The following is a 72,089-nucleotide window of genomic DNA, read 5'->3' on the forward strand; positions in this document are numbered from 1 at the left end:
TCCGCTATTGATCCTTCTGGATTGGATCGATTCCGAACGAACCCCTTGTACTTACACATGTTTCTCTCATTAGGATACATCCAACGCAAATGAACCGTACCCCCAAGCTTAATTTCATCTACTAAATGGATAGGCAAATGTGTCATTATATCAAAAAAGGTTGGAGGAAAAATCTTTTCAAGGTCACATACAATATCTATGATTTCAGCCTTCATTATATCAAGATCTATTCTTCTTATAACCTTACTACATATGGTTCTAAAATAATTCCCCAACCTAATCAAGGCCAAAGACACATTCTTGGGTAACACTTTTCTAACCGCAGCCTGAAGCAAGTACTGCATTATGAAATGAGCATCATGGCTCTTATATCCTGATACTTTCATCTCCTCAATTTGCACACAACGTGATATATTAGAGGCACACCCTTTTGGTAATTTGACATTTTTTAAAACAGTGCAAAACAACCTTTTCTCCTCTGGTTTCATAGAGAAACAAGCTTTAGCCAGATGAATTTTACCATTCTTATCATCTTTAAATGGTTGAAGCTCCTTGCGTATCCCCATCTCGTGCAAGTCATAGTGAGAATTTACATGATCTTTGGACTTTCCAGGTACATCTAACAAAGTCCCACGCAAACTATAACATATATTCTTCTCTATGTGCATCACGTCAAGATTGTGCCTCAATTTGTTATGTGCCCAATATGGCAATCTAAAAACTATGGATCTTTTCTTCCATGGACCATCACTCTTCCGAGCCCTTTTCTTTCGGCCATTCCCAAAGACATTATTGAATTCACGTATCTCTTCAAGCACTTCTATGCCTGATAAGGGAGTAGGTGCAGCTTTATGCTCCTCTTTACCATCAAATGATTTCTTATCTCTTCGGAATGGATGATCAGGAGGTAAAAATGCTCGATGACCCAAGTAACACATCTTACGACTATGTTTGAGATATTGAGAGCAAGTATCATAATTACAGGTGGGGCATGCCCATTTCCCCTTGGTGCTCCATCCGGAAAGCATTGCTAGTGCTGGAAAATCACTAACTGTCCACAATAAAGCTGCACGCATTAGAAATGTTTGGTTAGTTTCAGCATCATATGTTTCCACTCCCATTTCCCATAGTTCCTTCAACTCTGGAATTAGCGGTTGTAGGAACACATCTATATCGTTTCCAGGAGATGATGGACCTGGAATGATCATTTACAACATTATATACTCCGGCTTCATGCAAATCCATGGTGGCAAATTATAGTTCATTAACATAACTAGCCATGTACTATGGGAAATGCTCATGGTTCGGAATGGATGGAAACCATCACTTGAAAGACCCAATCGAACATTACGAGGATCTTTAGAGAAATCCGGGTGCAATGAATCAAAATCCTTCCAAGCTTCCCCATCAGCAGGATGTCTTAAATTCCCATCTTTGGGTCGTTCAGTAGCATGCCATCTCATGGCTACAGATGTTTCAGAACACATAAATATCCTCTGAAGCCTAGGCTTTAAAGGGAAGTACCTTAAAACCTTTGCTGGGATTTTAGTGTTCTTATTAGTCAAATCATCACGAACATTCTTCCATCTAGAAGAACCACACACAGAGCAATTATCTATCTTCGCATTGTCATTCCAAAATAGCATACAGTCGTTAGGGCATGCATGAATTTTCTCATAACCAAGACCCAAATCTTTTATCACCTTTTTTTGCCTTGTTCAAAAGACTCAGGTAGCTGAGCAAATGGAAATGCCTCTTTTACCAAGTATAATAAGTATGAAAAGGTTACATTACTCAACCCGTGAATGCATTTAAACAAGTACAACCGAATGGTGAAACTCAACTTAGAAAAATTCTTACACCCTGGGTACAACTCTTGTTTCCCTTCGTCAACTAATTTGAAAGATCTCTTTGCATCTTTAGATGGTCCCTCTCTCACTCCTTCATGCAGCAGATCACCTTCTACATTCCTAAAAGTATCATAAAATAGTCCATCGATATCGTCATGCATGTCGGAAGTTTCATCATCATTGGTTGGATGCGGCATATTTGTTGAAGAAAATCCTTCTCCATGGAAAACCCATTTGGTGTATCCATTAACAAATCCATAACCAAACAAGTGATTCTCCATCACCGTTCGAGTATGCCAATACCGATTAAAACAACTTTTACAAGGGCATAGTATTTCATTTCCTTGAGAAGCTATTTCAAATGCCTAATCAAGAAAATACTTCACTCCACGATCATACTCATTGGTGGATCTTCGGAGATCCATCCAACTTTTATCTATAGTATCCATTGAATATCCTACGTGACACGAGCATAACATCAAAATCAAAATTCAAATAGCAAATTTCAGCAGAAATGCATACAAAAAGAGAAAAGTATCACTTTCCCCCATCAACCCAATGTTTTGCTTTGAAGAATGATCCAAGAAAAAGAATAATTCCATGGTTAGACTACATAGAGATCACATTTTTATGAAATCCACAAACAAATGAAAATGATTTTTTTTCCCACAAAGATTTAGTTCTCTGGTTTGAAGAATGATCCAAGAAAACCGAAAAAAAAAAAAACAATTCCATAGCTAGACTACATAAAGATCACTTATTTATCATATCTAGAAACTAAAATCCCCAAACAAATGCTGAAGATATTTTCTTTCTACAAAAACCTAGACTTTCAAGAATGATTCAACAAAATGGAAGAAAAACAACAATTCCATGGCTAGACAACATAAAGTTCCCATTTTTATCAAATCCACAAACTAAAATACACAAACAAAAACATGCAAATGCAGCAGAACCTTTCTTTCCTTAAAAATCCAGTTCTCAACTTTGAAGGATGATCCCAAGAAAATGGAAGTAAAAACAACTCCACAACTAGACTACATAAAGATCACATTTTATCACACCCATAAACTAAAATCCACAAACAAATGCAGAAGATTTTTTGTTTCCACAAAAATCCAGTTCACAAATTTCAACAATGATCCAAGAAAATGAAAGAAAAAGGTAAATTCTACAGCTACACTACTTAGATATCCCATTACTTTTCACACCCAGAAATTAATTCCCAACCAAATGCAGTAGATATTTTGTTTCCACAAAAAAAAAAAAAAAAAACGCAGTTCATACAGATTCAAGATGCTGTATGAAAATCAACAATTCCATAGCTAGACTACATAAAGTTAACATTCTTATCACACCAAGAAACTAAAAATCCATAAACAAACTCATAGAATTTCTAATTTTTAAAAATACTACAACAATAATACATGTTAAGAGAGACAACGATGATGCAAACCTGTTGATGCAAAAACCTAGAACACTAATTAGCTGAAGACAACGATGAATTTTGCTTGACAAACTTCAAATCAGAATAAATTAGTCACATTGCTGAAGAAAACCCATTGTTAAAAGCTTCAACTGAGAAGAAATATTTGATGAAATGTTTCCACTGATATGTTTATTCACATACGGTCTATTTTTTTGTCATTATTTTTTATTAAAAAATGGGGGTTTTGGCGGGTCCAATAGAATAAGTGGAGGGAAAAATATTGGGGGGAAATATAGGGGGAAAGTAAACTGTCCCAATAGCTAAATTTTCTTATATGACTGTTGCAATAGAATCATCTATTGCAACGGTTCCAATACCCGTTACTAAATATACGTCTATAGCATCAGTTATCTGACTAACGCGACGGTTTAATTTTATAAATGTGTTGTTAGGTCAAAGTGTCTTTGCAACGCTTAAAACCGATACAACATATACTCTATTTCGACGGTTGAGTAACTGTTGCTAAAAAACCGTTGCTATAGGCCTATTTTCTAGTAGTGATCGTTTTATTACATCTAATCTTAGAGGATCACTCATCGTATATGGAGTTTAGTAGAATCATAACATAACGAGAATCACGAGCTTTAGTAGCTTTAAAGATAGAATCATTTGGAGGACATCATAGGCTCGTGAAAGAATAGATGTATAGCCAAAGAACCATGCCTTATTGAAAGAAGGGTTAACCTTACATACCTTTTTGTTCGACTATTCTAACGCTTGAACGTTCTCCTTCAATGCTCACGTTTCTACCTTCATTAGAGTTATACTAACATTATAAAATCGATAGCTTAGCATACTTGACTAAAGCTAGGAAAAATTAGGCAGCTGTCACACCCCAATTCCGATAGGGCATGATGGGCACCCAACCCTTACTTAGAGCTGAGCGAACCCTCTGGTATTAACACAATGAAACTGGACATATAAATTTTTTTGGAAATAAATAAAGTACTTTTAGTCAAACCATAGAAATTTGCGAACGATACTCCATTAATCAAAAATCGAATAAGTCAAACGGACATATCGGCCTACATGGTCACTTTACTCAACACATGACATCTCAACATACTAACCACAGGACACTATCTGCAATGTCTCTAAGAGTAAACACCTGAACCATATGAGTCCGGACAGGGCCCCGACATGCCCATACACACATATGATAACCATAATGACTCGGCACTGCTCGAGGAAGAAAATGGACTTTGCCAATCCCAGTTGTTATCCAATCATCCTAGCTGAATACTTTCACCTGCAAAACAATCTAGGACTGTGTGGCATAAACACAGCGCCCCCAGGCAAAGGGACGTCAATACGAACAATGTACCGAGTATGTAAGGCAACAGTAATCATAAAGAATGAGATATAAGCCATAATGAAACTATGAGAAACCACCTGTAATATGACTAGCCCCGAAGGCATAGAATAACAATGTAAATAGCCCCGAAGGCAATGACTAGAAATGCAAATATATACCGTACCCGACCCTTTAGTAAGGGACTCGGTGAAATGTAAATATATACCGTACCCGGACCTTTAATAAGGGACTCGGTGGAATAATCATATATATACCATACCCGGCCCTTTAATAAGGGACGGTGAAATAATCATATATATACCGTACCCGGCCCTTTAATAAGGGACTCGGTGAAATAATCATATATATACTGTACCCGGCCCTCTAGTGAGGGACTCGGTGAACAATGCAATGAAACTGTGCACGAATACATACCCGACCCGGGACTCGGTGAATGATATATTAACAGCATGCACGAGTATAATTTCATCAGCAACTATATGCAAACTATATCATCATCTGAGACTTAATAGAATGATTAGAATGAACCGACAATTGAGAATCAAAGACAACTGTCAGTTCAAGTACCACTGAGGACTAGAATTCATTGGAATTATGTACGTTCATCGTCCGCTTATTATATATAACTCATGCCCCAAAAACGAGAAGGAAGTGATAGCTTTACATATATATAGAAGCAAATGAATGCAAGTGAGACTCATAAGATTATTCCTGAAACTCTTTGAATAACCTGGAAGCATAATACCCTCGAATGTCACTATGGATTATAATATCAAAATAGGACTTCAAGAATCAGAGACATGTATCAGAACATAATGAAATAGCTTCTGGAAATCAAGAACATTAGCCATTCTTGTATTTAAGAATAGAAGCTTCTTTGGAGTTTATACGTTTGTCGTCCGTTTGTTCCATATAGACCATGCCAAAAGAAGAAAAGGGAATAGACTTAACATACCTCAATATCCTCAATATGCAATACTTCCCAACATAGCACATAGTGGAGTTTAATCTCGAATGCTCATACGAGCCCATAGAAAATTGTAGACGATGGTCGTACTTGATATATTTTTTTTTAAAGTCATAGTCGATGTTGATGATCCTAAGATATTTGTAATAACTTTTTATTTCATCCATGAATAACTATCTCCTCCATATGTACTGTACACGATCAATTAATGAAGGCAATCCCCTCCCCCCCCCCCCCCCCCCCTCGCTGCCCCAACTTTCTAGTCTACAAAGAATTGTACAATTTTTCTCTTCATGAAGGTATGGTCGTAGGTGGCTTACAAGAGGCTGTGAAAAACTATCTAAGCATGGACTTATATTAATTCCATAGAAAAGCAACAATAACTGATGGAGGAGGAGACAAAAATTTATTTTGAAGTAACCTTATCCAAGAAGTCTTGTCTATAAGACAATTTAATGATAAAAAAAAATAGTTGTTCTTGCACCATAATTTAACATCTGTTTCATGGTCACGATGGAGACATGACTAGGACAAAAATCACCTCTCACGTGGAGATATAATATATTAGATGCCACATGCAAGATTTTAACAATTTCTTAATAATCCCTTTGTAAAATTTCTATTACAAATAAATTAGAAGTATATCATAAAAATTATCATATACACTAACATTTAAGAAAAATTGAGATACGAAGAAAATGAATTTCGTCAAAGTATAATTGACTAATTAATTTTATTAGTCTCCCGCTAAAATCCAACATTTAACCAATTACATACATAATTAATTTCTTGGTCTCAATTCACATAAACATGGACCACTTTTAACGCACTTCATATACTCCTTATCATAATCATGTGACGTAACACTAATCCATGTCCTCTTTATACATACACCAAATATTATTCCAATCACCGTCATCCCACTTCCAAGTCTTAAATAATTTTGGGACTTGTCCTTTTATATACCAAGCTCTTGATTTGCATGCTTGAATATGACCAACTCCTCTGTGCTCGGATAAATTTTCTCATGCTAGATGGTTCAATTTCCTCATCCATCTAGGACCGTGTTCCGTTCAAATAAATGTCGAACTTCGACGAAACTTACTTTCTCCGATTCGTTTAAGCCCTAACCCTTACGACACATCTATATCATCAATCTAACCACCTATAATCTTGGGGGATAACTTCATTTTCCATTACTAATGTCACTTAAATCGTACGCTTTCCAACGCATGAAAACACAGGATGTAACATCCTTCCCCCCTTTTGAACATTCGTCCTCGAATGTTAAACTAGTCCTATATAAGTATACTAGTTATGGTGATCTTATAATGAATCAATTTTAACTAGCACTCATCTATCATGCTGTGCCTTCCTTTGCTTGGCTTAATACCATTCTCTACTTGACATCAGTCAATATTGAATTTTCAAAGAAAGTGATCATAATTTAGCTACTTCCGTAATTGACTGCAACTTACTATATCCTTGTATACTTGAATCTTAGGTCGAGTTTTTCTTGTTTAGGAGTCATCTTTTCAGTAACACTGTAGAATAGGAGTTGTCTTTCCCTTGGGTTGGTTTACCATCGCATATTGGTTCCTCTTGTTTTCTCTTCTAATTTTTATAGGTCTACTTCCACTCTTTATATAGGTCGCATAGTCTGCAGGGTACCTCCTTCTTGGAGTCATCATTTTAATCCTCTGACATGTACTATCTATAATATTCCCTTTGAATATTTGAAAACGAGTTTCCTTCTTAGTAATGACTCTCGGTTGCAATACTCCCTTGATTCCTCAGGAATATCCTTTCAAGAGATATAAGTGAGTCACTTTACTGATATGACCCTTCTTGGTACTCGGACTCGTCGATCCTTTTTCTTGCTCAATAATAGTATTAAGTCTCGCATAGTTTGCAAATCTCTCCCACTTCGTTTCTCCCATATGACCGTAATTATGGTATTGATTCACATCTATAGAGTCTAGGTAAATTCAACCAGAGATACCATATCGTAGGTGTTCCTCGTCGACTCATTAGACTTTACAATCCTTGGAGTATTTCATGCCTCTCGGTAACCTGTAGACCCTTTATAGACTCTACGAATAAAACGAAATTTTCCCAAGGTGTAACATTGTTTTACTTCAATAACCTTACATTGCTCTGCTGTTCCAGTCCATATTCTGGAATCTTCAGCCTCATGTATCACTTTTTGACATTTTGTTTTAGAAACTTTAACTGTCACTTTACTTTTTAGCTCTTAATCTCGATCGTTAGAGTTGGCTATCAAGTAGCACTGGATTTCCCTCATATTATAACTTTACATAGTTGCTCTGTAATCTGTCTATCATTAACTGGTATAATTCTGAAAGAATTTTTTATTTGACATATAAATTCACTGTCTTCTAGTAACCAGCTCGTTCTGATCTTCTCGCTTAAACTATTTCACAATTTCCCATAACCCAGCTTGTAACACTTTAGGCATATTATCTCGTGTCGTTTCTTTATCTTTAATTCAAACTCTTCTATTGCCTCTTTACTCGGATTTTGCTCTTAGTTTTCCTGTCACACATTATGTTGCAATCTTTACAAGAATATGCGTAGGTGCTCAAATTAGTCCAAGAAATACCTTAGCGTCGTGTCACTAGTTTTCATGCTTTACCTTGCCCTCTCCTCTCGTATCTTACAATCGGTATCAGGATAAATCTTCGACTCAACCATGGCCATGTCCTATTTTCCCTTAGTACTAATTCTATCTTGGTAATTTGGCTTAAACCATCTTTACATCTTTCCTTAATGTACCCAAAATATCATAATCGCATTGTTATTATTGAATCCTTATTCTTCTTATCACGTACTCACTTGGTCTCATTCTTAACATACAAATATTTGTAGGTTGCATAGCCTTTCTTGTACAACTTGTATAAAGTATATCTAATCTTAGTCAGTCTTTCCTTCTCCTGGTTCATTCTTCTTTACCTATCTCATTTGTACTAAAACTTACTCGTTTCCTATCTTGTCATACTCTTTTCCCTTCCTTTATTCACCCTTTGATTTTCTCATATCCTACCTACTATAGGATATTTTCTATCCCTTCTCCTTTGCTACTTGTAAGTCACAATATCATTAGCAAACAACTCTGTTGCCAACATCTTAGCCTCTAATCCAGTATAGCATTGCTATCCTTTATAATATCTCTTAAGTTACTCGTTTTCATTCTCTTGTCGTATTCTTTCTTTTTATAAGCACCCACTTTCTAATGTCATATCATTCAAGTTCTTTACAAATGATTCTCAGCACTGTCAAATACCATCCTGACTTCTATCCATTTATTGCTGGCTTTTAGATCTTACAAACTTGTTTCAGCGAGGGATCTCACTTGAAGTTTAAGCATCTATATCAAATATATTTCAGTGTCAATTGTTTCCATCTTACACCTACATTTCTCTCACCCGCTTCCCTCCTTAAGGGTGTACTTATCCCATTATCTGTTTCCATTTCCAATCTCAAATTCATCTGATCCTTTTTCCAATTCACATGGTATACTGTACCATATCCATGTCTTTTTTTTTAATTTATAACTTTGATAATCCACGTACGAAACCTTAACAAAATCACGAAGCGACGAGAACCTTTCTATATATACTACAAAATCTCATCAGATAATCTGTACTCGAGTAATGCAACCAATGCAGCATCTCATCCAAGGCCACATTCCACTTACCCCAATCAATAATTAATTAGTACTTGTAGTCATTCCAAATTCTCAATTAGGTAGCACTCATGTTCTGATGATAAGTGTACAAATTTCTCCTGTAACATTATCTTTATCCTAACTTGTATCATCCGTTTGCTCTAATAAATTCACAATACATCATTTGTTCCTCAGCCTACAGTCCCTGTCCTTTAAGGATTTCACTGTTTTCGAGGTGAAGTCATAGACACGCAATACTCCTTTATGCCTTATGCTCTCTTACCCTTGTTGTGCACCCAGTACCGACTTCTAACTTACTCAAAATCATATCGGGTTCATCTTAATGACAGTCTTATCTTATCACCTTGTCATCGTACTACACCTTTAAGTTCATAACTATATATTTCCCTTTCGTTCTATAATCGTACTCAATTAATTACGTCTATCTTGGGTGCTTCCTTTAGAATTCCCTGACCATTTCTCCAGTCTATGTCCATCTTTATTCTGTGCACGAGGAATCTTATGCTACCTCTATATCCTTCGGAAAACATTACTTCTGCATAACCCCTTTCTCATTTTCGAAACGTATTCTGTTAATTCCTGTTTGTTCTTATCATACCAGTCATTTTCTGGCACTCATTCTACCTCGTTACTCATCTTTCTATAGTTTGTTCTTTCATAATTCCGTCACTTATATTACTCGTGTTCTCGGCTATACATGTCATAACCTGTTACTACACTGTTATCTCGCTTTCTTCTTATTTCCTTCCTTCAATTAACTCCTTCTTTTCTTGTGCTCGCTATCATTTTTGTTATCACATAATCTTCATTCTGAACTCATCTTTCTTGTTAATTCTATAGCTCGCCTTTCCGTCTCACACTTTCCTTTATACTTTAGTCACATAAATCACGTCATATCTTTTAGTCACTTCCTCACTAGACTTTACTCATTTTCATAACAATCCTTTTTATATTCACATAATATCCTTTTCGTAATCAATCCTATAGTGTAACACTTCTTAACCTTATTCACGATTCTTACTATGGTTTAATTACACTCTGCGGGGTCGGTATACTTAACCTTTTACCCTTTCTGATCAATCTTATCTTTAATACCTCACAAGCTGTCTTATCAATACATTCATATTCGTCACAATTCTTCCTCCTATGTATTCTTGTCTCGATCATACTATTACTTCTTTTAACTATAAACTCGTCGTAATTTATCCCTACTTAACAATTCAGTCGATACCTCAATATAACACTCTATTAAGATTTGCCAGCCTTTTCTAACTCATCTCTTAGTATCACAAGCCCTTCCAAATTATCCTAGCATTTCTTTTTACCATATCGATATCGACCTCATAATTACTATTACCATCAATTAAACAGTTAACTTATTTCTCGAAGTCAGCCGTACTCGCAACTTAGTCAAATCCTATCATTACTGTTGACACGACCTTTCAAGACATATTACGAACTTATAACTCATTCTCTTTTTATTTCTAGGAAAATTTTGGCAGAGTTTCCTCTGTATTTCTTACTATCCCAAAACCTGCACGCAGGAAATACCAACAATGCCTCACAGGGCCAACATATATACATATATATCATATCCTATCATAGCCACACAGGGCTCCCAATATTAACAACAGTATGAAAATGATGAACTTACCTCGTATGTCCAACTCAAACTGTACCTGTTATACTTTCCCTTTCAATCTTTAATTGCAGGTTTCAATCATACCTGCAACATTCACACTATATCTGACATATACTCTGCTTACCGTTGCTTATCTTTTTATTGATTCCTTCAGCTTCTTCTATGCACACCTTATAACTGAACTTATCATCAATATATATACATTCAATCCATTTTCTTTCTATACTTACAATAACTTATCTTGATGATGATCGGTTCGCCATTCTGTATATAAAATTTTTGATAACGTAACCTCAATGAAATATCTTGCCTCTGTAACTCCCAGTATCATCATTTACCTCCTCTTGTCGACACCATTCTCCTGTTGAAATCAAGGGTCAGTATAAGAAATCTCATTTCCTATAGCTTGGCTCTATCGCATGATCTTAGATATGGAAGAAGAGTAACCATCATAAATGCCCTGTAGCCTCCTGTTTATAAATGTGGCGCGCAACACACCATAAACAAAACTCTACTAGACATGACTTTGCAGACAACCCCTAGGACGAACTGCTCTAATATCACTTTATCACACCCCAATTCCGATAGGGCATGATGGGCACCCAACCCTTACTTAGAGCTGAGCGAACCCTCTGGTATTAACACAATGAAACTGGACATATAATTTTTTTTGGAAATATAATAAAGTACTTTTAGTCAAACCATAGAAATTTGGTAACGATACTCCATTAATCAAAAAATAGAATAAGTCAAACGGACATATCGGCCTACATGGTCACTTTACTTAACACATGACATCTCAACATACTAACCATAGGACACTGTCTGCAAAGTCTCTAAGAGTAAACACCTGAACCATATGAGTCCGGACAGGGCCCCGACATGCCCATACATACATATGATAACCATAATCACTCGGCACTGCTCGAGGAAGAAAATGGAGTTTGCCAATCCCAGCTATCATCCTAGCTGAATACTTTTACCTGCAAAACAATCTGGGACTGTGTGGCATGAACACAGCGCCCCCAGGCAAAGGGACGTCAATACGAACAATGTACCGAGTATGTAAGGCAGCAGTAATCATAAAGAATGAGATATAAGCCATAATGAAACTATGAGAAACCACCTGTAATATGAATAGCCCCGAAGGCAGAGAATAACAATGTAAATAGCCCCGAAGGCAATGACTAGAAATGCAAATATATACCGTACCCGACCCTTTAGTAAGGGACTCGGTGAAATGTAAATATATACCGTACCCGGCCCTTTAATAAGGGACTCGGTGAAATAATCATATATATACCGTACCCGGCCCTTTAATAAGGAAATCGGTGAAATAATCATATATATACCGTACCCGGACCTTTAATAAGGGACTCGGTGAAATAATCATATATATACTGTACCCGGCCCTCTAGTGAGGGACTCGGTGAACAATGCAATGAAACTGTGCACGAATACATACCCGGCCCGAGACTCGGTGAATGATATATTAACAGCATGCACGAGTAGAATATCATCAGCAACCATATGCAAACTATATCATCATCTGAGACTTAATAGAATGATTAGAATGAACCGACACTTGAGAATCAAAGACAACTGTCAGGTCAAGTACCACTGAGGACTAGAATTCATTAGAATTATGTACGTTCATCGTCCGCTTATTTTATGTAACTCATGCCAAAAAAAAAAAGAAGGAAGTGATAGTTTTACATATATATAGATGCAAATGAATGCAAGTGAGACTCATAAGATTATTCCTGAAACTCTTTGAATAACCTGGAAGCATAATACCCTTGAATGTCACTACGGATTATAATATCAAAATAGGACTTCAGGAATCATAGACATGTATCAGAACATAATGAAATAGCTTCTGGAAATCAAGAACATTAGCCATTCTAGTATTTAAGAATAGAAGTTTCTTTGGAGTTTATACGTTCGTCGTCCGTTTGTTCGATATAGACCATGCCAAAAGAAGAAAAGGGTATAGCTTGAACATACCTCAATATCCTCAATATACAATACTTCCAACCATAGCATACAGTGGAGTTTAATCTCAAATGCTCATACAAGCCCATAGAAAATTGTAAACGATGGTCGTACTTGATATATTTTTTTTTTAAAGTCGTAGTCGATATGCATGTAGAATACTTAATAGATGTTGATGATCCTAAGATATTTTTAATAACTTTTTCTTTCATCCATGAAGAACTATCTCCTCCATATGTACTGTACACGATCAATTAATGAAGGCAATCCCCCCTCGCTTCCCCAACTTCCTAGTCTACAAAGAATTGTACAATTCTTCTCTTCATGAAGGTACGGTCGTAGGTGGCTTACAAGAGGCTGTGAGAAAATATCTAAGCATGGACTTATATTAATTGCACAGAAAAGAAACTATAACTGATGGAGGAGGAGACAAAAATTTATTTTGAAGTAACCTTATCCAAGAAGTCTTGTCTATAAGACAATTTAATGATAAAAAAAATAGTTGATCTTGCACCATAATTTAACATCTGTTTCATGGTCACGATGGAGACATGACTAGGACAAAAATCACCTCATACGTGGAGATATAATATATTAGATACCACATGCAAGATTTTAACAATTTCTTAATAATCCCTTTGTAAAATTTCTATTACAAATAAATTAGAAGTATATCATAAAAATTAGCATATACACTAACATTTAAGAAATATTGAGATACGAAGAAAATAAATTTCGTCAAAGTATAATTGAATAATTAATTTTATTAGTCTCCCGCTAAAATCCAACATTTAACCAATTACATACATAATTAATTTCCTGGTCTCAATTCACTTAAACATGGACCACTTTTAACGCACTTCATATACTCCTTATCATAATCATGTGACGTAACACTAATCCATGTCCTCTTTATACATACACCAAATATTATTCCAATCACCGTCATCCAACTTCCAAGTCTTAAATAATTTCGGCACTTGTCCTTTTATATACTAAGCTCTTGATTTGCATGCTTGAATATGACCAACTCCTCTGTGCTCGGATAAATTTTCTCATGCTAGATGGTTCAATTTCCTCGTCCATCTTGGACTGTGTTCCGTTCAAATAAATGTCGAACCTCGACGAAACTTACTTTCTCCGATTCGTTTAAACTTTAACCGTTGCGACACATATATATCATCAATCTAACCACCTATAAGCTTGGGGTATAACTTCGTTTTCCATTACTAATGTCACTTAAATCATACGCTTTCCAACGCATGAAAACACAAGATGTAACAGCAGCATCTCCTTTATTTATACGACTTCCTCCATATCATATATCAACTCCCAAGCATCAATAATAACATTCACAACATCATAACAATAGTCTTTATTCACCTACATTATCCATATTTCCCAATTTACTTCAAATCATCCATATCCATGGTCATAGCACACTATTACGTTCACTCATATACAATGTCTATCCCATGTTCCAAATGTCATTTATAACATAACCATAATCACAACATATCAAGATTCATGATTCAATCCAAGCTACTACTCAAAAATATCACTATTCTCACATTCATGACTTATTTCCTATCTCCTTTTACAATCCAAGTCTTTCAATCCCTCAATACCTTATACAACATGGAAAGACCATAAAAATTACCTTAGAAGGTGTAGGAATGAACCTTGAGTGGCAACACTTCACTTGAGCAAAACCCTAGTTCCACTCCCACTTGGATTTCTTGTCTTAGATGAACTTTAATGAGTTTCTTACACTTGATTCTCTTGGTTTGATGAGTTGATCATCAATATCTCTTGAATTCTTGTAGGAGAGGTGTGGAGAAATATTCTAGAGAGTTCTAGAGAGAAGGGGAGTGAAGAGGAAATGAAATGAAATGAACTTGATCCCCTATTAATAATACTCTATCTGTCCCGACCAATTTTTATGGACCAACATACGGTCCGTATAAATTTCACAGACCGTATGTCTGGCCGTAGATTTGGTCCAGTGAGGCTGGCCATCTGGGCTGAATATACCACTTAACATACAGCCAGTATATTTTATACGGCCAGTATGTTGGGCCGTATAATGCCAAGTTCTTCTGAACTCGTTCTCATCGACTTGTTTGATCTCCAATCCTTATGGAACCTTCTTGACACTTGTTTAGTACCTCATTAACAATCTAAGGGATGCTATAACTCTTATCCGAAACATCATTAAGTCATTATTAACTTGTTACTCGCAAATCTCCCCCGATGCATAACGTATACCTTGCCTTCCTTGGCAAATTTTCTTCTCTTACCTCAAATGTTTTTGAAAGCTCAATTAGGGTCATCAAATGCTATTTCTTACTTATTGAATTATCGTATACTTCGTGTCCCCCGCTAGTCTATTCACTGTTCATCAACGGGGAATTTTCCGAGGTGTAACATTCTTCCCCCCTTAAGAACATTCGTCCTCGAATGTTAAGTTCTCGGGGATTCTATAAATATTTCGTCGAGTTTCCCCTGTAATATGTCACTACCATCCTGTCATAACAGCCTATAATAAAAATGCATCACGGGGCCACAACATAATAGCAATAGAGTTTGGCCACACACGACCCAAATGCATAAAAAGGAAAACATACATACCTCATGATCTTGATGTCTCATCTTGGATCTCTTCCAGGGGTTGGAATAAGTGCGGGTACTTGGATTTCATATTTTCTTCAACTTCCCAAGTCATTTCTTCTCGGTTATTGTTTCTCCACAAAACCTTAACTGAGGCAACTTCTTTGTTTCTAAGCCTCCGTACTTGCCTATCTAATATGGCAATGGGTACCTCTTCATAAGTCAACTTTTCTGTCACTTGAACATCATTTACTGACACGATCCTAGTAGGATCTCCACCAGATTTACGAAGCATTGAAACATGGAAAACTGGGCGAACTGACTCCAAATCAGGAGGTAGATCTAATTCGTAAGCCACTATGCCTACCTTGCGCACAATCTCATAAGGCCCAATGTACCGGGGACTAAGCTTCCTCTTTTTACCAAATCTCATTACACCCTTCATTGGTGACACTTTTAAGAATATCCAATCTTTCACTTGGAACTCTAAGTCCCTTCGACGATTATCCGCATAGGACTTTTGACGACTTTGGGCTGCTAATAACTGATCTTGTATGAGCTTAACTTTCTCTATGGCTTGCTGGACCAAGTCTGGCCCTATCAATTTAGTCTCTCCTACTTCGAACCACCCAATTGGGGATTTACACTTTCGCCCATATAAAGCCTTATACGGTGCCATTTGGATGCTAGAATGATAACTATTATTATAAGCAAATTCAATAAGTGATAAGTGATCATCCCAATTACCTCCAAAATCCATCATACATGCCCGTAGCATATCCTCGAGAGTCTGAATGGTATGTTCATCTTGTCGGCCAGTTTGCGGATGACATGTCGTGCTAAGGCTCACATGAGACCCCAAACCCTCTTGGAAGGACTTCTAAAAATTAGCTATAAATTGAATTCCTCTATCAGAGATAATAGATACTGGAACATCGTGAAGTCGCACTATCTCCTTAACATAAAGCTTTGCATAATCTTCTGCCACATATGTAGTTCTGAATGGTAAGAAATGAGCTGACTTCGTGAGTCTGTCCACAATCACCCATATAGAGTCATACTTACGTCGAGAACGGGGTAAGCCTGTAATGAAGTCCATGTTAATAACTTCCCACTTCCAAGTTGGAATTTCTATAGCTTGCAACAATCCACCCGACTTTTGGTGCTCGATTTTCACTTGTTGACAATTGGGACATTGAGCTACAAATTCTGCTATATCTTTCTTCATCCCATTCCACTAATATACAGATTTAAGATCATGATACATTTTCGTTGCTCCTGTGTGGAAAGAATAACGGGAGCAATGGGATTCTCTCAATATTTGGTGGCGTAATCCTGCCACATCAGGAACACATAATCTGCCTCGGCATCGGAGAACTCCATCTCCTGAGACCTCAAACGATGACCTCTCTTTCTGAGAGAGTGTATCTCTGTAATGCATTAGCAAGGGATCTTCATATTGTCGCTCTTTCACTTCCACTACTAGTGACGAGACTGCTGAATTCTGAATGGTAGCTCCCATGCTACCTGAGTCCACTACTCGAACTCTTAGGCTAGCTAACTGCTGGAGCTCACGAGCCATTTCTCTCTTTTCTGGCCGAACATCGCACAAACTTCCCATAGATCTACGGTTAAGAGCATCAGCCACAAACATTCGCCTTTCCGGGGTGATATAGGATATCAACATCATAATCTTTTAGCAATTCCAACCATCGTCGTTGCCGCAAATTCAATTCTTTCTACTTGAAGATATACTGAAGGCTCTTATGATCTGTATAAATATCCACATGGATACCATACATATAATGTCTCCACATCGTTAATGCATGAATCACTGCAACCAATTCAAGGTCATGGGTTGGATAATTTCTCTCATGTTTTCATAATTTCCTTGAACCATACGCAATCACCTTACCATGTTGCATCAATACATAGCCTAGCCCAACGCCTGAAGCATCGCAATAAACAACATAACCTTCCAATCCCTCTGGAAGTGTCAGGACTTGGGCAGAAGTTAATCTATCCTTTAGCTCTTGGAAACTACGTTGACTAGCATCCGTCTATTGAAACTTTGCTGAATTCTGGGTTAGCTTTGTGAGTGGCACAGAAAGAGAAGAAAAACCTTTTACAAATATCCTGTAATAACCTGCTAAGCCCAGAAAGCTACGAACCTCCATAGGACTCGTGGGCCTTGGCCAAGTCTTCACAGCCTTAATATTTTGGTTGTCTACCCGAATACCATCGGCTGAAACAATATGCCCCAAAAATGTCACTGAGTTCAACGAAAACTCACACTTAGAAAATTTTACAAACAACTCTCGAGTTTGAAGAACTCTAAAGACAGTACGCAAATGGTTCGCGTGCTCTGCCTCGGATCTAGAATACTCCAAGATATCATCGATGAATACAATCACAAATAAATATAGGAAGGGCCTGAACACACCGTTCATCAAATCTATAAATACTGTCGGTGCATTAGTTAGTCCAAATGACATTACCCGGAACTCAAAATGGCCATATCTTGTTCTGAAGGCTGTCTTAGGGATATCTTTCTCCCTAACTCTCACTTGAAGATACCTGGATCTCAAATCTATCTTTGAAAACCATTTGATGCCTTGTAATTAGTCAAATAAGTCATCAATCCTCGGAAGAGGATATCTATTCTTAATCGTCACCATAATCGCAATGAGCCATCTGTCTTTCGGACAAACAACACGGGTGCTCCCCACGGGGATGAACTAGGCCTAATAAAGCCTTTCTCAAGCAAGTCTTTCAATTGCTCCTTCAACTCTTTCAACTCTGCGGGAGCCATTCTATAAGGTGGAATAGATATCGGCTTGGTGTCCGGCAACACATCAATAGCAAAATCAATCTCTCTTTCCGGATGAAGGCCTGGAAGATCTTCCGGGAATACATCCGGAAACTCATTCACTACGGGAACTGACTGAAGAGTTGGCGGTTCAGCTTCTACATCTTGAACCCGAACTAGATGATAAATGCAACCTTTTGTGATCATCGTCCTTGCCTTTAGATAGGTAATAAACCTACCTTTTGGTGACACAGTATTCCCTTTCCATTCTAAAAATGGTTCTCCCGGAAATTGGAAACGAATCATTTTCATTCTACAATCAACATTGGCATAGCAAGAAGCCAACCAATCCATACCCATGATAACATTAAAATCTACCATTTTTAACTCACGCAAGTCAACCATAGTACGATGGTCACAAATAACAACTATGCAATTTTTATATACTCGGCTAGCTATGACCGATTCACCAACGGGTGTAGACACCTCAAAAGGTTTGATCGACCCCTGTTTGACTCTAAATCGACCCGCGATATATGGAGTAACATTTGACAATGTGGAGCCCGGATCTATCAAAGCATATACATTATGAGTAAATACCGATAATATACTGTGACAACATTAGGAGAAGACTTAAGATCTTGGCGTCCATCCAAAGCATAAATACGGTGCTGAGGACCGCTAGAACTGGGGACTCTCCCTCTATATGTACCATGGCCAACTGGCGCATGTGAACATGGCCCCATAGGGCGTACAGATGATGATGATCCGACCGCCTACCCTAAAGGCTGGGTCCTACCTCTACCACCAACTGAGGGGCAATCACGCATAATATGGCCTGACCGACCACATGAATAACAAACCTCTAACCCCAATCGGCACTGGCCCCAATGTAACTTCCCACACTGGGAACATCGTGGCATGGGTGGCCTCGCCTGACCCGAATCACTCCTGAACTGAGATCCTGAAAAGCTCTGACTCGGCCCGGAATGGGTAGATCTATCAAATCTCTGACCTGTAAACTGTAGCGGCGCACTAGTCATAGAATGGCCTGAATGCCTAGAAAATTGTTGTATGTGCCCGCGTCTAAACTCACTCATAATACCCGAAGATCTAGCCCTCTTGTTATACCCTCTATCATGCTCACGCTCACTTCTTTGTTGTTGTTGACTTTCTTCTAAATTCTGGGCATGGGCTTGAATGCGTGAAATATCCATATTGTCCTGAAGGGACGCAGGCAAGCACCTATCCATCAAATGTGTCCCTAGGACTTTCACAAATCGGTGCACTCGGTCACCCATATCCGCTACTATGGTCGAAGCATACCTAGCCAAAGAATTGAAGCAGAGACTATACTCTAAAGTATTCATATTCCATTTCCTTAAATTCAAGAACTTATCAGCCCTAGCTCGCCGAACCTCTGGAGGCAGGTAATATTGGAGGAAGGCATCTTCAAACTCTTGCCATACCGAGGGAGGCGCATTGACTCCCCGTGAAGCCATCCATACCATGTACCAATGAACCACAACATCCCTTAATCTATAGGACGCTAACTCTACCAATTCGGTGTTCGAAGCATGTATCAATCGAAGTGTCCTCAACATTCCATCAATAAAATTCTGAGGTTCCTCATCCGGCTTTGATCCAAAGAATTTCGAAGGATCTAATCTAATAAAATCTTGGGCCCTTGCACTAACAGTCCTATCACCTTGCCCTGTACCTTGCCGCTGGGTCTCGGCGGCAACTAATTGACTAAGCAAATGAATGGCCTCTTTACATCTTGTCCTGAAGCATCCGGTGGAGGAGCTGGAGGTGCTGGAGCTGGGGTTGAGGCTCTCTCATTCTCCTCAAAAATAGGCACTGAATGAGAGGATCGAGATTGAGCCGCATTATGGGACTCACTTTCCTCTACAATCGTTGGCGGTGCTCTTTCAGCCCGCTTTTCTGCCACTGTCTTGCCCTTTTGGGCCGCTGTAGACTTTCCCTTGACAGGCATCTCTGAAATACATAACACACAGTTAAGGAAAAGGGAAGTTCTTATATCATAGCTCTATAAGTGTGGCGCGCGACACACCCATAACCAAGACTCTATTGGACACGGCTCGTAGACACACCCTAGGATAGAACTGCTCTGATACCACTTTTGTCACGACCCAACTGGAGGGCCATGATGGGTACCCGGTGCTAACCCACCCAGGCACCTCTTATCAAACATTCACATTACATCTAGGTCAACCACATAGCTAAATCATACTTTCTATCCATCATTTATACTATTTCCATTGGGCAATGATACATTTATATTACTATTAACAACTATGCCCACAACAATGTACATAAGCCGACGAGGCTACCAAAATGATATTCGAAATATAAGCCGACAAGGCCAAATACATCTAACCATATACACATTTCTACGAGCCTCTAAGGAGAGTATGTCATATCACATAGGCGGGACAGGACCCCGCTATGCCCATAAGTATGTACACAAAAGAATAGATACCAAAAGTTGTAGCTCCGAATGAAATAGAGCTCTGTTACGTAGTCCCTGAGTAATAAAGCTATGGATCAATCCTGTCTCCCTAGCCACCTGCGGGCATGACGCAACGTCCACAAACGAAAGAACGTCAATAAAAAGAATGTACTGAGTATGTAAAGCATAATCAACATCATTATAGAAGCATAGTAAAACAACATAAGAGATAGCATAAGATGGGAGGTAGTAGAACCATCATCATAAACACTTACTTGCTTTTCATTGGGACCTTCCATTTCTAATGCGTGATTGTGTACATACATCCATATCCGTATTTGTATTCGTATCCGTACTCATTTACATTTCATACCCATATGCATATTCATAATCATATTCTTATTCATTTACATATTCATATTCATAGCATACCCGGCCATGCAAGATCGGTGTTTCACATACCTGGCTATGACAAGGCTCGGTGATTATACATACCTGGCCCTACCAAGGCTCAGGGTCATCCGTACCCAACTGCAGTGGTGTGCACGCAATAATTATCATACCTGGCTATATAAGCTCGGTGGTACATAATAGTCACACATAACATATACATATATACATAAGAGCTCATAAGCATCTTCGACATCATTTCTATCATCGTTTTATTACATCTATTCTTAGAGGATCACTCATCGTATATGGAGTTTAGTAGAATCATAACATAACGAGAATCACGAGCTTTAGTAGCTTTAAAGATAGAATCATTTGGAGGACATCATAGGCTCGTGAAAGAATAGATGTATAGCTAAAGAACCATGCCTTATTGAAAGAAGGGTTAGCCTTATATACCTTTTTGTTCGACTATTCTAACGCTTGAATGTTCTCCTTCAATGCTCACGTTTCTACCTTAATTAGAGTTATACTAACATTAGAAAATCGATAGCTTAGCATACTTGACTAAAGCTAGGTAAAATTGAGCAGCATCTCCTTTATTTATACGACTTCCTCCATATCATATATCAACTCCCAAGCATCAATAATAACATTCACAACATCATAACAATAGTCTTTATTCACCTACATTATTCATATTTCCCAATTTACTTCAAATCATCCATATCCATGGTCATAGCACACTATTACGTTCAATCATATACAATGTCTATCCCATGTTCCAAATGTCATTTATAACATAATCATAATCACAACATATCAAGATTCATGACTCAATCCAAGCTATTACTCAAAAATATCACTATTCTCACATTCATGACCCATTTCCTATCTCTTTTTACAATCCAAGTCTTTCAACCCCTCAATACCTTAAACAACATTGAAAGACCATAAAACTTGCCTAAGAAGGTGTAGGAATGAACCTTGAGTGGAAACACTTCACTTGAGCAAAACCCTAGTTCCACTCCCACTTGGATTTCTTGTCTTGGATGAACTTTAATGAGTTTCTTACACTTGATTCTCTTGATTTGATGAAGTTGATCATCAATATCTCTTGAATTCTTGTAGGATAGGTGTGGAGAAATATTCTAGAGAGTTCTAGAGAGAAGGGGAGTGAAGAGGAAATGAAATGAAATGAACTTGATCCCCTATTAATAATACTCCATCTGTCCCGACCAATTTCCACGGACCAACATACGGTCCGTATAAATTTCACTGACCGTATGTCTGGCCGTAGATTTGGTCCAGTGAGGCTGGCCATCTGGGCTGAATATATGACCTAACATACAACCAGTATATTTTATACGGCCAGTATGTTGGGCCGTATAATGCCCAGTTCTTCCGAACTCGTTCTTGTCGACTCGTTTGATCTCCAATCCTTATGGAACCTTCATGACACTTGTTTAGCACCTCATTAACAATCTAAGGGACGCTATAACTCTTATATGAAACATCATTAAGTCATCATTAACTTGTTACTCGAAAATCTCCCCCGATACATAACGTATACCTTGCCTTCCTTGGCAAACTTTCTTCTCTTACCTCAAATGTTTTTGAAATATCAGTTAGGATCATCAAATGCTATTTCTTACTTATTGAAATATCGTATACTTCGTGTCTCTCGCTAGTCTATTCACTGTGCATCAATGGGGAATCTTCCGAGGTGTTACATATATCGTATGATTCGTGGGCTCAAAACCAACTAAACATGTCATGGTCACCAACAGTCAGGCAGAGGTAGGAAACCATGCATATAGGCTATAAAAGATCACAAGTTAGCTATAGAGGCAGGTACAGGTGAGCAAGTGCTATATCTATTCTTGTACATGTAGTTTTGATTTCACTTTTAGCATGGCATTGAGTGTCAAAGTTCATAATCAAAACATGGCCTAAATCAAAGAGGGCATGGCACACTCTTTAGATGATAAAACAAGTGGTATTGGTAGTTAAGAGACAAAAATGTGAAGCAATACAAGATTGAGGTAAAAAGAGACAGAAGTCAGGCCAGGGGCCATACTCATAATCCTGGTTCTTAATCTCTTTAAGGGGTGAAACAACAATCAAGAAGAACAAAGTGATGAATTAACCAGCCATGAGTTCATTTTTTAATTAGCAGGAAACTGAATCAGTGCTAAGAACCCTTCCTAAACCAGCCGGCACTCATCCAAAGGCCATAATGGCGAGTAGAAGGTCCAAGTCCTTTCAGGCTAGTCTTAACTTAAACAGGTCAAGGTGTCTAACAATGCAAACCACAAATTATCAACTAATCATAAAAATCAACTCAACACATAATAGGTCTTAGGAGGTACAAATAAAGTCTCAAAAGTGGTCTGACCTCATTCCCATGATTACACAAGTAAGCAAGAAATATGTAACAATCCAAACCAGATTCAACAAGCTATAGCAAGGACAAAAAAGGAACATGACACTGTCCTAGGTTCAAGTGCAGATCAACCATGGTCCTAACAGATCACATATGATAGGAAGTTTCAAGTAGGAGAAATGATAGGCTCCAAGCGATCAAAATTGGAACAAAAGGATTCATGGCACTGAGGTAGGTCATATTTCAGTTTGGATTTTCAGATTAAAAAAAAAAAAAAAAAAGGGCAAACTGCATGTTACCGTAGCATATAATCACAGTTTGAAGCTTTAAAATCAAGATAAGTCTACTTTCTACAGCTTTTGATCTTTAAAAACCGTACTTAAAAGTGTAGAAAAGTGTCAAACTACTAGCTAGGGTAGACAACAATATCGAAAAAAACAAAGGCTATCCAAATGGATCACAGTGATCCCACATAGCATTTCAATGAACACAGTATGTTTTAAAAGCAGGTTTCAAAGCAAGTTTCCCATCTTTTATTCACATAGCCAACCAATTTCCATAAAACTATATCAATTTAAAGAAAATTCAGAGAAAAGAACTCAGAGGTGCATAGTCTTTATTGTAAGGTCAAAAGATGTACTAAAAATGAGCACACGACAATTTGCACAAAGCCAGGATACAAAAATTTGCCTTTTTAGATTTTTTATAAGTAAAGATAGACAAAGCTGCAATCCAGCAGAATTTTACTTTATTTAAAAGTCATGTTCCTACTCAGTGAGGTCTAGTTATGCGAATTCCAGAAGAGAAACAAGTTGCTTTTGAAGCCAATGGCCAACTAAGTCATCTAGAGGGAAACTAAGTTATAAGGAGAAACAACTTCACAAAAAAAAAAAAAAAAACAATTATCTAACCATCTTGAGGTTACATAACCATCATAAACACTAACTTACACCGTTTATGCTCTCTTTTTGAAAACCATATTCACTTTTCAAGCCTACATGGCTTAAATAATTTTAAACAGAGTGAATATCAAAATGAAAAGGGATTTCCAAACCTGCTCTATTACTTAACTTTCAAGATTTCAAATAAGCACAAATATAGGTCCATGTAGACTGATAGGATTCCATTTAGCAGGGCAGATCCTAATTTCTCAACTAACTCACTTATACAATTTCATGATTTCCATGTTTCTTACAAGATTCATAATAAATCCAATTTTTTCTTGTTCTTATTATGCTACTTAGACAAGAAGAAAATCAACAAAGCCATCCAGTTTACACTACTAAAAATAGCATGAACATATAGACAGTTTTCAAAGTCCTAAGTTTACAGACTAGGCTCTAAATATGTTTTTGAAATCTTTTGAAATCTCCTTCCTTTATAGAAAACTGAGAATGCATAATCCACAGATCAAGTCATTAAACACTTGGCATAGTTTTGGTATCATGTTTTAGCAGTTTAAATAGCAACAAAATGTTAAGCTTTAAGTCTTAAACTCCAAACATTCAAGGTATTAGACAGTGTTCACAAGAATCATACTTAATCCTAACAAATGATTCCAACATTAATTTTGAAGGCAGAATCTCATCAAGCTGAGACAGTTTTCACACATAGAACAAATATATCACTAAAATGAATCAAGACGGCCAATAAAGATCACATTTGGCTAAGTGAAGGCCAAGTGAAGTCCAATATCACAAAATCCATTTTAGGGTATTAAAAAAAATTACTTCAATAAAACTAAAATAATTACTCTTTGGTACTGTTTCATTGAAAAGGTCTTAAACATCAAAATTTCAAAAAAAAAAAAACACAACATAGAACTGAGACTAATACCCCCTTTTTAAACCTATTTCTTCTCATTTTTAAACCTAACAGGTTATAACAATTATTTAGTTATAATAAGCCCACCTTTAATTCATTCCTTATATCTTAAATAATCAAAACATGGACAGGATCATCATTGTAAGTAAGAAATTATCAGCTTATAACACTTTACATAATATATAAGCTAGAGCAGTAAATATTCAAAACTGAAAATACAGCCTTTGGTTTTTTATTTTTGTTAGTATATGAATAGTATAATATAGTATATTGGTATATTGTAGTATTTCTTTGTATAATGATAGTATATTGATAGTATTTTCAGTAATAAAAGGTTTAAATTCTCGGAGAACCTTTTCTAATTCTCCAAAAAAATTTTGAAAAAAAGTCCCTTTGAATGGCAATCAAGCCTTCTATTTACAGCACTAAAATAGGGTTTAGGGGTAGAAATGGAAAGAATTTCAGACCAATAACTGAGTTTTCCCCCAATTCTTAAACCCTAATTCAAACAATTTCAAAATTCAGTAAAAGACAAAGAAATTTTCTAGCAAATTATACTAATTCGTGCCGTATTCAACAAAACTTCATATAAATCACATAAGACAACTAGAATCTTACTAATTGTACCAAAAAAATTCAAATAAAAATCAGAAAAAAATAGGATAGTATGCCTCGTCATTAATAAAACAAAAATGCTACATTCTAATGCTATAATAGCAATTCTACAAAACAAGATAAATCCCCAAAGCATGGTACTCAACTTGAACGGACTCATGGGAAATTATCCCTGGGTCCTTCATTTGTTGCGTGTAGTGCACAAGATGGCTAAGAGCTTCGAGGCTCCGCCCATGGCGATCACATACATGAAGAAACCGAGCAACATACCAATTCAAGTCGATTTCAAGATAAAAACAAATGAGTTATACGAAAATAAATCTGGTAACCATAAGAAAACATGGTAGAGGATAGCAACCCTAAAAAAGGGGGCATACAACAGCCATGAAACACCGCCAATTAGATTGATAACCAAACCTTAAAGGCGTCGCCATTTCGCCCGAAAGAGGAAAAGAGGAGTCGGGCCAAAAGAAAAATAAGAGTGGGGGTGGAATTTTTATTTTAATAAACTTCCACCCCCTTTTTTTTTATAAGTTCCCCCCTTTGTTTTTTAAAAGGTTTAATTCAATCCCCCCTCCATTTTAAATCAAAATAAAACTAAGTATTAAATTACGCATATAACATAAGTAAAAATAGTTATTTAGGCTGATTAAAATTTAAAACTCGTAGATTTAAAATTTTAGCTTTGAAACAAGCCTAATATTGATATAGTTCCGGAGAATATTTAAGAATGTGAAAAATGCGGTCAAAAAATAAGTCGTAATTCATACGTCGTCTTAATTAATAATTTCCCTGAGCTAGACGAAGCGGGATACATATTTTTTTTTTTTGAGTTATATTTATGAAAGTAAATAACTCATTATTTCTTGTAATTGTTAATTTTTAGGAAAATAATAATTAAACGTCAATCTTAGCAATTTTCTCGGGATTTTTAAATTTTTAATACTTTTTAAGGGCATCCTTACCCCGTCTTGGACTCGAGAAATTTGAAAATTAAAATATGCGTTTTATGCTAAGCAGGTCTTCATTTTCTTCCTCATCTCCATCTTCTAACCTTGTCTTCCTGCGACAATCCAAACGTGGCCTTCATTCACGAGGCGTTCCAATTGGAGCTTGAAATCCACACATTCCTTAATATCGTGGCCAGGGCAACCATGATGAAATACGCAAACCCTTTCTCTTAGAGGTCCTAGGCGACCCTAATAGGTTTGCGGCACTGCTCTTATCCTCCTCACACTACACAGTAGGGAGTGAATCTTGGCATATGACTCCTCGAATTTGGAGAAGTCGTTTCTCCAGAACCTAACCCTTGATATCTTTTCTGGATGATTTTTCCCTTGGTCATGGGTCAGGAAAGAGTGGGGCCCCCATAGTTGGCTAATTCTCCCTTGCTCAATCCATTTGATCAACTTCCTTTCCAGTGCTCCACACGTGGTAGAGGCATTTTTTGTAGATCGTGGAAGGAGCACACGGCGGTAACAGATTTGGGCTTTGCGCATACACTCCAAAACTCCCTAAAGTCTCTAAGAGTTCTTGTTTGGACATTTCTACTAGTGTACCCCATTTATGTGATCTTGTGCCCTTAAGAATAATTGTGCATGAAATTGGAGGTTCCTCGAGCTAATATTCGTGCAGGTCTCCATAGACTTTCAAATTGGGGATAAGTTGTTCGTCATCTCCGTAAGGTATGGGGTCAAGCCCTTCTTGTTGACTGAGTGGGACATAACTCCCAAGTGGCGCTTCAGGCGCCTTTCCTCGTTTTACCTGATTGGCAAGGTGTTTTTTAGTCAGCTCCTCAACATAAGCTAGGAGAGTTTCAGCTTCTTTCTTCTTCTCATTGGCCGCCTTAGTGGTTTGGACAGCTTCTTTCATTCTAGCAGTAGCCAGGGCCATAATATCATCCTACTGTCAGTTTTTCTTACTTGTTTCTTCCATGTTCTCATCATTACTGACTAGGTTGACGTAAGGAGAAGTCGCACTCATGTTGTCTGGAGTCTCCATTTCCTATTAGCAAATCAACCTTTTAAAAGTGGAGCTAAATTTAGTTTTAGGGGTTATTTTCTTAGTTTTTCTTTTAGGTAGTGTCCGAAATGTGGACAAATCAAGAGTTTTAATAATATTATGATTTTCACACAACAATTATATCAAATAAGCATTTAGACCTATATGATTCGTTTTCCTATACCCCATTGCTAGGCTACTAGCGTATGAAGTAAAATTGTGCCATATGTAAAACAACTTTATTTGTTCCCAAAAATAAAAATCCCAATGCTTTTCATTAATAATATCTTCCCAAGTGGGATTACAAGGCTTGAAAGTAAATAAACGCAAAACATCAAAAGAAGTCCACTCCTCGAATCGAAATTTGCGCTCTCTTAGTCCGTGTCTTATTGGCCCTTCGAAGGGCGGTCTGAATGGCTACATGGGCTGGCATTAATGCGGTCCCGATCTACTGACCCCCCTAAATGTCAGTCAATGATGTCCCAGTATCTATGGCTCCCCTAACAAAAGTATCAAGCCATTTTAGGCTCTTCAATGAGGCATCCACCTCGTCTGTTAAACTCTTAACTATCTCTTGGTCATATTCTGTTTTTGGTTGATGATCCGCTTCTCTCCCTTCCACCAGTCGTTTCATTCTTCTAACCTTAATTGCATTTGTGGCTTCTCTATCTATGGGAAACTTTCACAGATATGGTCCTGGAGTAGGAGTACCAGCTAGCTCAGCCCTCAGCCACTCGTAGTAGTCTTCGTCATGACTTGGATTGTTTGGATCCTCATCCAGCTTATCTTCCCTTATCACATTCCTCCAATCTTTTCTAGCATCCTGAATTCCCTCGACATGCTCTTCTTCGTAATCTCTCACAAACTCTTCCATATCTCCCACATTTGGGATAACCTATCTCATACCAAATTGTCTAAGTACTCTCAATGGTGCGTAGGGTCTGGTTCCCCTAATGCCCATAAGCGGTAAAAACTGCTTTTGTTTTATATTTCCGCAAATGGAGGTTGGTCATTTATGCAAAAAATACTCATTTTTCAAGAAATAAAAATGGTAGATTTTTGCCTAAAATTGGGCGTTTTGGGTTTCGGACTAGAACACCTAGGTTAAAACCCGAAGGCATTAACTAAGTAGAAAACCACATAATCCCACCCAAGTTTTAGAAAAAGGTTTAGTTTATGTTTTTAAAGAGTTTTTATTTAAGTGTAGAAAATAGTCTAAGGCATACTATTATTGTCCATTTGTCGACTATATTTACATTTTATTTTCAATTTTAATCCAATTTTAGTCTTTTTTTAGATAGTCCAAGTTTTTGAAAGTCCAAATCAGTCCACAAGTCTTAAATCAATCCATAAGTCCACAAAACAGTCCACAAGTTTCTCAAATAATCATTTCAGTCCTCATGTTTTAAAAATCGATCAGTTTTCGTCCAAATTGCAAAATAGTATTAATTTTAGGAGAGTTGTATGAGTCATATCTCTTTATACGAATCAATTTGTAATATTTTGAAAAGTCAAGTTTTGGCAACTCTTAAACTATAGGATAATTTTTAAAGTTTCCAATAAATGAAGTAAATTCTCAAATTTGAAATATAAAATTCGTAAGTAAAGAGATAAGGAATTGGGCCGACCAAGCCCAATAAGAATGTGTCATGCATTTGGGGTAACCTCGGGTCCAAAACGTATGCTCCATTTTTTGCTCTAAGTTGGTACACTCGATCTCGCTAGTGGGCCCCATTGGGACCCACCAACGGGTTTGGATGGACAAGGATACAAATGGGTATGCACAATATTAGAATACATTCACAAATAAACTAAGTACATTGAATTTAAACTAATTAAATTATTACAAAGCCCAAAAATGAATTACATTTTATTTGGGCCAAGCCCAGGTATAATAACGACTAACAGAAGCAGAAAAGGATAATCAAGGAGGTCCAGATATGCAAATAAGGATATACAGGCCTATCGTAGGTCAACCCAATAGAGAAAATGCCCAGAATTGTTCCAGAGAATGTGAAAGTGTTTGATTCTGCACTTTCAATGTCCCTATGAAGAGGCCCACTTGCCCACACCTCTTCCCCCCAGCTAAGCGCGAACGCTGGGAGCCTCGCCTTCTTACCCTCTTACCTGTGAGTTGGCAAAAGAATATTGTATGTTAATAAAACACCTGAGTTGGCGAAATAAAAAAAATAAGCTAACGCTTACTAAGTGTTTAGTTACCATGCCCAAAAGTCAAGTGTTAAACCACAATATATATGATATGCACCCAGTATTCCTCTAATGGAGAGAAAAACCAAAACGACATAACCTCCCCCCTATATACTCAATGCACACCTCAAGTTCAATCCACTTCAATCCACAGAACCAAAAGGTTAGATCAAGATCCCCAGAAAACTCCATTTTAACCAAAACCACAAACTTATAATTAGTTTTAAAAGTAGACAAGATCCGAAAATTTCAGTGAAGGCAAAGCAGTGATCTAATCAACTTCAAAATGACCTTAAATGAGCCATTAAACTCAACTACAAACACTAGAGCCATTTCCAGAAACAAACACGTCTAGAAAATAACTCAGATGATGAAAGAATCAAACAAAACACTAGGCTGCAGTATTCAAGCAGTGGCATAGCTTAAGCAAGAACAACATGTATATTAAGATGACTAAGAACAAGTAGTAGGATCTAGAGAGTGAGGAGGTATAGGTAAAAGAGAGTCAACAAAGCACAGAAATGCACAAATAATAAAAAAGGACAACACTTAGTCTTAATCAGCTTTCAACAAGATTAAATAGCCAGCAAACAATACAATGGGGGTTAGTCTAGTCACAGGATTCATTTTAAACTGAAAGCAGTTAAATCAGTCCTAGAAAGGTCATTTTTAGCCATATTTCTCACTCAAACAAGTTATAGGATCAAACCACAAGGTTTTAAGCCATTTTAAACTAGTTTTAACCTTTGGTAAATTCAAATACTAAGTAAACATGTCTGTAAGTTTAATCAAGTATTCCAAGTTTCAGTCAAGGTCTATTATGATCATCTTCTTGTCATTTCTAGTCCCTAAAATCACCCCAGCACATAGCAAGTATAACAAGCTAACAACAGAGTCTCCAGGACACTATAAGCTTGTTCTATTTCAAGAATTTTCACAAAAGAGCCACATGTACAGGTAGGAGCCTATGAGGATCACAATGGGTGCATGATGGCTATCCTAGGTACTAGGTATGGATCAACTAGTCATAACATATCACAAGTGAAAAGAGACTTCAATTAGGAGGAGTGACAGGTTTCAAGAATTCCAAAACTGAGACAAAAAGATTCATGGCACTGTCCTAGGTGCAGGAGATGGTTCATTAGACATAACTTGATTCAAACAAGCAAACAAACTCAAGTAACTAAACATTCCAAGTGAGTCAAATACAAACAGGATCACCTAAAAATGGTTTCTGTTTTAAGGTTGACTTTATTCTATTAGGTGACCATGTTAAGCAAGAGGGACTAAGCAAGCTATAAGCAATATCAGTATAAGGAGGGTACAAGACACAAATGACAAGTTATATGGACACTGCAAACAAGTAACAAACAGGACACGGGATAGGAATAAGATAAAATCACCAACAATATTAGTCCTTTCCTAGATCCATTATTCCATTTTAAAGTCAATAACACAAGTCCTTCTCCTAAAGTCTTGAAAATCACATGACCAGAATAAGAAATCAAGGTTCATTTTAGAAGTTCTTAGCATTAATAGGTTCCATACTTTCCAAACACCTTTCAAGTCAAAAATACAAGTTATATTGGGAAAATTTGAAAGGTCATTTTCTGTAAAAACAGTGGCTATAGGTTTCAAGATAGGACAAGCTAAGTAAGCATAGGCCATGGACATCTTTAGTTTAAGCTAGGTAATCAACACAGAGAAACGAGGGTATATTTCACATTTTCAAAATCATTTTTTAAGCTCAAGATCAGTCTTAGAGAGTGTTATAGGGTCCACATATAACAGGCACTACTGTATACAATAACAAACAAGAAACTCCAGAAATAATTAAGCATATCAAAGCACAAGCAACCTATGTTTGAATGCCATTTTCATCCAGTTTTATGCCTAAAGTTTTCCAAGTCATTTCAAAAAGACACAAAGTATTACAAGACATTTTTTGGACCAAATTTTAGCCGTTATCAACAAGTGAAGGAAAACAAACTCATTTTATATCTCAAAACAGTTTCAAAAAAAGAATAAAAGGATCTATTTTTTCAAAAAAAAAAAACATTTTTTAAACTTTTTGACCCTTAAAACTCATTTCTTAAACTCTAAGCTATAATAAGCAAGTATCAATCTCCATTCTTTAAACTAGAATCAATAACTAAGATGATCAAAACCAAGAGACCAAAAGCTACCACAAACCAAAGGACTTCAGAATCTAATGAAACAGTAACAACACAACAATAATCAGAAAAGAACCACCTTAATAACCTTCAATACAACACTAAACTTCACAGAAAAAATCACATGACAAACTCATATCTCAGAAAATCCAATGCAACTGTAAACTATAAGCTAAACAGATCCTTCTCTTAATTTTTAAACCATTTTCAAACACCAATATCAACTAACTACACCCCAAATTGCATAATATAATCGTCCTAACATAGATAAGCTATTCAACAGTTAATAACATAGGAAAATACCAAACGTAATCCAAACTTCAATAAATAGATTTCAACACATAAAGACAACTTAAAATAGGGTAAATAAGGTGGAGTAGGAGTATTACCTTTTTGAAGGGCAACCCAAAGACCAAAAGGGAGGAATTGGATCAAAACTTCAACACCAACACCCAAGAATCTTTAAAAAATAGCGTTTGTTCTTGAATTTTAGTATAGTATAGGTATTTTGAGAATAGTATAAGTATAGTATTGTATTGTATTTCTTGTATTTTATATTGTAATGGTAATATATGTATATCAACAGTAGAGTTTATGATTAATCAGTGAGGAAAATCAAAACCCTAGCCGTCACTAAGAGAATTTTTTTTTATCAAAAATCACACCCCTTAAAATGTCACAATCCTGTTCTATTTATAGAATGATAATCTCAACCCTAGGGACAAAAATGACCAAAATGAAATCAGGTTTCCCCCCAATTCCACAAACCCTAATTCAAACAAATTTGAATTTCAGTAAAGGCAAACAAATTTTCAGCAAATTTGTACCGATTGTACCTTATCCAACAAAATTTCAGACAAATCACATAATATAACTAAGAACCTAACTAATTGTAGCCGAAAAATACAAATAAAATCAGAAAATGCTAAGATAGTACGTCTCATCATCAATAAAACAAAATTACCACCTTATAAGGGTACAGCTATACAAAACAAGATAAAATTCCTCAAAATCATACCCAACCAAAAATCCATTTAGGAAGTTCCCCCTTAGATTCTTTTATTGGGTGTTATGGGGCACAAGATGGTGAAGAGCTCATGGCTCTGTCCATGGCAACCATAACACAAAAGATCCTAGGGTAACATCCTTAATCAGATTCAATTAGGTATAGAAAAACATAAATCTAATGAAAATGAACCTGGGAATCACGAGAACTCGTGATAAGACCCCTCAAAAATCCAGCGAAGAACAGCCGTGGATTGGCTTGAATTGACCATCGATGGCGGAGAGGAGGGGTCGGGTAAAGAATGAAAGAGTGTGTGTGTGTGTGAGGGGGGGGGGGGGGGGTTGGAAGTTTATTTTTAATAAACTTCCACCCTCTTTTTTTTTTAAAGAACCCCCCCCCCCCTTTAAGTTTTTTAAAATATCAAAAGAACCCTTCCTTTTAATGCAAAACCTTTCCCAAACAATGTACTCATTTAAAAAAAATACATCTTCTTTAAAAACATATTCGTCTAACAGTTCCTCGTAAAATAACTTTTAACGAAAACAAGGTTTATAATATGTAGTTTTAAAATACAATCTTTAAAACAAGCCCAATATTGACATAGTTCCAAGCAATATTTAAAACTATGAAAAATGTGGTGAGAATGACCCGTGATTCATACGTCATTTTATTTAGTAATTTTTCCGATTTAGATGGAGCGGGATATTTATCTTTATGTCAAAAGATATTTGTGAAAGTAAATAACTTGTAATTTCTCGTAATTGTCAATTTTCATAAAATAATAATAAAATGTCAATTTTTGCAATTTCTCGGGACCTTTAAAATTTTAATTTTTAAGGGTGCATCCTTGCTCCGTCTTTGACTCGGAAAATTTAAAAATTAAAATACGCATCTTATGAGGTGAAAATTAGGTGTCAACATCCGTAATGCCTCGGAACGTTCAAAGTCTACAAAAATAGCACTACATGAGTATTTGAATCATACAACATTTGGAAAAGAGAAACCCACTTGTTTCTACTCTTCACATTTGGTTGAACTATCACTTATGGTGAACTCATCATTACCTCTCTCCCAATGATCATACTATTCTAATTCGTGGGTTTCTAATCAATTCAACCTTTTTACAAGCAGTTATTGTGCTAAAGTTACCATCTTGATGAAACCTTAAATTTCAATACATCATTCTTATCCATTAGAACTTGAATTCCCACCGTAGGAAGGGATAATCTATAACTTTAGATGAATAAACAACAATAAAATCACTGACCCATTCATTATTCAAGGGTTTCTTAAGTTCTAGGGCTTTAGTCCTTTCATTCGCCATTAGAAAATCTTGAACAAATCATGGAATTTAACATGATCATGGAATGAACAAAGTAAAGGAATGAGACTTACCTTTCAGGAGTATTTTAGCCCTAGCCTTAGAGAATCGCCACAAGTGTTCTTGGGAACTGTTTTGGAGTTATGTGGGGAATGAGTTCGAAATAAAGAATATAAAACGCTGATTCAGCCCCCCGTCGACCACTGCAGCAGTCAAATTTTCGCTCCGGAGGTCCCGCTATGACAGACCTCATTAACTTTTCCTGCTCTCGCGGTGGCGACCACCTACTCGCTACAGCAGTACCACAACCGTTGTAGTGGTCCATATTTAACAGTAGCTCGGGTTTTTCCACTAGTTTTTCACCCAAAAATTCCAACACCAATCCGAGGCCCTACAGAAGCAATCCAAACATGCACATATACATAAAAACAAGCTATGGACTTACCCGTGGCCTCAAAATTCCCAACGGAGCTCTAATTTACTAAGTCACCCCCCAACGGAAATGAAGATAATTTTCAGAAAATGCACAACCACAACTAACACAAGTTTCAGTTTTTAGACTTCTAACTTTTTGAGTTCCCATTAAGCTCATTTCTATTCTCGGGAAGGTACTAGCAAGGAAAATCCCCCATAACGACCTAGGGGGTCGTTACAGTGATCCTCTATCTCCTACTCTATTCATATTGACAACAGATGTATTGACTACGAACTTGAGTCAATTGTACAATGTACCACAATTTAAGAGATTTGGAACGCCAAAGTAGAGTCCTATGGTGAATCACTTGGCATATTATGCATATGATGTGATTATTTTTTACATTTGCAGATGTGTTCTCACTTCAGTTGATTATGGAAATACTTGGGGACTATAAGAATACATCAGGGCAGAAGGTAAATAAGGAGAAAAGTGCAATTTACTTGCATCACTCAATAACAAAGGATATATAGGTGACTGTAGAAGTGGTGACTGGTATAACAAGAAAGGATTTCCCCTTTACATATTTGGGATTTCCCATATTCAATAGTAAAGGATGAAGGATTTCTATAGTCCTATACTCAGAGATCATGAACAGGTTGCAATCATGGAAAGGTAAGATGTTATCCTTTGGAGGAAAAGCAGTATTGATTAAACATGTGTTATAGGGGATGCCCATCCAGTTATTATCAGCCTTAAACCCACCGGATGGGGTGATAAGGCAAATGCATAGGATGTTTGCTCAGTTTTTTTTGGAGTAATACAATAGGGGGAAGAAGCAGACATTGGGCAGCATGGACTAATTTATGTGTACGAGAGAAAGAAGGGGGTCTAGGATTTAGATCTCTGCATGATGTACTAATGGCACTTTATTGTAACATCTGGTGGAATTTCAGGACTAGTCCTTTTTTATAGAGTGTGTTCATCTATAATAAATATTGTAAGAAGGTTAATCCAGTAGTGGCGCAATGGAAATATGGGTCCCAGAGCTGGAAGAAAATGTTGCAGGAAAGGGACATCATAGAATATCATATTTCGTGGCAAATAAAGAGTGGGAATACTCTTTTTTGTTATGATAATTGGATTGGTCTGGGGGCTTTGTATTATGCAAAAGGAGGGGAAGTATATGATGACACAATTCAGAATGTAAGTGAGATGGTAAAGGAGGGAAGATGGGATGTTGACAAGCTAGAAACAATTTTATCTAGGGAAATAGTTCAACACATAGTGGACACAATTAAACCACCTAGAGATGATGAAGCAGAAGATGAACATAGGTGCATTTTGAATAACAAGGGCAAGTTCTCAGTCAAGTCAGTTTGGGATTATTTGAGATTGAGAGGGCAAAAGAATGAGGTGTTCAAGTATATATAGATTAAGGGACTACCATTTGAGATATCTTTCTTTATGTGGAGGGGTTGGAAGTTTAAGGTGGCTATTGATGAAGTGTTAAAAAGGATGATTATCAACTTAGCTTCTAGATGTTGGTGTTGTCCGGGCCCAATGGAGGAGACAGCTCAACATCTATTTCCTAAGTCTTTTTCTGCTAACAGGACTTGGTCCTATTTTTCTTCTTTTGTAGATATAAACATTGAGGGATTATAATTACGACAGATTATAGTGAAATGGTGAAGACAACATATTAATGATAGGCTCAAACCAGTATTTCAAGCTATACCAACTATTATATGGGAATTGTGAAAAAGAAGGAATGGCAATATTGGAATCAAGCAAATGGTGTAAAAGCAAGAATATGGATAGAGTAATATTTCAAACTGACTCTCTCTTAGTGTAAAGGATTTTGACAGATGAATGGAAACCACCATGGCACATAACAGAGATTATTGAGGAAATTAAGGGTCTATATGAAGGCATTCAACACAAATTCACACATATACTAAGGGAAAGGAACAAATTAGCAAATGCATTAGAAAATATAGCACTTGATAATGGACCAGTCAATTATCAAAATTTCATGGACATGGATGTGGAACACAAGAAAACCATTAACAGTGATAAATCAAAAATTCCATATCTACGAGTTACATACGGGTAAAATGAAGAGTAACACGGATAACAGGAATGTGAAGAATATTACTAGAGTGGAACAAGCATATAGATCAGCAATTACACCAAGGCACAGGAGTACGAGGCATCACAAGAGGAGATATGCCTGCAATACAGAAAAACAAAGGCAAGAGAGGAAGGGTGTGAGACGATACAATGACAGATCATCAATTTTTCAAGGAAATGGAAACCACCGAGCAAGGAGGAGCTAAGATCGAGGCGGCATGATTTTTTGGAGATGATACAAAGCATATCAAGAACTCTCTCTTCAGATTCAACAAGAATATCATCATTAGAGGAGTGTTATAGAGCTAATCGACATAATCTCCATAGCCATGAGCTTGGAGATCAGACCGACAACAAGGAGCAGATATGGCAAAATTGTCTTGTCGATTTACAAATGAACTTTCCTAATTTAGTTTGCCCATCAGAAATGTGTGGAATGGGCCGCTGTTTTGGGCCTAGTCCATTTATTTTGCTTCATGTTTTTTTTTCACTTTTCATTTTTTTGATTTTTTGTTAAGACATTTTGATTTGGATTATTTATAAAAAGCCTGATTGGGCATATTAAAATTGAAACTACACCCAAATAGCATTTGTTATAAAAACAACCATTAATCAGCAAGCAAAACACAAAATAAGTATACTAAACTACCACTAATAACATGAACTTAACTAAAACAACAAATAATTAACTAAGAAAAGCACAAAATGATTAAAATAAGTTAAAGGAAAAAGAATTACCTTTACTAGTGGTAGCCTAGGTTGAGAATGGAGCATTTGGGGCACCTTCTTTTTCTCCACACCTCATAGCCACAAACCACGATGAAAACACAAAGGTTCTCACCAAATACAAACAAATATTTTAACTAAGAAGGGTAGTGAGCAAATCGAACCCTAAGTATAGTCGTTAGGCAATATAAAACCAAAGAAGGTTCTTCCTGAAAATCACATGTATGTATGTTGATTTGTGTCTATGTCATTTGGTAGAAATTGGGGTTCTTTATATAGATATCTCAAATTCTAGGGTCTGAGATTTCAACCGATGTGGGACTAAGAGATTTGGGTTGGGGGGGGGGGGGGGGGGGGGGGGGGAATTCCTACATTTCTCAATCAACCAATCACAAACCTGTATTTGGATATTTGAAATCGATATCAGATAAAACCCATTAAAGAAAATGCAGATAAAGCACAAAAGAAGGGACACCTCACCTCTTTGAGGGTTTCAACGGTGGCGTTTGGGAATGAGAGAGGGCAAAACATTAAATGTTCTACTTAAAATAGACGAACAGTAAAGCAAAACAAGCAAGTACACTGCAGCGCTGCCAATTTTGGCAAAGATGACGACGACACCTTAGTGTTTCAAACTCTTTCCATCGATACAAATGTCTATCGTGTGAGGGGTCCTTTGGCTTATGCTGACATAAGGGAAATGGGCCGGGTCTTGTCCTAGTTGGACTGGGCCTAGTCCTAAAAAAGGAGAACAGGGTGAGGCTGGCCTAATATACACATATATGCATGGTATACATGTATATATATAAGTATATACCGTAGACCTCTCTATATATCTGAAGAGGGGAAAATGTGCAAATTATCAGATAGCCACAAATTGGAAGCATGACAAATAAATAACATTTAAATTATGGAAAATTTTCAACTAATTAACCAATTAATCTCCTTCGAAATACGGCCACATGCATAAAAAGGCTAATAATTGCAAATATACCCTTAATTGACTTCAAACCATGAAATTGGCCTTTTCAACTAGTTGCTTATTTCGAAGTATAACCAAAATTAATCACATAACAAACAATTTTCAAATATAACCACAATTAAAACATATAGCTAATTATGATTAGTTTTAAATTCTAAATGCAAATTATGGTTATGCAAAATTTGAAATGGAGAGTTAAAAAAGATTAGTCATTTAATTAATCCAATTTCTTGAATTAAACGGAGTAAGATATTTGTCAAATTTACATTAATACATTAAAATATTAATTGAATAATTAATTTGTACAAATACTTTAATATCTATTGGAGAATATGCAATCTCCTAAAATGACTTACAAATTACAATATATATTTGAAATTGTTTTGTCAAATGGAATGGGAAAACATTATCAAAATAATTTTGTAACACCATTTTGGTTTATTTAACACACAGTCTACTCCGTTTGAGATTCAAGAACTCTGGATGATTAAATAAAATTATTAGAGGGCTAAAATTAGGTGTCAACAGCTGCCCTTCATTGTTCGGGGATGGCAAGCCCATCCCTTGTCAAGACCCAATTTTACTGAATCGTACGGGCACCAACCTTTCCGACCTCGGTAGGCTAACCCTTAACTCAACATTCACAAATAATAGAAAATAGCAGAAGAAGGTTGTAACATCCCGTAAATTCATATGGAATATGAAAGCGTTATATGAGTTGTTTTGAACCTTATAAGTTAGGTTGTGTTCACAATTCAGGACTTCAAAAACCAAAACGGGGAGTATTGGGATGAAAATCCCATTTCAATGGTAATTGGGGGATTTTACGACAAAAGTACGGCCCGTACTTCAAAGTACGGCCCATACTCTGTGGACGTCCTTTTATCTGCAACAATCTAAACTTTCTGGAAATTTTAGGGAAAGTACGGCCTAGAAGTACGGCCCATACTTCAATGGACGGGACATCCTTTCTGCCCGTCCTTTCCCCGTGTCTCAAAAATTGTTCACTGTAAAATTTATGGAAGTACGGCCTGAAAGAACAGCCCGTACTTAGAGGTATGTCCCGTCCTTTTTGGACGTACTTCTCCAGCGTTGACCAGAAACTACAAAAGCGTGGGTTCAGTTAATTTTATCACTTTTCACTTGTTCAAAAAACCCTAAGTACGAAAATACTTCTCAAAACCTCCAAATTCAAGGGAGTAATTGCATAATCTAATTCAAGAGAATTCCAGCTAGGGTTGGGGTGATTCTTCTCTAGGAATGTAATTGTTGAACTATGTTAAGGTATGTATCTTTTTAAAAAATTCCTTTTTAACCATAAAGGTGATTTGTATGCCGATATTTTGAAAAACCTTCTTTGATGTATGTCTCTCTTTGAAAGATGGTTTTGAAAGAATGTCTCTTTGAAAAAGCTCATTATTGAATAAAAAGGTGAACTTTTTCATGAATTTTCCTTAATTATGGTTAATGTGCGTGAGGGGACAAGCCCATATTAAACCTAGTTTGTATCATGCTCTAAGTACATATATATGTTTATACATGTTCTTCCTCTCTAAGAGATGATCGATAATGATGGCTAAGGGTTAGTAATAATGTTTGATGATGAACTACGACATTGAAATCTTGGTTAAAGAAGTGTAAACGGTTTCAAGACATCTGTTGAAATGATTTATCTTTACGATATGGCATAATGAACTTTAATGCTAATTGATGGTGTGACTACTTTGAGACAAATTATGAATCAACTTTTATGCTATAAACTATATTGTTGTATTTGGCCTAGCTACTAGGGAGGAAGGGTAGCCACTATAGATCCTAGTGTGATAATGCCTAGCCATTCAGGAGGAAGAGTGGCCACTTTCGGATTCGCTACCTGGGGTGTGATTATGCCTAGCTATTCGGGAGGAAGGATAGCCACCGTGGAAGCTCATATTCCGGTGTGATGCGCTGCTATGATTAGGGAACCTCAAAGGTCATCCCTTCGTTATGATTGATTTTTAGGCCTGCATTGGCAAGTGTGATATTCTTATCTTTTAATGGAACTGTTGTTAATAATCATGATCAACTTAAATGGCATATTGGGAGGTTAGAACTTGACAAGGACTTTATAACCTGTTTTTGATAATTGTCTTTCAGTGAGATAAACAAGCTGAATAACTGTTTCCATATTGTGTCACACTATCCTCAAAACTGATTTCTTTATATGTTATTACACTTTATTTTCATTTCACTTGTTGTCCCCGAGGCATTCACTGAGTACGAAGTACTTAGGTATACCATTGTTGTTTTTGATGATATGTTAGGTAACGAAGAAGAGCAGGTTCGTGACATTTAGAACGTTTAGGAGAACTTGCTGATGCTGCTGATTTGGTGAGCCCACATGCTTGTTCGTGGGACACCCCATCTATTGATTCCATTTATTTATATTAGTTTTCGGGCTGCATCCCGATGAGTTAGACGTTTATTCCTTATTCTTAGAAGCTCCTTAGTATACATTCGTATATGGGTAGAAGAAGTGTTGTTGTTTAACTCTTTCGGGCACACTATCATGTTTTGATTGAATTATTGAAATTATAAAGACTTCCACTGATTTTTTTCTTACATCGTGACTTGTTTATATTTATTTTATAAACTATTGGAGGTGATTATTGAACCTGGCGGGTTCAAGTGTTATTGTGCATCTTTTAGGTTATTCCGATGTTGTTCATGACGTCGGATGCCGGTCACGTCTAGGGTGGTTTTTGGGGTATGACAAAGGTAAAATAACGTAAGTCTCACAAATATAATATAATGGTAAAAAGTGCGGAAGTAAATGAAATCCACCCCAGTATCTGGTCTGGTCATACAAGAGCATCTAAATCCAATACTAAAAGCCTGAATAATAATACGTAGGTAGTCTCAAATCATGTCTCTGAATGGAAAGCAAGACATAAGGAATAGAAGAGTCTTCAAGGTCAGCGGACGCCATGCTCACCTTGGGAAACTCGAATGGAAGCTGAAGAGTCGATCAGCCACGGGTCAGAGAAGTAGATTCGTCCCGGTACTCTGCATTCATAAAAAAATGCAGCAAGTGCAGGTCAGTACAAACCACAGTACTGGTAGGCATCATCAGCTGACTAAGCATAGCTAACATAATTCAAAAAATAAAACAGATAATCAAATAAACCAACCAAGCATGAGACAATATAATCGAAACCAAGTATCCTTCATCACCTATGTAAGCATCTAAACCCCAATATGATAAGTCTGAGTATATCCGTTCCAATCCAATCACCACAATATAATCGACACAATCCAATCATCACAATAGAAACATCACAATCCAATTATCACCACACCACAATCAAGTAATAATGCAATGCAGTGCAGTAACGGTATGAATGCGATGTCGTGCCATGCAAATGAGGTGTACACATGTACTCCAGACGGAAATATCGACATCTCGGTAGCACAACCCAGCGTGACTCGCGAAGTCTAAGTGTCACTTGTAGCGTGTCATATTTTTTCCGATTCGTATTTGCACTTGCCTCATTTAAAAAGGCAAGTGTCTCGGGGAAGTACAGTTGTCAATCGTACCGGGAAAAAGGAAAAACATACTACTACGTGGATGGTACTCTAAATGGACTTTATTTTAGAGTCGCCACCTAATTTTTAGGAAGTTAAGAAAATCAATTCAAAAGGGTTCATTCAAAATGGTTAAATTTTAAAAGAATCCTAATCTAACCAACGTACGGGTAAGAATTCTGGTGAACCCCCGGGGAAGGTGTTAGGCACCCCGGTATTAAGGATCCGCTCAATTGCGGTTCACCTACGGGTTCTAATAATATGTTTATATAGATATAAATTGGTCTATGATAAAAATCGTTTCTGCTTAGCATTTCAGCAAATAAATATTAGTCATTATGCAAAAATAGCGCATTTCAAGAATCAAAAGTGGTAAAATTTTACCCAAAATTGGGCGTTTGGGATGTCGGACTAAAACACTTAGACTAATATCCGAAGGCTCTTAGCCTAAGTAGGACCCTACGTAAGTCCACCCAAAATAGTTTTTTAAATATATATGTATATATATTTTTAGTACAGAAAATAGTTTTTAACAAAATAATTTTTTGGCATACTATTATAATTCGTATATTGATAGTATACTATATAATCCATTTTTATTTTACGTTTTGGTCAAGTTTTAGCCAAACTTTATTTTTTAATCTAAGTCTCAATAGTTACAATTAGTCCCACAAGTTTAGTCCAAATCAGTCCACACGTTCAAGTTCATATGTTTCGTAATGTCCAAATCATATTAAGTCAATCCGTTTGAAGTCATAAATCTTATTGAAGTTTGCAAAATTGGTTTTACATAGTTTTAGAAATCGGGTTTAGGCAACTTTAAATATGGGGTAACTTTAAGAGTTCCAATTTATAGGCAAATACACAAGTATAGAATTTAAATGCATAAATAAATAACGAGAGAGGGATATTGGGCCGACCAAGCCCAATTAGAGATAAATAGGCAACAAGATATCATTAGAGCCCAAAATTACGTATGCTCCATTCAATGCTCCAAGAAAGGTTGACCCAATCTAGATACGTCGGTGGGCCTTGTTAGGGTCCACCAACGGGTTTAGGTGGACAAAGAAAAACAGGTATGCGCAACATTAGTATACTAATCAACATAGCTAGGGAATAAAATAATTACAAAGCCAAAAAATTAATTACATTGACTTAGGCCAAGCCCACATTAATAATCAAAGCGGTAAACAATATCGTAAAAGAGAAGCCCAAAACTGAGTGCAGAAACACATAAGGAGGTCTAACGGACCAAAGAGATGCAGCCCAGAATCAGAGACCCAGATTATAACATTCCCAAATTTCCAATTAAGTGTAAAACCCAAGTTATACGCAAGATATACCTCAAATATACACACTTAGGAGTTCAAAACAGTGTTGCATACCCTCCATATACTTGATATACACTTCATTTTTCTGACCAAATTTTATTCCCAGAGCTATAACTAAACCAAAGCTTCCAAACACTTCAATTTTAAGCTTGATCCTAGACTTTTAGTTGGTTTTAAAGACAAACAAATTTTCAGAATTACATTAATGCTGCGAAGTAGTCTGGTCATTCTCATAAGGACTCCAAAGAATCCTCTAACCCAAACTAAAAACTCTAAAATCATCCTTAAGAAACAAGTTGCTAATAACTTAACTCAAATAATTTAGAGAAATAAGAAAAACAATAGCTAAATGTTACAGATATCCCAACAGGTCTAAACTATGTGACTTAAACTATATGGTCACATGAATGTCAAAATGGCATAGGAGCAAGTAGCAACAATGAATAAATAGGAAGTGCAGAGCAATCAGATTAGTCAGTATCAAGGTGAGGTACACACAACATTAAGTCCTACTTAGCTTTCAACAGAATCAAGGGACAACTCAATGCAAGATACATGATTGGCCTAGCTAAAGAGATCTTTTTGACCAAGAGACAGCCAAATCAGATTCTAAAAGTCATTCTTTTAGCCAGATTTTTCACTTAAGCAGGTTACAGAATCAAACAACAAGGTACTGAGTTGTTTTAGGCTAGTTTTAGCTTTAAGCAAGTTCAAATACTCAAAGGCCAAGTATGCAGGTTCATCAAGTATAGTTAAGTCTAATCATGGTAAAAGGGAAAAGTTCAGACAAAGGCACTTAATAGTTCAGGAGTCACAAAAATATTAAAGAAGGAACATGAAACTACCTTACATTTTTCAACAATATATCAGTCATGGTTCAGTTCAAAACAAGCAAATAGGGATCAACAATACATAATAGGCAGTCTCAGCTTGCACAAGCAAATGTCAGGAGGGAGGTGTATCACAAACAAATAGAGGACAAGTATGCATATGAGGCAATCCTAGACAACACAAGTTAATGACAGGAGGGGGATGTATCACAAACCAAGTGTCACACTCAAACCTTTGAAACAGCTTCAACATTAGTTTAAAATCCCCTAACTTAGACCATTATATGATCATACCAGGCTAAACGAACCAAGCAGACTATAAGCAATATATGTATCAACTACAAGTTGTCTAATGACAGACCAACTTGAACATGACAAGCAGGCAGCCAATATGGGACAGAGCAGTGATCCACAAGTCACAAACAAGTCAAAAATCAACAAGCTAGCCACCCCCCAGACCCTGTTATTCCAGTTTCAAGTTAAGAACACAACTTTCTTACACATCCTATTCTTTATGCCTCTTAACAAATTCCCAAGAAAAAAAAAAGATCAGCAATCACACAATGTTCAGCCATCTAGAATCTTTAAGATAAACTAACAAGGCAATTTACAAGTCTTTTAGACCCTTACATTAAGCAGGTATCTAACTTAACAATCTCATAATACAATTGTGCTAGTTCAAGGGATTCAACCTTAGATTTCAAATAGCTAACAGGATTCAAAAGGGCAAATCACAGTATAAGTCAAACAAATAGTGGCCATAAAACAATAAATTCCTCTTCCAAATCATTTAAAGTCACCGAGTCAAGAACAAGGAAATTGAGGTCCATTTTAGAAATTCTCAGAACTAGCAAAGTTCTTATATCAATACCCAAAGTTCAAACAAATAGCTCTTACGAAAGAGAGAAGTCTTCAACATACCAGTAAAAAAAATGATTTTTTACAAATTCATATGACAAATATTGAGAGCAACAACCTCAAATTAGGAAGACGGGGTTCAACATGATCATGACAAGCAGAGTATTAGGTCTCTTCTAGTTCAACATTGACAAGACAACACAGAATCACACAAGACATATTTCCAAGTTTTAAATTCATTTTTTCAAGTTCATAACAGTCTTCAAAGGATAATTCAAGATCAAATATACATCAAGTGCCCACCCTTAGTTTTAAAACCAACAAGATATTCACAGAAAACACAAACAGACCTAGGCAGACTCTCAAACATTTCGAAAACCATTTTTTCCCCTAAAGATTCTCAAACCCTTTCAAGACATCTCATGCCATCTTTAAGGCAACTCTAACCATCAGTAACAAGGAGAAGGGAAAACCACTCTTCTTTTAAACTCCCAAAATAGTTTTCAGCTAAGATGACTACCCTTTAGGTACAAAAATAGTCTCAAACATGACCATAAGTCTTCATAATTCAATAAAACCAATGACAATATAACAAAAATCGGAGAAAGTAGTTCCATAGCTTTTAACAACATACCTAAACTCCACAAAAATCATATGAAAGACCCATATGATCAAATCAAACACCTTAGACTAACAATCAATGAAACAGTAAATTCAGGACACAAACAAGCCCTTCTATCCATGTCTAAAGCTATTCAAAACATCTCATCCCTCAAATAAAAATAGGCTATCACTATTAAAGGCCTTAGAACTCAGAACCAAACTTGAATACCTCAAAATCAAAGGAAAAACCAATAAAACAGTAACCATAGGCATAGAATAGGTCTCCTCCCAATCAGACAAGCATTTTAAAAGCTTCAACACACTTATTAAACAAGAGTAAGATACATCTAAGCAACTCTATATCACATTCCACATACTAAACAGTTTCATAAGCCAAAAGCATATTATGATTCAAGCAACATAAATAATAATATAAACTGAAATAACAGACTAAAGTAGGCTTAAAATTGTAATATTACCTTTTTGGAGGGCGACCTAAAGGTCAAACAATGAGGATTGGATCAACACTTCAACAAGCACTTGAAAACCCTTTAAAAGATGATCTTTTTTTTTTCAATTTTCTTCCTGTATGTTATAGTATAGCTATAGTTTTTGGGTATTTTCAGTAGTGTAGAGTATATTTCATGTATATAAGCTATATGTTTTCAGAACTTTTAGAGACTTTTTTCCAGAAAAAAGAGGATCCTCACAATGGCCAGAAGACTTTCTACTTATAGCCTCTCAAAGGTTTCAAGGATGGAAATGGAAAAATACCATCCCCCCCCCCCCCCCCCCCCCCATTTTTCCCTAATTTGAAAACTCTATCAATTCGAAAAATCAGAAAAGCCAACTGGATTTTTCAGAATTTTTCCCAAATTCATACTATATCCAATCACAATTACACACTAAATCACATAATACAAACAAACTGTACCATAAATTCTAAGAAATCATCCAAAAAATGGAATAGTACATCTAGCCATACAATAAAATAAAAATGCAACGTTTCAAAGGTACAAATCGTACCTAAACAGATAAAATCACCCAAACCTAGTACTCGATTTTTGAAAGGGACCTATGGGAAATTAACCTAGGTCTTTCACACTATGTGGGTAGTGCACAAGTTGGCTAGAGTCTCAAAGGCCTCACCCATGGCTACTACACATATGAAGGACCTAAGCAACATCCCAACCCCCCTATTCGGGTAAAAATCAAAGATCAAAACAAATGAAATATGAAAAAATAAACCTGGTAACCATAAGAAAACATGATAGAGGGTGGAAATCCTCAAAAATCTGGCATACAACAGCCATGAGTCACCATGAATCAGACCAAAGAACAAACCCTAACGCCGTCGCCATTTTTCTCAAAGAGAGAAGAGGGGTCGGGTGGTCAAACAAATGAAAACGATGGGGAGAAAGTTTATTAAGTTAAACTTTCCCCCTTTTATTTTAATGGATCCCCCCCCCCCCCCCCTTCAAGTTTTAAACAATTAAAATCAAAACCCCCCTCTTAATATAAACCACATAATAACTAAGTGCTATAAACTAAATAAAATAGTTATTTTAGGCTAATTTAAATTTTAAAACTCACAAATTTAGAAAATTAATTTCAAAACGAGCCTAATATTGATATAGTTCCGGAGAATATTTAAAAAATGTGAAAAACGCGGTCAAAATGAGCCGTAATTCATACGTCGTCTTAATTAATAATTTTCTTGAGTTAGACAGAGCGGGATATTTATTTTCTTTTTGAATTATATTTATGAAAGTAAATAACACGTAATTTCTTATGATTGTCAATTTTTAGAATAATAATTAAACGTCAATTTTTGCAAATTTCTCAGGATTTTTGAATTTTAAAATTTTTAACAAGTCTTCTTACTCTGTCTTGGACTTGGAAAATTTGAAAATTACAATATGCGTTTTATGAGGTGAAAATTAGGTGTCAACAATTTCCCCTTCGAAGTTCAAGGATGGCCTTGAGCTACGAATTTGACAAACCTAATTTTTACTGAATAATAGAAATTACAACCCTTTTTGCGCAATATTTCTGAAGTATGGCCGGACCCTGGTTTCTGCGTTTCCTACATATCTCAGGCTAACTGAGAATTCAGGCCCTTTGTAGTTCTGACTCTATGAGGACTATGAAATGAAGAGTTTTCTTTAAACTATCCCGGGGTGTCCTGAGATAATTATAGGAATATGGCCGAACCTCGAAACTTGAGTAGCCTACATATCCCTGGCTTTGGGAATCAAGCCAATTGTAGTTCGACTCGATAGCCCGAAAAGGAATATCCCTTTATGTGGGAACCCTTTTGGCTATTTCCGGTTGAAAATCCGAACCGGAGGCGGTTATTGGACAAGACTTATTAGTGTTGATGCTTGAAATGATCTCCAATCCCCAGTGTAGAAAGCTTGACTCTCGTACACAATTTTTGACCGGTTGCCCAAGAAAAAGTTCCACGTATGCTCTGCATGTTTTGAATCTGGCTTTTGCTTCTATCTCCGATAGCTCCTAGCTCGTTTTCAAATGATGAGTCCTGTATGTTAGTTTTTTGAAAATTTTGATTTTAATATAATCAAACCTGAATAGTATTTTGCCATTTTGCTGACATTGCAGTCATCCTTCACTATTACATCCGTCTTTTCGCAAATGCTTGTCCGTCTTCTTTCTTTTCTCCTGTATGTGTGCGTTTTTCACTTATCTTTCCAAAAATAATCTACTCTGGATAATAATCACGATACTTTGATCGGCTTTTTTTTCGTCGTTTTCAGATGTTTTTTTTCCTCTCATGATGACTGTTAACCCCTGTGTCCAGAATTACAACATTTAGTCCAAATTTTCAAGTTAACTACTGCATATTCAAGTGCGGAGCATTTTCTCATGACTACCACTATCCCTGAACAATGATTACGGTCCAGTCGGTCGTAAAGTGAAATACGGACCGTAAAATGGTATACGGTCCGTAAACTGGCCTGTCGTATTTTGGCATTCGAGACTTCAACTTTCTGCCAGATGATCAATGGTTAAATACGACCTGGAATACGGACCGTAAAGTGATTTACGGCCCGTACACCATGGTCGTAAATCACCATGTTGCAGCCTGAGTTTCTGATTTTGCTATGGTTAAACACGACCACGAAGGACGGTCCGTAAACTGGAATACGGGCCGTAAACCAAGTTTACGACCACTGTGCACTTCAATTCAGATTTTTAAGTCATTAAATAAGGGGACCAAGACTTACTTCATTTCACTTCTACATCACACCCATTTTCTCTAAAACATCTCTCTACATTTATTATACAAGTTTTCAAGGATTGTTAGTCATCAACAACGTTAATCAAGTGAATCAAGTGTAAGAAAAACCCATTAAAGATCATCCAAGTCAAGAAATCCAAATGGAGGAAAACTAGGGTTTTTGGTCAAGTGAAGTATTATCAACAAAGGCTCGTTCCTACAACATCTAAGGTAAGATTCATGATATTTATACATTTTTTAAGATATTGGAGAGTTGAAATACATGGATTATAGAAAAATATGGTAAAATGGGTCATGAATGATGAATAGTGACCTTTTGAGAAATAGTTTGAATTGAATCATGTTTATTGTTGTGTTGTGATATGAATGTGTTATAAACGACGTTAAGATCATGAAATCGACATTGTATATGAATGGACGAGGTCGAGGGTTATGACCATGAATATGGGTGAACTAGGAGCAAATTGAGAAATCTAGATAATGTGGATGATTAATGGCTATTGTTATGATATTGTGAATGTATTGTCGACGTTTGGGAGTTGAATTACGATATGGGCAAATGTTGTACAAATAAAGGAGATGCTGCCCGACTTTAGCCATGTGTGCTAGTTATCGATTCTAATGATAGTATGACCTTAATGAAGGTAGAAACGTGAGAATCGGAGGAGTACATGCAAGTGTAGAATAGTTCAACGAAAAGGTATGTAAGGATAACCCTTCTTTCATAAGGCATGGTTCTTTGGCCAATCAGTTATCCTTCTATGAGCTCATGATGTGCTCCATATGATTCTATTCTCAAAAGCTACTGAGCCTGCGATCCTTGATGTGTACTACGTTCCTCACACGATGAGTAAGCCTATAATGCTGACGTAATGATAATAATGATGATAATAATGATGATAGAAATGATGATGATAATAATAATAATGCTAAAGGTGCCTATGGGCTATTATACTTATGTGTGCCTATGAAGGGCTATAATGAAACCCCGAGCTTATAATGTCGGGTAGAATATATGTATATGTATGTATATGATTACGTAACGTGCGCGCACATCTGCAAATGGTACGCAATAGAAACGGAATGTCTCTATGGAAAGAAAGTAAGTGTCATGATGATGATATTATTGTCTCCCCTCCTATGCTACTTCACATGTGGTTCATTATGCTTCTATATCGATGTTGATCATGCTTTACATACTCAGTACATTCTTCGTACTGACGTCCTTTTGTTTGTGGACGCTGCGTCATGCCCGCAGGTGCACATGGAGACAGACTTGATCCATAGCTGCTTATTCAGAGATTACATAGCAGAGCTCCATTTCCTTCGGAGCCATAGCTTTTGGGTACTTATTCTTTTGTGTATATAATTATGGGCATAACGGGGTCCTGTCCCGCTCATGTGATATGTTATACTATTCTTAGAGGCTCATAGTCACGTGTATATGGTTAGATATGTCTGGCCTTGTTGGCCCGTCTTTTGTATATGATTTTGTCGGCCACGTCGGCCCATGTACATTTGATGTGGCATAGATGCCTATGATGTTATATAGAAAATGTTGTCGCCCAAATGGGACTAGTATGATTGATGACTAGAATGCATGATTTGATTTATGGCTCACCTAGACGTTATGTGAATGTATGTTAAAGGGGTGCCCAGGTAGGGTAGCGCCGGGTGCTCGTTGCGGCCCTAGTTGGGTCGTGACAAAAGTGGTATCAGAGCAATTCAGTCCTAGGGTGTGTCTACGAGCCGTGTCTAGTAGAGTCGTGGTTATGGGTGTGTTGCGCGCCACACTTAGAAATAAGAAGCTACGGACATTTTAGGAATGATTGACTTCTTTCTTCATAAGAATCGTGCGATAGAGCTATGATATAAGAAATTCTTGTTCCTTTATCGTGTGTTGTGTATTTCAGAGATGCCTAAAAAGAGAAAGGCTACAGCAGCCAAAAAGGGCAAGACGGTGGCAGAAAAGCGGGCTGAAAAAGCACCGCCACCGGTAGTAGAGGAAAGTGAGTCCCAGAGTGCGGCTCAATCTCAGTCCTCCCAGACAGTGCCTATTACTGAGGAGCGTGAGGGAGCCTCCGCCCCAGCTCCAGCTCCTCCACCAGATGCTTCGGGCCAAGATGTAAAAGAGGACATTAATTTGCTGACTTAATTGGTTGCGGCCCAGACTCAAAGGAAAAGTTCAGGGCAAGGTGATAGGGCTGTTAGTGCAAGGGCCCATGATTTCATTACTTTGAACCCTCCGGAAATCTTTGGATCAAAGCCGGAGGAGGACCCTCAGGATTTTATTGATGGTATGTTAAGGACGCTTCGATTGATACATGCTTCGGACACCGAGTCGGTAGAGCTAGCGTCATATAGATTGAGAGATGTCTCGATCCAATGGTATACGGTTTGGATGGCTTCACGGGGAGCCAATGCACCTCCCCCGGTATGGCAAGAGTTTGTTGATGCCTTTCTCCGTCATTATATGCCGCTCGAAGTTCGGCGAGCTAGGGCCGATAAATTCTTGAACTTGAGGCAAGGTAGTATGAGTGTGTTAGAGTATAGCCTCCGCTTCAATTCCTTGGCCAGGTATGCTTCGGCCATGGTAGCGGATATGGGTGACCGGGTACACCGATATGTGAAGGGCCTAGGGCCACACTTGATGGATAGATGCTTGACTGCGTCCCTTCAGGATGGTATGGATATTGCACGCATTCATGCCCATGCGCAGAACTTAGAAGAAAGCCTGCAGCAGCAGAGAAGTGAACGTGAGCAAGATAGGGGCCATAGCATGAGGGCCAGATCGTCGGTTTCGACGAGCGAGTTTAGAGGTGGACACGGGCAGCAGTTCCCTAGACATTCAGGCTATTCTATGACCAGTGCACCTCAACGATTTTCAGGCCAGAGATTTGATAGATCTACTCGTTCGGGGCCGAGTCAGAGTTTTTCAGGGTCTCAGTTTAGGGGTGATTCAGGTCAGGCGAGGCCACCCATACCACGATGTTCCCAGTGTGGGAAGTTGCATTGGGGTCAATGCCGATCAGGTTCAGACGTTTGCTATTCATGTGGTCAGCCAGGCCATATTATGCGTGATTTCCCCTCAATTCATGGTAGAGGTGGGACCCAGGCATCAGGGTCGGTAGCCGGATCTTCAGCATCTGTACGCCCTACGGGGCCAGGTTCACATGCGGCAGTTGGCCATGGTAGAGGCAGAGGGAGAGCTCCCAGTTCTAGCGGTCCTCAACACCGTATTTATGCTTTGGCTGGACGTCAAGATCTTGAGCCTTCTCCTAACGTGGTCACAGGTATATTATCGGTATTCTCTCATGATGTATATGCTTTGATTGATCTGGGCTCCACATTATCGTATGTTACTCCATATATTGCGGGTCGATTTATAGTCAAGCCGGAGTCGATCAACCCTTTTGAGGTGTCTACACCCGTGGGTGAATCGGTAACAGCTAGCCGAATATATAGGGATTGTGTAGTTGTGATATGTGACCGCCGTACTATAGTTGACTTGCATGAATTAAAGATGGTGAATTTTGATGTCATTATGGGCATGGATTGGTTAGCCTCTTGCTATGCCAATGTTGATTGTAGAATGAAGATGGTTCGCTTCCAATTTCCGGGAGAACCAGTTCTAGAATTGAAAGGGAATACGGCGTCACCAAAAGGTAGGTTTATTTCCTATCTAAAGTAAAGGAAAATGATAACGAAGGGGTGCATTTATCATTTAGTGTGAGTTCAAGATGTAGAAGCCGAGTCGCCGACTCTTCAGTCAGTTCCGGTAGTGAAGGAATTTCCGGATGTATTCCCGGAAGAGCTCCCAAGCCTTCCTCCCGAGCGGGAGATTGATTTTGCTATTGATGTGTTGCCAGACACTAAGCCTATATCTATTCCTCCTTATAGAATGGCCCCCGCAGAATTGAAAGAATTGAAGGAGCAATTGAAAGACTTACTTGAAAAAGGCTTTATTAGGCCTAGTTCATCCCCGTGGGGAGCACCCGTATTGTTTGTCTGAAAGAAAGATGGCTCCTTGAGAATGTGCATCGATTATCGCCAATTGAATAAGGTAACGATTAAGAACAAATATCCTCTTCCGAGGATCGATGATTTATTTGATCAATTGCAAGGTGCCAAATGGTTTTCAAAGATCGATTTGAGGTCCGGGTATCACCAAGTGAGAGTTAGGGAGAAATATATTCCTAAGACAGCCTTCAGAACAAGATATGGTCATTTTGAGTTCCGCGTAATGTCATTTGGGCTAACTAATGTGCCGACAGTGTTTATGGATTTGATGAACAATGTGTTCAGGCCCTTTTTAGATATGTTCGTGATTGTATTCATCGATGATATCTTGGTGTATTCTAGATCCGAGGCAGAACATGCGGATCATCTGCGTATTGTCCTTGGAGTTCTTCGAACTCAAGAGTTGTTTGCAAAATTTTCTAAATGCGAGTTTTGGTTGAACTCAGTAACATTTCTAGGGCATATTGTTGCAGCCGATGGCATTCGAGTGGATAGTCAAAAGATTGAGGCTGTGAAGACGTGGCCAAGGCCCACGACTCCTACAGAGGTTCATAGCTTTCTGGGCTTGGCGGGTTATTACAGGAGGTTTGTTGAAGGTTTCTCTTCTATTTCAGCACCACTCACAAAGTTGACCCAGAAATCAGCAAAGTTTCAATGGACAGATGCTTGTGAACGCAGTTTTCAAAAGTTGAAAGATAGACTGACCTCTGCCCCAGTCTTGACACTTCCAGAGGGATTGGAAGGGTATGTTGTATATTGCGATGCTTCAGGCGTCGGGCTGGGCTGTGTATTGATGCAACATGGCAAGGTGATTGCATATGCTTCAAGGCAATTACGGAAACATGAACGGAATTATCCGACCCATGATTTGGAATTGGCTGCAGTGGTCCATGCATTAAAGATATGGAGACATTATTTATATGGTGTCCATGTAGATATCTATACGGATCATAAGACTCTTCAATACATCTTCAAGCAGAAAGAGTTGAATTTGCGGCAACGACGGTGGTTGGAATTGCTAAAAGATTATGATGTTGATATCTTGTATCACCCCGGAAGGGAAAATGTTGTGGTTGATGCTCTTAGCCGCAGATCTATGGGAAGTTTATGTGAAGTGCAACAAGAAAAGAGAGAGATGACTCGTGAGCTCCAGCAGTTAGCTAGCCTAGGAGTCCGAGTGATGGACTCGGGTAGCAGGGGAACTACAATTCGGAATTCAGCAGTCTCGTCGCTAGTGGTAGAAGTGAAAGAGCGACAATATGAGGATTCCATGCTAATGCATTACAGAGATACGCTCCCTCAGAAAGAGGGGCCACCATTTGATATTTCAGGAGACGGAGTTCTTCGATGTCGAGGCAGGCTATGTGTTCCCTATGTGGCAGGTCTACGCCACCAGATTTTGAGAGAAGCTCATTGTTCCCGTTATTCTGTTCACCTGGGAGTGACGAAGATGTATCATGACCTTAATTCTACATATTCGTGGAACGGGATGAAGAAAGATGTAGCGAAATTTGTAGCTCAATGTCCTAATTGCCAACAAGTGAAAATCGAGCACCAAAGGCCGGGCGGATTATTACAAGCTATAGAAATCCCAACTTAAAAGTGGGAAGTGATTAACATGGATTTCATTACAGGCTTACCCCGTTCTCGACGTAAGTATGATTCCATATGGGTGATTGTTGATTGACTCACGAAATCGGCTCATTTGTTACCAGTCAGAACGACTTATGTGGCAGAAGATTATGCAAAGCTATATCTTAAAGAGATAGTGAGACTTCATGGGATTCCAGTATCTATTATCTCTGACAGAGGGACTTAGTTTACAGCTAATTTCTGGACGTCTTTTCAAGAGGGTTTAGGGACCCAAGTGAGCCTTAGCACGGCATTTCATCTGCAGATCGATGGACAAGCTGAACTTACCATTCAGACTCTTGAAGATATGTTAAGGGCATGTATGATAGATTTTGGAGGTAGTTGGGATGATCATTTTCCACTCATTGAATTTTCTTACAATAATAGTTATCATTCTAGCATCCAAATGGCACCATATGAGGCTTTATATGGGCGAAAGTGTAGGTCCCCAATTGGGTGGTTTGAAACAGGAGAGGCTCAGTTGATAGGGCCGGACTTGGTTCAGCAGGCCATAAAGAAAGTCAAGCTCATACAAGATCGGTTGTTAGTGGCTCAAAGTCATCAAAAGTCCTATGCGGATAATCGTCGAAGAGACTTAGAGTTCCAAATTAAAGATTGGGTATTCTTGAAAGTGTCGCCAATGAAGGGCGTTATGAGATTTGGCAAAAAAGGGAAGCTTAGTCCCCGGTATATTGGGCCTTATGAGATTGTGCGCAAAGTGGGAAAAGTGGCCTATGAGTTAGATTTACCTCCTGACTTGGAGTCAGTCCATCCAATGTTCCATGTCTCGATGCTTCGGAAATGCGTTGGAGATCCTACTAGGATCGTCCCAGTAAATGATGTGCAAGTGACAGAGAAATTGACTTATGAAGAGATACACATTGCCATACTAGACAGGCAAGTACGGAGGCTTAGAAACAAAGAGGTGGCCTCCGTTAAGGTTCTATGGAGAAGGAGTAAAGGAGAGGAAATGACGTGGGAAGCGGAAGAAAGTATGCGATCCAAATACCCACAAATATTTCAGCCCTTGGAAGAGATCCAAGATGAGACGTCAAGATCATAAGGTATGTATGTTTTGTTTTTATGCTTTTGGGTCGTGTGTGGCAAAATTTTGTTGCTATTATGTTGTTGCCCTATGAGGCTTTGTTATTATGCGATGCTGTGATAGGTTGGTAGTGCCATATTATAGGGGAAACTCTGGCGAAATGTTCATAGAACTCCCGAAGACTTTAACATTCGAGGACGAATGTTCCTAGGGGGGGGGGGGGGGGGAGGGAGGATGTTACACCTCGGAAAATATTTCGTTGGTACGAAAGTGAATGAACTAGTGATGAGTACGAGTGTATGACGTTCCGTGAGTAAGAAATGACGTTCGATGACCTTAGGCGAGATTTCAAAGGCATCCGATGCAAGACGAGAATGTTGTCTAAGATAAGGCAAGGTATGAGATGAGCAAGGTAGGAAAATGGATGTGGATGATTAGAATGAAGAGTCAAGAAATGGGAAAAGTTGCAGGTTTGCAATCTGGCCAGTCAGTCGTAAAGTGAAATACGGACCGTAAAATGGTATACGGTCCGTAAACTAGCCTGTCGTATTTTGGCATTTGAGACTTCAACTTTCTGCCAGATGATCAATGGTTAAATACGACCTGGAATACGGACCGTAAAGTGATTTACGGCCCGTACACCATGGTCGTAAATCACCATGTTGCAGCCTGAGTTTCTGATTTTGCTATGGTTAAACACGACCACGAATGACGGTCCGTAAACTAGAATACGGGCCGTAAACCAAGTTTACGACCACTGTGCACTTCAATTCAGATTTTTAAGTCATTAAATAAGGGGACCAAGACTTACTTCATTTCACTTCTACATCACACCCCTTCTCTCTAAAACATCTCTCTACATTTATTATACAAGTTTTCAAGGATTGTTAGTCATCAACAACGTTAATCAAGTGAATCAAGTGTAAGAAAAACCCATTAAAGATCATCCAAGTCAAGAAATCCAAATGGAGGAAAACTAGGGTTTTTTCTCAAGTGGAGTATTATCAACTAAGGCTCGTTCCTACAACATCTAAGGTAAGATTCATGATATTTATACGTTTTTTAAGATATTGGAGAGTTGAAATACATGGATTGTAGAAAAATATGGTAAAATGGGTCATGAATGATGAATAGTGACCTTTTGAGAAATAGTTTGAATTGAATCATGTTTATTGTTGTTGTGATATGAATGTGTTATAAACGACGTTAAGATCATGAAATCGACATTGTATATGAATGGACGAGGTCGAGGGTTATGACCATGAATATGGGTGAACTAGGAGCAAATTGAGAAATCTAGATAATGTGGATGATTAATGGCTATTGTTATGATATTGTGAATGTATTGTCGACGTTTGGGAGTTGAATTACGATATGGGCAAATGTTTTACAAATAAAGGAGATGCTGCCCGATTTTTCTCTAGCTTTAGCCATGTGTGCTAGTTATCGATTCTAATGATAGTATGACCTTAATGAAGGTAGAAACGTGAGAATCGGAGGAGTACGTGCAAATGTAGAATAGTTCAACGAAAAGGTATGTAAGGCTAACCCTTCTTTCATAAGGCATGGTCTTTGACCAATCATTTATCCTTCTATGAGCTCATGATGTGCTCCATATGATTCTATTCTCAAAAGCTACTGAGCCTGCGATCCTTGATGTGTACTACGTTCCTCACACGCCGAGTAAGCCTATAATGCTGACGTAACGATAATAATAATGATAATAATGATGATGATAGTAATGATGATGATAATAATGATGATAGAAATGATGATGATAATAATAATAATGCTAAAGGTGCCTATGGGCTATTATTCTTATGTGTGCCTATGAAGGGCTATAATGAAACCCCGAGCTTATAACGCCGGGTAGAATATATGTATATGTATATATATGATTACGTAACGCACGCGCACATCTACAAATAGTACGGATAACCCTGATGCCTTGGTAGGGCCAGGTAGATATAACCTTGAGCCTTGGTTGGCCAAGTATGTATGAAACACCGAACCTTCATGGTCGGGCATGCTATGTATATCTGTATATATGTGTATATGCTATGTATATGACATCATTAAGAGTACGAATATGTTATGTATATGAGATGTAAATGATTATGAAGGTAATTAAGTACGGATATGGATGTATGTATGCGGATACGCAATAGAAACGGAATGTCTCTATGGAAAGCAAGTAAGTGCCATGATGATGATATTATTGTCTCCCCTCCTATCCTACTTCACATATGGTTCATTATGCTTCTATATCGATGTTGAGCATGCTTTACATACTCAGTACATTCTTCGTACTGACATCCTTTTGTTTGTGGACGCTGCGTCATGCCCGCAGGTGCACAGGGAGACAGACTTGATCCATAGCTGCTTATTCAGAGATTACATAGCAGAGCTCCATTTCCTTCGGAGCCATAGCTTTTGGGTACTTATTCTTTTTTGTATATAATTATGGGCATATCGGGGTCCTGTCCCGCTCATGTGATATGTTATACTCTTCTTAGAGGCTCGTAGTCCCGTGTATATGGTTAGATATGTCTGGCCTTGTTGGCCCGTGTTTTGTATATGATTTTGTCGGCCACGTCGGCCCATGTACATTTGATGTGGCATAGATGCCTATGATGTTATATAGGAAATGTTGTCGCCCAAATGGGACTAGTATGATTGATGACTAGAATGTATGATTTGATTTATGGCTCACCTAGACGTTATGTGAATGTATGTGAAAGGGGTGCCCAGGTAGGGTAGCGCCGGGTGCTCGTTGCGGCCCTAGTTGGGTCGTGACAAAAGTGGTATCAGAGCAGTTCAGTCCTAGGGTGTGTCTACGAGCCGTGTCTAGTAGAGTCGTGGTTATGGGTGTGTTGCGCGCCACACTTATAAACAAGAAGCTACGGACATTTTAGGAATGATTGACCTTCTTTCTTCATAAGAATCGTGCGATAGAGCTATGATATAAGAAATTCTTGTTCCTTTATCGTGTGTTGTGTATTTTAGAGATGCCTAAAAAGAGAAAGGCTACAGCAGCCCAAAAGGGCAAGACGGTGGCAGAAAAGCGGGCTGAAAGAGCACCGCCACCGGTAGTAGGGGACAGTGAGTCCCAGAGTGCGGCTCAATCTCAGTCCTCCGAGACAGTGCCTATTACTGAGGAGCGTGAGCGAGCCTCCGCCCCAGCTCCAGCACCTCTAGCTCCTCCACCAGATGCTTCGGGCCAAGATGTAAAAGAGGACATTAATTTGCTGACTTAATTGGTTGCGGCCCAGACTCAGAGGAAAATTTCAGGGCAAGGTGATAGGGCTGTTACTGCAAGGGCCCATGATTTCATTACTTTGAACCCTCCGGAATTCTTTGGATCAAAGCCGGAGGAGGACCCTCAGGATTTTATTGTTGGTATGTTAAGGACGCTTCGATTGATACATGCTTCGGACACCGAGTCGGTAGAGCTAGCATCATATAGATTGAGATATGTCTCGATCCAATGGTATACGGTTTGGATGGCTTCACGGGGAGCCAATGCACCTCCCCCGGTATGGCAAGAGTTTGTTGATGCCTTTCTCCGTCATTATATTCCTCCAGAAGTTCGGCGAGCTAGGGCCGATAAATTCTTGAACTTGAGGCAAGGTAGTATGAGTGCGTTAGAGTATAGCCTCCGCTTCAATTCCTTGGCCAGGTATGCTTCGGCCATGGTAGCGGATATGGGTGACCGGGTACACCGATTTGTGAAGGGCCTAGGGCCACACTTGATGGATAGATGCTTGACTGCGTGCCTTCAGGACGGCATGGATATTGCACGCATTCAGGCCCATGCTCAAAACATAGAAGAAAGCCTGCAGCAGCAGAGAAGTGAACGTCAGCAAGATAGGGGCCATAGCAAGAGGGCCAAATCGTCGGGTTCGACGAGCGAGTTTAGAGGTGGACACAGGCAGTAGTTCCCTAGACATTCAGGCTATTCTATGACCAGTGCACCTCCACGATTTTCAGGCCAGAGATTTGATAGATCTACTCGTTCGGGGCCGAGTCAGAGTTTTTCAGGGCCTCAGTTTAGGGGTGATTCAGGTCAGGCGAGGCCACCCATACCACGATGTTCCCAGTGTGGGAAGTTGCATTGGGGTCAATGCCAATCAGGTTCAGACGTTTGCTATTCATGTGGTCGGCCAGGCCATATTATGCGTGATTGCCCCTCAGTTCATGGTAGAGGTGGGACCCAGCCATCAGGGTCGGTAGCCGGATCTTCAGCATCTGTACGCCCTACGGGGCCAGGTTCACATGCGCCAGTTGGCCATAGTAGAGGCAGAGGGAGAGCTCCCAGTTCTAGCGGTCCTCAGCACCGTATTTATGCTTTGGCTTGACGTCAAGATCTTGAGCCTTCTCCTAACGTGGTCACAGGTATATTATCGGTATTCTCTCATGATGTATATGGTTTGATTGATCTGGGCTCCACATTATCGTATGTTACTCCATATATTGCGGGTCGATTTATAGTCGAGCTGGAGTCGATCAACCCTTTTGAGGTGTCTACACCCGTGGGCGAATCGGTAACAGCTAGCCGAATATATAGGGATTGTGTAGTTGTGATATGTGACCGCCGTACTATAGTTGACTTGCATGAACTAAAGATGGTGGATTTTGATGTCATTATGGGCATGTATTGGTTGGCCTCTTGCTATGCCAATGTTGATTGTAGAATGAAGATGGTTATGTGAATGTATGTTAAAGGGGTGCCCAGGTGGGGTAGCGCCGGGTGCTCGTAGCGGCCCTAGTCGGGTCATGACATTGTATTACTAAGAAGCTCCACTTTGTCTATGTATTATAATCAACAGTAAATCTTACATCAAGGGTTCCTCTACGTATCATCATAAATATATATAAATCACAATTCAGGTCTAAACCCAGTATTCCTTCCTTTCTCCGATGATATGTGTCACAATAAAAGCGAATTGAGCACAATACGACAATTCATGTAATAAGTCTAATCACAATAACGGGGGAACGAGCCACCATCAACAACAATCAACCCAATAGAAATCCATCCCAATGCGATCAGCAAATCATTCTTAGATCAGTAAACAAAGATTTTCTATCTCAACATGCTTTGATTAATGCCAACTATGTCAACCTTTTACCTATCAATCATTTAAGACAAGTAACAATTTATCACGGACTTACCCGAACCTCTCTGTTTCTATCACTTACTTAATACTACAGAAGGACCACATGAAACCCAACAACCTTATCTTTTCCACCAACTCATTTACCCTTTTTCATCGAGACTAATTCATTAGGACATTCTTCATAACATCTCATCCTATCGGAACTGTTTAATATCCCTATATTTCTCACATTATGACAAATTTACTATTTATCGAGAAGTCACCGCAATATATCAACTCTTAGACAAATCTCAACTACCATCAATTTGTTAATTATTCCTCATATCTATCTCAACAAACTAGGACTCAGACACCTGCTCCACAAAGTTCATACTTACCCTTTATCTGACTTAGATAACTAAATTAACTAAGATCGCCATTACTTTAATACGACGGAATTTAACTCAGAGATCTTGGAAATAAGCCTTACCTTAGCAAGATGTCGTACAACTCGGGAACATCAACCAACAAACATATAAGTAAGCTCAAAAAACTCATAGGTAATTAAAAAAATATAGTACAATAAATAATATCATCTCTCACCAGCCATAAATAACACAATAACCATTAGAGTTTTCATTTTTGTTATCCAACCAATGTCCCCAATAGCCCATGACATACTAGAACTTGTCCATTAATACATAACCCTTGAGTCGACTTCAAATTGTATAACCCCAACATAACTCTCAAATTATTAGCTCTTGTTTCGAACGATCCATTTTTTTATCCTTAATCAATCTTAGTCTAGATTAGAGATTCAAGCTTATGGTTTACTTCTTCATGAAATCCCATCTTACTAGTGGCAAGACTCACCAATTAAACTAATATTTAAAGCCTATTACTCAATTCTCAATGCTAAGGTAGAAACTCATCTTTTCCAACTAGTCCCCATACATTTGCACCATTAATTCAAGCCTATGTTGGTTGATAATCATAAGATAAAGCAAGGGAACTCACCCCAGAAGAAACAAATTCAAATTAAAAACACGGCCTACTGTTTCTCATTGACCGCTTCGGCTGTCAAACCACCGCTGCAGCAGTCTCACTATAGCGGCCAAGTGCTCGCTATAGTGGACCATAAAAGAATCTGACCTCCGCTATGGCGACCATATCCCGCTATAGCGACATCGCTATAGCGGGCCATTGCCCACCACAGCGGATACAATGAACAACAACTAACCGCTTGTGGCGAGAGGCTCACCGCAATAGCGGTGCAGCCATAGCGGTATCTGCCCCGCCGCAGCGGTACCACTGAGGCAATAAGTTTCACAAATTTTCCCATATTTTTACTCTACCACCCAACATTTCATCCGAGGCCTCACAAACACAAACAAACATGCGCAAAGACATAAAAACACCATACGAACTCACCCGTGGCCTCAAAATCCCCAACGGAGGTTTAAATTCCTGCATCACCCCCCAATAGACTCAATACAACCAAACAATAATCACCAACCACTCGCGTAAGAGTTTAGCAGACAGGTTTCCCCATTCGGGGATGAATAAGACAAGGAAGTACCGATACCAATTGGAATCTTCTAGATACCAACTTGAATGAAGTAGCACGAAAGAATAAAAGAAGTGAAAGTTTCCCAAATGTCCCATAACCTATCGCAGATAGATACGGAATTCCTCGTACAGATCCGCAAGACTCTACTAGACACGTCCTTGTACAACGAGATTCACGAACCTAGGCTCTGATACCAACTATCACGACCCTAATTACTGATCGTGCGGGCACCTACCTTATTTTCACTAGTAGGCGAACCCTTACCCGTTAACCCATTAATAATTATCCAATTTTAACTCGTTTAATCATTTATACTCAAACAATTAGTGATCATGTGAATGAATAAAGAAGTAAATAAAATGATTCATAATCAATATATAATATAAGTGTGGAAGTTTTAACTAGTACACCCTAAAGATCTGAAAGTCATCATCCAAGGACTCTAACTAACAATGTCTAAAGAATGAAGTATATCTCAACTATAATAACAATTAATGTCTGGAATAAAAATAGACATCTGGAAAGAGAGATCTTCAGGTGGCATGGCATGGATAGAAGCTCACCCTCAGATCTGATCGAGGAAACTGGCTTCAAGCTAGAGATGTCATTTGGATGAAATCTCTGGAACACAATCTGCACTCAAAAAGGGTGCAGCAAGTTAGTATCAGTACAAACACTATGTACCAGTAAGCATCATAGGCCGACCAAGATTAGTTCACGTATATAAGCATAAAATCAACAAGATAAACCGATAGGCACTTAATACTCAAATCCAAGTCACAAAAATCCTATAACAGAGTCACAACCTAAGATGAAGCTTCTAAACCACAAGTCTGTCAAGTTTCAATAATCTCACCTGATAAATACAAGTCCAAGTTCCTTCCCTAGGTAGAGTCACTAGTCTACAATTTAACTCAGTCAATGACCATATCAATACCACAACAGTCGTTTCAGCAAACCACACCAAATTCAGAACTACACGAGCCATATAATAATGCAGAATAAATATAATGATGCACAATGCAAAATATGATGATGTACAATGCAATGTAATGCAATGCACTGGCCAAATACACACTGTACACACATGCTACCGATGTCATAGCTCAGTAGTAGTGACCTGCAGGGGACCCATAGTGTCAATGTACCACTCGGTTCATATTTACTCCTCGGACCCGAGCATAAACCTCCGCTCCAGAACGAGCCTCGGACGCGAGCCACATCAATGTATCCCACATTTTCAGAACGAACCTCGGACCACGACCTATAATCTAGGTCACATATGTGCCTTTCCATATATCTGTACACAAACGTATTTCCTGCCCTCTTATTATCCACTCTCAAATCATCAAGTACCATGTATCAAATAGTATCACAAGTTCAATGAGAAGATTATAGTAATTTCTTCACTAACTTCACAACACAATGTATATCTCAACGTGTTCCAGTTCATTAGTATCTATGGACTATGAACAATTAGCAATATCAATGTCAAACACAAGGCATCATGCCATAAGTCTTTCAAACCATTTCCATCATGCATGAGTCTATGAATGCATAAATGAGTGTAAACGTGGTAAATCAATGAAAAGCAATAAAGCAACAGTGAAGATACAAGTCACAAAAACAAAAGTCATATCAAGACTTGGATCAACTCAACCATGAAATAAATCACACAATCGCCTCAACCAACATAATAGTCTATGTCCCTCTTTACTTCCACATGTAGCAAGTACGCCTCACAACTAAGTCTTGTATTACTAAGAAGCTCCACTTTTCTATGTATTATCATCAACAGTAAATCATACATCAAAGGTTCCTCTACGTATTATCATAAATATATAAATCACATTTCAGGTCTAAACCCAGTATTCCTTCCTTTCTCCGATGATATGTGTCACAATAAAAGAGAATTGAGTACAATACGATAATTCATGTAATAAGTCTAATCACAATAACGGGGCAACGATCCACCATCAACAACAATCAACCTAATAGAAATCCATCCCAAATCTCAATAGTATGAATACAACTATACCTCATATTTCAGTACATAAAGTAATGGCGACAAGCCCACAGAATCAGAAGTCATACCAACCTAGCTAATATCTAACCCAAACTCCATGTACGAAGACTTAATCATGCTTTCTCCCATCAATTCTACACAATACGTACGTTTCGCTAGTCAAAGTATAACTAAAGTAAGCCATAACCTACCTGGAATGCCGAGTAACAATCTCGAATCGCCAAACCTTAGCCTTGCCTTCCTCTTTGGAGAAGCTCAAAATGATTAACGTCTATCAAATTTGAATTCTACGTCAGAATATGAATCTAAGGATACCCATATTGCCATAGTTTTACCCAAAACCCAAAAATGGACCTAAAATAGCCAAACCCGAGCCACAAGGGAAAAACTATAATGTTATTGAAAATTCTGATACAATATAGTCAAAATAGTACTCTACAAGTCTAAACGACTCCAACGATACCCATAATGCTATACTTTTAGGAAAATGCCAAAAATACCCCTACAATGTGAATCCGGGTTCATGAGGGTAAAACAGGAAATTTAATGCACAATTATGTTACCCATCATCTAGTTAATCTTCAATCTTAATTTCATGGAATTCTATTCATCACAAGATATTCAAATTCATCTTGTCTATTTTTAGCCCTAGGGTTCTTAACCTATTAGTTCTTCACAATTAGTGTATAGGATGACCATGAGATGGTGATAATCGACAAGTAAATAAGGAATACTAGGTTAGAATCTTACCCAAAAGTGCTTGTGAATGCTTTTCGGTGGCTCTCTCCCCAACCCTCCAACTATTGAAGGTTTCATCAATTCTTGGGTTTTAATGTTGCACCCATCATTAATGGAGCTTAAGCTTGTTAAGGAATTTGAGGAAGGAATGATAATGAATGACATAAGGGTTTGCACTTACCTTCAAGGAGGAACTTCACCCTAGCCCTAGGAAAATAGCCTCTCACATTCTAAGGAAGTGTTTTTGGGTTTAGGATTGGAAAAACTTGAAAAAAAGACATCAAAAACGGACCTACTGCCCAGTTGGGTCACTATGGAGGTCATCAGGCCGCTATGGCGGTCATCAGACTGCTATAACGGTCCTCTGGTCGCTGCCAGCTGTAACAGCCCGAACGAAAACGGGCATAACTCCCTCATTCGGAGGCCAAATGCGTTGATTCTTTTTTCTATAGCTTCGTAATTTCGATACGGATCTAATGGTTCAAACATCTCTAAAAAAAGGTTGGATGATCAATCTGGAACATTTCTATCCACAAACCTCCGACGAAAACACCGAATACGAGCACAACAAAACCCCAAACCCATCTGAAAACTCTTTGGAACCTCACCAAAACTTGTGGACAAGTTCAAAATCATAATAACATGTTTTAACTTCCAAAACATTTACATGGGTTCATCCTAACCCGACGTTGACCGTGGTCAACTCTAACTCGCTAACTTAACTAGCTTATCCATCAATGACTCAATTTACACTCGAACCCTGCGGAAACCGACCCAATGACTTCATTAAGTTATAGATCATAGTAATGGGACTTGGTGAAAGGATCAACAAGGTTTAATGGGTCAAAACACTATAACGCCCAAATGGTTCGCTATAGAATATCTGGATTCACAGAGTGCGAACTTCTTACTGATGTAATAGATGGCTCTCTCTTTCTTGCCTGTTTCATTGTTTTGTGCTAACATGCATCCAAAAGCATTTTTTGATGCAGATATGTATAGCAGCTAAGGACTTCCTGGCCTAAACGGGACCAAAATTGGTGGATTTGACAAGTATCTCTTGATTGTGTCAAGGCTTTCTGACAGTCCTCTGTCCATTTAGTTGGAGCATCTTTCTTGAGTAGTTTGAGGATCGGCTCTATGATTACTATGGACTGGGCAATGATACGTCCAATGTAATTCAACCTTCCCAAAAAACTCATGACCTCTTTATTTGTTCTTGGCGGTGCTAGCTCTTGGATTGCTTTGATCTTGGTGGGATCTAACTTAATACCACCATGACTGATTACGAATCCTAGCAATTTTCTGGCAGGCACTCCAAATGCAAATTTTGTAGGATTCAACTTCAAATCGTACTTGCGGAGTCTGTCAAAGAATCTTCTTAAATGTTCGAGGTGGTCATCACCTACCCGGGATTTGATGACGACGTCGTCCACATACACCTCAATCTTTTTGTGTATTATATCATGAAATACAGCGATCATCTACCTCATGTAAGTAGCGCCGACATTCTTGATTCCAAAAGGCATTACCCGATAATGATAGACTCCCCATGCTGTGATTAATGTCGTCTTTTGAGCATATTCTTCATCCATCAATATCTGATGATAGCCTACGTAGCGATCCACAAAATATTGCACCTCATGTTTGGCGCAGTTATCAATAAGTATGTGAATATTTGAGAGTGCGAAATTATCCTTTGGGCTAGCGCGGTGAAGATCACGCTAGTCCACACAAATCCTTATTTTCCATCTTTCTTTGGTACCGGGACTATGTTTGCCAACCATGTCGGATATGGTGTCACCTCGACAGCCCCTGACTGAATCTGCTTTTCTACTTCTTCTTTAATCCGGATGTTGTCATCGAGCTTAAGCTACCTGATTTTCTGTTTTACTGGGGCAAATCCTTCGAGGATCGGCAACCTATGGGCAATAATATTCGTACTCAAACCCGGCTTATCGGCGTATGACCAAGCGAAGACATCTTCATACTCTTTCAGCAGAATCTGATACCCTTCTTTTTCAGCTTCTGTCAAGTGCACACTTATCCTAGTTTCCCGAACCAACTCCTTACTTCCTAGATTAACTGCCTCTGTTTCCTCTAGGTTTGGCATTGGTCTGTTGTCATATTCTTCTTCGACATCTATCAACCCTTCTGGTTCAATTATCTCTTCTTCTTGATCGCCATTTTTACTCGTTTTGTAACATGTCATGACATTATTTGTGGCCTCTGTATTATTACTGTAAAAAAATAACACGGTTATTAATCATGCAAAAGCAATTTTAACTGCGTATTATATTAATCACATACACACACACACACACACACACATATATATATATATATGTGTGTATGCCTGTGTTTGTGTATATATGTGTGTGTATATATAGGTATAGTAAAACGATTATGTCTTTATTATGATCTTAGAGGCGTTTCCATTGAAATTTGAAAGAGTGACACAAACTGTGGTCCTAACTTGGAATGGAACATCGAGCCATTTCTGTTATTAAACAACACGTAAATAAAACATGAAAAGGCGACAAGTCGGGCCTCAAAGCTGACTTTCGCCTTTTTTTTCTGAAAATGAGCATTCTTTCTACCGCAGAGTGAACAATGGGGTAGAAGTCCATCCGCTTGTTGTCTCTCCTGGTTAGCATGGTGAATCTCTAATGCTTCAAAGCATTCTTTAATGATGGCTGTGCATTCTTCATCCCAAAACAACGTCCTTAAACTCTCTTCTGGATCCTCGCTGTTGTGACCCAATAGGCATGCTGTGAAGGACTGGTATAGGTGAGGGAACTGCTTTCTCATCTCAACGGGACCTCTCGGCCCATATTCTTCTTCTTCTTCTTCTACCTCACATGGCTCAAATCCAGCCCCAAATCGATACTTCCCATGTTTGATACTCACTTGTTCTCTGATTCCTTGTAAGTTCTTTCCTAGACCTTTCCCGGGCTCAAAACCACTCATTTTCATAGTTGTAGCGACCATTTTATACACAAGTGGCATATGGGTATATTTATTATCTCCCCTACGATCTACCATGGCTAGCTCAACAATGTGAAAATCGGCGCCCACTTGCGACTTCTCTATGACTAGCACGGAGTTATCTGGATAGTTGTGGACATTTCCCTTGCCGTGAATCACGACTTCTTGTTCATCCCATATGAATTTTAGAGATTGGTTTTACGAAGATGATACAACCCCGGCGGCGGGCAACCATGGTCGGCCCAACATTAGGTTGTAGCTTATTTTGATGTCCATGGTAACGAACTCCACTACGAACTCTGCGGGGCCCATTTGTATGTGTAGATCTATTTCTCCAATCGGGTCGCTGGTTGCACGATCATAAGCTTTTAAGTTGGTCCGATTCTAGAGTATTTTGCCAATATCATACCCGAGTTGTTTCAGAGTCGTCATAGGGCATACATTCAACCCGGCTCCTCTATCAATCAGTACTTGGGGAATAATCTTGTCATGGCATTTGACTGTTATGTGCAGGCCTTTATTGTGGGACTTCCCTTCCTCAGGTAATCGTTCTTCAGAAAAAGATAGCCTATGTGCTCGCACAACATATCCCACTATCTCAGCCAATGTTTCGCTTGGCAGGCACTTAGACTTCATCCAAAGCTCTCATCATGGCTAAGTGATGTTGAGACGAACGGAGTAGTAATGACATTACTGATATCCTAGCAGAGTCTTATGCAGATGCTCCACAATCGAATAATCCTTAATTGGCATTTGCCTCCAGAAGTTTTCAGCTTCGCCTTCAGTGATTTGTCTTTTCTGAGGGTTTTCGCGACGAAGTACTTCTAGCACAGGTTCTTTTGGGGCGTAACACCTTCTTGATCTAGTTATACCCTAAACCACAGCAGCTATCTCTTTTTCTTTATTGACCATCATTTGGTGCGGTGGTTTGATCACAAAAGGTGCATTCTCAATTGATCCTGATGTTTTGAGTATGAATGACTCGTTATGAATTTGAATGACTGTTGAGGGATATTTGAGCACGAAAGGCTCTCTTTTGGCTATGGCAGATATCTCAAACTTCTTTATCAAAGGGACTAGTACTTCTTCCTGCTCTTGTAAGGACAACGAGGTGACGGTGCTCTCTAACCCTTCCATATCTGGACGAATTATCATCGGGCTCTCTTCCCATTCATCACCTCTTTCTGTCATGTGAATTTGGTTTTCTCCATGCTTTGGGAGCAGATTTGTGTCCACATTTGGAGGCGTTGGTTCTAGGATAAGCTTATGATTGTCAATCATATCCTGTAATTTGTGCCTTAGGTTTATGCAATATTCGGTGACATGGCCAACTTGGTTAGAATGATAGGCGCAAGTGAGATCTGGCATGTACCATCGATCTGTGGGATTAGTAGGTTTTAGTGGGACAACATTTATTCGCCCGGCATCTCTTACCTTGGAAAATAAACTTGTCCTTGATTCTGGCAAAGGAGTGAATGCTCTCATAGGTTTCCTTTGGGGTGCCTCATAGTTTGTTAGCGGAGGCTGGTTCTGGATAGTCTGGTTTTGTAGGGCTTGGTTATTGGATGCTGGCATTCGATAATTTGGTTGTGGAGCTCGGTTGCTTGGTATGGGTATTTGGTAATTTGGTTGTGGAGCTTGATAACCATGATGTGTGTAGCACACAGACATTGGGCTATATTGGAGTGAAGTAGTTATATAGTTGGTTGGTGGAGGTGATTGGTAGTTATCTAAGTTTTTCTGGGATACCTCTTTTCCTTGGCTTTCTGGGCTAGTAGCTCTAGAAACATAGGCTATATCTTTTCTTTTCTTTTTGCCACCCATGGCACCAAACGCACCTGATCTGTTTAGTACACTAACAATTCTTCCAGTCTTGAGGCCATCCTCGATATCTTCCCCAACGGTAACTAAATCTGCAAAGGAACTCCCTTTCATAGTTATCATCATGTCAAAGCAATCAACTTCTTGGTACCATATGAATGCGGCTAGCATCTCAGCTTTAGTCATGGGTGGTTGCACACGCGCTGCTTCGTCTCTTCAGTGACTAGCATATTCTCGGTAGGTTTCAGTCAATTTCTGACGAATTTTCTCCAATGAATAGCGATCAGGCACATTTTCCACATTGAAGCGGAATCTTTCCATGAATGAACTTGCCATTTCTTCCCATGTTTTCCATCGGCTAATGTCTTGACAGATAAACCATTCCATAGCCATTCCTGACAGACTTCGACTAAACAACCTAATGAGCAAAGCTTTGTTTCCGCCATTTCCAACCAATTGGTCGCAGTAAGCCCTCCAGTGGGCCTTGGGATTTCCCGACCTATTAAAGTGATAAAACATGGGAATTTTGAAGCCTCTTGGTAGACCTAGGTCTGGATGTATGCACAAATTAGAGTATCTTAACCCCTCTTTCTTTTTAGAGCCATGTTCCAGTTCCGCGATTTTCTTCCCCATCTCCTTCTCTATTTTGTCTATTCTTTCTTTAAAGAACATTTCCATGTTTTCCAATTATGGCAAAGAGTCAATATGGGTGACATGGTCTTGAAGAGTGACATTTTGTCATATGGGATGGGTCACAGGAACTCCTGTTGCCCAAGGGGCTTGATAAGCATTTGTGTTTGCAGCGTGAGCTGGGGTTTGGTGGGAGGAACTCCCCACATGGGTGGTATTTCGGCATAGTGGAGTTTGAAAAGTATCCCCAGTCTGGGTTTGAGGGCAATGATCCGGAATTGGTAAATCCAAATTTGCGAAAGTGGGTGGAGGTCTCCTAGCCTTAGCATTAGTGGCATTTTTTTTCTCGGCCCTCAGGCGGTCCGCTTCTTCTCTGGCTTCAGCCAATTGTCTCATCAGTAGACCGACAGCCTCTTCTAAAGGCATTCTAGTTGTCGGGGTACCTTCTACTAAAGCATTTATGTTCGGTGGTGGAGTTTCAGGCATGTTTTCTTCTTGAGAGTTTAAGGATGTTGCAGCAGCTTTTGATCGAGTAACTGGTGCCAGCGAATCGACCCCTGTCTATAAGAGAAAAACAACTCAAAAGCACCTAAGTTAGCATTAGGTTTAAGCACGAAACACAAAATATCATGTTGTTTGCAGTTTATAGCACATAGATTCATATATTTTGTTTCAACTCCTTGATCGATTCACATTCCAAGGGTATTTTGATCTTTTTGTATTTTTGGGAATACTGATTTTCGGTAACTAGTTTGTATGGTTGATTTGCTTCTACCTGTCCTATGCTAAGGGGGATTTTAGGTTTTTATTATAAAAGGACCGAGTCTTAAATAGACTGCCTATGTATCCCACCAAAGGGAAATTAGGTCCAACCGTAGTTCAGGCATACACAGAAAAGGTTTTTCCTATGCTACCCGAAACTTAGTTTTTCTACCCAGACCAGGCCTTAAGTAGGCTTCCCACGTATCCCCAACGGGACATCAGATCGGCGTGGTTCCGTTTACATAAAAAGGGAAAGGGATACTCTTATTT

At 38.3% G+C, this 72,089-nt stretch overlaps 1 protein-coding gene and 1 long non-coding RNA gene across 3 annotated transcripts in view; both read right to left on the reverse strand.

Annotated features, from left to right (window-relative positions):
• The window catches only part of LOC132601562 (uncharacterized), a 3,314-nt gene extending 1,183 nt beyond the window's left edge, over positions 1-2,131 (reverse strand). Inside the window, exons 1-3 of the mRNA XM_060314643.1 lie at positions 1,704-2,131; positions 1,322-1,587; positions 1-1,195 (exon numbers count right to left, since the gene is read on the reverse strand). The exon at positions 1-1,195 is cut by the window's left edge and continues 270 nt beyond it. Of these exons, the coding sequence (XP_060170626.1) occupies positions 1-1,195; positions 1,322-1,587; positions 1,704-2,131 (1,889 nt within the window). The remainder of the gene's footprint in view (positions 1,196-1,321; positions 1,588-1,703) is intronic.
• Positions 2,132-29,782: 27,651 nt separating this feature from the next.
• LOC132603508 (uncharacterized) lies at positions 29,783-38,354 on the reverse strand. Of its 2 annotated transcripts, none has more exons than XR_009568359.1 (3): positions 38,071-38,354; positions 37,358-37,432; positions 29,783-30,202 (listed from the first exon to the last, which is right to left on the reverse strand). It is a non-coding gene; the product is annotated as an uncharacterized LOC132603508 (long non-coding RNA). The 2 variants fall into 2 exon arrangements; XR_009568360.1 differs by having other exon boundaries at positions 34,859-37,432.
• Positions 38,355-72,089: the final 33,735 nt, after the last annotated feature.

The sequence above is a fragment of the Lycium barbarum genome, chromosome 7 (assembly GCF_019175385.1).
Source record: "Lycium barbarum isolate Lr01 chromosome 7, ASM1917538v2, whole genome shotgun sequence".
NCBI lineage: Eukaryota > Viridiplantae > Streptophyta > Magnoliopsida > Solanales > Solanaceae > Lycium > Lycium barbarum.